This window comes from Schistocerca serialis, chromosome 4, assembly GCF_023864345.2.
Source record: "Schistocerca serialis cubense isolate TAMUIC-IGC-003099 chromosome 4, iqSchSeri2.2, whole genome shotgun sequence".
NCBI classification, from domain to species: Eukaryota; Metazoa; Arthropoda; class Insecta; order Orthoptera; family Acrididae; genus Schistocerca; species Schistocerca serialis.
The window spans coordinates 252285059-252357147 of record NC_064641.1 but is presented as its reverse complement, the minus strand read 5'-3'; positions in this window follow the sequence as shown (position 1 = coordinate 252357147).

Sequence of the window (72089 nt, the reverse complement as noted above, 5' to 3'; positions counted from 1 at the left end):
CTGTCTCGGGCATGGGTGTGTGTGATGTCCTTAGGTTAGTTAGGTTTAAGTAGTTCTACGTTCTAGGGGACTGATGACCTCAGTAGTTAAGTCCCATAGTGCTCAAGAGCCATTTTTTTGAAAAAAAAACCTGTTATTTCAGTATGTTAATAGGTATTGAAGCACAGGCATTCGAAGAAGTGCAAATATTGGTCGCTATCCGTACAATCACTTGTCGGGAACCTTATTTCAATAGCTTAAAGTTTTCGGGAAATAGTTTAGTTTATCTGCTGAAGACTTTCTTGCTAAATAGTGTAAGGGTCAGTGTAATTTGCCAGGTTGTTTTCAGTAGCTTTCAGAGCATACGGACACATGAAAACTTTGAAGTCTCGCGACGACATTTTAATTCCGTCTGAGGCAGAAAAGGATGTTGAAGAGTAGTTGGACGGACTGGACGGTGCCTTGACAAGACGTCATAAGCTGAGCATCTACAGAAGTAAAACAAGAGTAATGGAATGCAGTCGAACTAAATCAGATGATGCTGAGGGAATTGGAGTAAGAAATGAGACACTAAAAGTGTTAGATGAGTTTTGCCATATGGGCAGCGAAATAACTGGTGGTGGCCTAAGTAGAGAGGATATAAAATGCAGACTTGTAACAAGGAAAACATTTCTGATGAAGAGGAATGTATTAACATGCAATGTAAATTTAAGTGTTAGGAAGTCTTTTCCGAAAGTATTTTTCTGGAGTGCAGTTTTGTTCCTAAATAAAGTTAAACTATAAGCAGTTCAGGCAAGAAAAGGAGAGAACCTTTTGAAATGAGGTGTTATAGAAGAATGGAGAAGGTCAGATGGGCACATCACGTGACTATTTGGGATGTAGCGAATTGAATTGGGAAGAAAAGAAACTTAAGACAGAACTAGACTAAAAAAAGGGGGATCGGTGGACACATTCTGATGCATCAAAGAATCATTAGTTTGGTACTGCAGGTAAGTTTGGGGCTGGGGAGGGGGGAATTGGAGGGCGTGGCCAAGAGATGAATGCAGTAAGCAGTTTCAAACCGGTGTAGGTTGCCATAATTATTGCGGGATGAGGCTTGCACAGGATAGACTAGCGTAGAGAGGTGCATCAAATCAGTCATCGTAGTGAAGGCCAATGAACTACAGGCGCAGATGTGGAAACATAGGCTGGTTGTAATTCTTTAACCTACATTGCCTGTCAAGTAGCAGGCTGTCGGCGCGCTATTACAGTTCAGTATCAGAAAAAAATCGTTCCCTCGTACGTGAAGTTGCGAGCAGGCCCGTATGTAGGATCTGTAGCCTGGACGTGTTGGTTGAACCTGTGCTGAGGGCCCTACAATAGGAAACTTTGTCACGCTGCCTCGCAAAACATCGTTTTGAGCAATTTTCGAATTACTTGCCCATAATACAGTACTGAAGTTTACATATTTATTTCTATAGAATGTTAACACAGTTTATAGTCTATTGAATTGATGAAATAAAAAATGAGAAGATTTGAATCATTCAACACGATTTATTAACGTTAAAAAAGAACAAGCAGCTGAGGTTCATGTTGATGCAAAACTCAATATTTCAGTTTTAAAACGACATTTTGTAACTGTAAGTAAACGTTTTTCTTCTTCAGGAAATGCATAACAATGAGGCGAATGTATCAAGGAAGCGAATTTTACTTATATTTAATTCAAATAGAATGCTTTTAGGACTAACAAGCCTTAAAATGAAAGTTTTAAAAAGTCTTATTTGCTAATCGGTTCGCACATGTACTTCTTAGTGACTTTACAACAGTTGTATTGAAATATCGCTTTAATACCGATCAAAGCCAATACGTTTAATTAAACTGTCTCTCAACAAGGGGGCTTTCATCATCTTCAGTTTCGAAAATGGCCATTTTCCACTTCTGCTTATGGTCATGAGTGACTTGTCCGTTCTTAGACAGACCTCGATATTAGGAAAACGTTCTGTGCATTGTAGTTAGGACCTAATGACATATGGAATAAATCGGCTTTCCGCGAAATCGAACTCATTTCAAAATGTCAAAAGTTCGTTAACCTTCCTCTTAAAAGAGTTAGTGGACCAGTAAAGTGAAGTTCCACGCTTCCAATCTAATGCCACTGCGGATTTTAAGCGAGCAGCTGCCATATTTCAACTAAATATTGACTTCATACTCACCTGTTGTGCACTGAAGATGGTCAAATGGCTCTGTGCACTATGGGACTTAATATCTATGCTCATCTGTCCCCTAGAACTTAGAACTACTTAAACCTAACTAACCTAAGAACATCACACAACACCCAGTCAGCAGGAGGCAGAGAAAATCCCTGACCCCGCCGGGAATCGAACCCGGGAACCCGGGCGTGGGAAGCGAGAACGCTACCGCACGACCACGAGCTGCGGACTGCACTGAAGAATTCAGTCAAACAAGTCCATGTAAAATAGCTACGTCTACGTCCTTTAGAAATGCAGGCGGGCCTATACCACTATACTAAAACGAAGACTTCTTTAATTTGAAATTTTTGGTGCGGCCCTTCGGGGCATATACTGTGTTTATCATAAGAATAAACCAGATGTAAACATTGCACCATTTATTTTTCCGCGTTTACTGGAGTCTCATTGGACTCCGTTTCACGTGGTGCGCAAGACAAGCTGTGTCCAGTACAGTGAAGTACAAAATAAAGATACGTTTTCTGCCGTGCAATAGGCTCACATCGACTGAGCGATAATACGGGAAACAACTCGACCGGTGCTTTACCCAACTGAGAAAGTACTGGCCAGCCAGCCTGTGCAACTGGCATACAGTGTTGTGAGCAGTTGCTGTTAAGACGGAAAAAGAAACGAGCAGAGAAACAATGTAGCTTCGAAAGTAATTTAATTTTTAGAGAGGATGAAATAACATTCGGCAAAACTCCTGCAAACCCCACGCTTCTTAGGGGTCCAACGGGAAGTACAAGATCTGTTTAGAAAATTACGTAACATTCTAAGTTTCGCCCCAATGGTATGTTGGAACGATATGCGGTTGGCATCCCTGCACAAGCCTCTGTTTAATGTGTAACTGATGGAAGTTTCATTGCTGTATGTCTGTTAGTTATTGCGCAGAGCTGTATTGAGTAAAACGTTGTGTCACACAGTTTCCGAATTTCGAGATGGCAGCCGCGCGGGATTAGCTGAGCGGTCTCAGGCGCTGTAGTCATGGACTGTGCGGCTGGTCCCGGTGGAGGTTCGAGTCCTCCCTCGGGCATGGGTGTGTGTGTTCGTCCTTAGGATAATTTAGGTTAAGTAGTGTGTAAGCTTAGGGACTGATGACCTTAGCAGTTAAGACCCATAAGATTTCACACACATTTGAACATTTTTTTTTTTTTTTTTCGAGATGACAGAGTAAGAGGAACAACGCATCTGCATTAAATTTTTCGTGAAACTCAGAAAAACCTTTAAAGAGACACACCAAATGATGCAGAAAGCCTATGGCGATGAGTGCTTCAGCCGTACTGGGTGTTACGAATGGTTCACACGGTTTAAAAATGGCCGAACAGAAGTTAAAGATGACCCTAATTCAGGACACCCTCCGACATCTATCGACGACGCTCATGTCATGAATGTCAACGAAATTGTGCGTGCCAATCGAAGACTGACTGTGGCTCTGAGCACTATGGGACTTAACTGCTGAGGTCATCAGTCGAAGACTGACTGTCCGAGAGATTCCGGGGGAATCATGTCCAGTTGAATCATGTCATGAAATCCTGACACAGCATCTTGGAATGTACCGTGTTGCTTCCAAGTTCGCCCCACCACTCGTGAGTCAAGACCAGAAAGACCTTCGCCTCGCAATCTGTGAAGAGCTTTTGGATCGCGTAAACGAGAACGAGATGTTCCTTAAGAGAATTATAACTGGTGATGATGCATGGGTCTACGGTATGATGTTGAGACCACAGTTCAGTCTCCACAATGCGTCGCGAAACGTTCTCCAAGACAGAAAAAAAAGTCAAGTCAAATGTCAGAGCCATACTCATAGTTTTCTTCGACTTTGAAGGATTAATTCATCATGAATTCGTGCTGCAGGGACAAACTTTTAATCGATGGTACTATCTGGACGTGTTGCGACGCCTGCAATGTAGCGATATAATTCGTGGCTCTTGCATCACGATAACACACCCGCACATTCATCCCTGTTGGTGCGCGACTGTTGCACACAAAATGAAATCACTGTGCTCCCTCATCCCCCGTACTCTCCAGACCTGGCCCCCGGGGACTTTTTCTTATTTCCAAAGTTGAGAACACCTTTGAAAGGACGAGGATTTGCAACGATAGACGATAGACGAGATAAAAGAAAATTCGCAGACGGAGCCTCGCGCGATCCAGCAAGAGGCGTACCAAGACTGCTTTCTGAAATGGAAACGGCGTTGGGCGCTATCTATCAATTATGGAGGAAAGTATTTCGAAGGAGACCATGCACAATCAGTAAAAGGTAAGCGTATAAAAATTTTGTGGGCAATTTTTTGAATATTCTTCGTATAACAGGCTCTCGTTCTTAGCTAACGTAGTACTGTAATTAAAAACAAGAGTGATGAAAATTCCTAACTTAAACATAGGATAAGTGTAACTTAAAAAGAGTATTGCAGGTATTTCACGGTAGGTGTTAACTTACAGTCAGTCGTTTGGTAATCTTTGAACTCCTTCCACATCCGAATCCGAAAAATACATTTCATTGCCGGAACTATCATCTGCTACGATGGCAACAAATCAATCAACAACCAGAAGCGACAAAGCCAGCAGTGCGTCACATTTTCTCCCTTTATGACATGCTGTTCGGCATCCCTATAGCGTTCGGCAATGACGTGTGACAAAACTTCGTGCATTAGTTCAAGTACGTCTGGAAGCTTAAATGTCTAGTTATTTCTTGCGACAAAGCTCTTAACACGGCTGTATATCAGTTCTGTTGGGTTCATACTGGAGCGGTACGCTGGCAGTTATAAAATTGCAATATTTGTATGGTAAGCTCGAAGCTGTGAAAATTATTGTTTTCCATGTTTCTACGACGCTTGTCAATCTGGCTGGTGTGCGACCACGTCTGTGGACATAGTCCAAGTAAGGAGTATTTGATTCTGCATTTCTGTCTTAAAAATTTAAAGTGTTATGATTTCTTAATTTAAATAACCTTTATTAAACATCTTTTGCAATGAAAACTGGAATTTTGCGTGCAATAGGTGTGTAATTATAAAAAAGAAGTCGCGCAGTTTTAATAAATTTTAATTAAAAGATGTAGGTGTTTCATATTGGATCATCGATCGGTGTACTATACCATTATCACTGGTTTATAGAGCTACCGATTCAGCTGTGCATCACGTTTTCAAAAACGCTTTGAATGTAATAAATACACGCCTTTCAAAGCCGGTTTTTTTCTGTAAACTATGTGAAAAACATCAAGAACTACCTTTTTCTCGCCACGTTTTGACGACGTTCGACGCGCGCGTTTCACTACCGAGCAGGAAGCAGCGTCAGCCATTTTCACAGTACTCGACAAGCGGAGTACAACAGTACAGAGACTGCAACTGTGCATGATTTTTGCAATAAAAGGTACACAGATAAAGTATGTTTGACTGTTAACTGTGCTGGTGTTTTCAGGTTGAGCTAATTTCTGATGGCGTCTTACATACTCTAAATACAAAGAAATTATTAAAAAATGTATAATCCAACCAATGTTGATTGTAAACCATAATATTATGAGCAAATAGATTATAAACCCAGGTGAGTAAAGATTATTAACAATTTTCTCATTCTAAATGGATAAACAAACTACAAAAAAACGCCCTTTTCACATCTGTTTTCGGTTTTTATTTCTGACTGTGGACAAATACTACAAACTTTCTTTATAAACCATGATATTATGAACAAATATAATACTATAGCAGGTGAGAGAGAGTTTTCGCATACACGATGGGTATGTTGCCCACAAATGAACATGCCTCACTTTTCACACCGATTTTTATTTATTTATTTATTTATTTTTGTCTGCCTTGGACATGCTTGACATCTGTATTTTCTTGGTGGTTCTTAACTGATGTAGCGTTGAAGGGTATGTGTCCCTAATATCTACGTCTACATCTACATCTACATGGATACTCTGCAAATCACATTTAAGTGCCTGGCAGAGGGTTCATCGAACCACCTTCACAATTCTCTATTATTCCAATCCCGAATAGCGCTCGGAAAAAAGGAAAACCTATATCTTTCCGTACGAGCTCTGATTTCCCTTATTTTATCGTTTCTCCCTATGTAGGTCAGCGTGAACAAAATATTTTCGCATTCGGAGGAGAAAGTTGGTGATTGGAATTTCGTGAGAAGAATCCGTCGCAACGAAAAACGCCTTTCTTTTAATGATGTCCAGCCCAAATCCTTTATCATTTCTGTGACACTCTCTCCCATATTTAGCGTTAATACAAAACGTGCTGCCTTTCTTTGAACTTTTTCGATTTACTCCGTCAGTCCTATCTGGTAAGGATCCCACACCGCGCAGCAGTATTCCAGAAGAGGACGGACAAGCGTAGTGTATGCAGGCTCCTTAGTAGATCTGTTACATTTTCTAAGTGTCCTGCCAATAAAACGCAGTCTTTGGTTAGCCTTCCCCACAACATTTTCTATGTGTTCCTTCCAATTTAAGCCGGTCGGAGTGGCCGAGCGGTTAAAGGCGCTACAGTCTGGGACCGCACGACCGCTACGGTCGCAGGTTCGAATCCTGCCTCGGGCATGGATGTGTGTAATGTCCGTAGGTTAGTTAGGTTTAAGTAGTTCTAAGTTCTAGGGGACTTATGACCACAGCAGTTGAGTCCCATAGTGCTCAGAGCCATTTGAATCATTTTTGAACCGGCTTTTAGATTAAACTGATTTATCGTGTAACCGAAGTTTAACGAGTTCCTTTTAGCACGCATGTGGATGACCTCACACTTTTCGTTATTTAGGGTCAATTGCTACTTTTGGCACCATTCAGATATATTTTCTAAATCGTTTTGCAGTTTGTTCTGATCTTCTGATGACTTTATTAGTCGATAAACGACAGCGTCATCTGCAAACAACCGAAGACGGCTGCTCAGATTGTCTCCCAAATCGTTTATATAGATAAGGAACAGCAAAGGGCCTATAACACAACCTTGGGGAATGCCAGAAATCACTTCTGTTTACTCCATGACTTTCCGTCAATTACTACGAACTGTGACCTCTCTGACAGGAAATCACAAATCCAGTCACATAACTGAGACGATATTCCATAAGCACGTAATTTCACTACGAGCCGCCTGTGTGGTACAGTGTCAAACGCCTTCCGGTTGCTTATGGTAGCTTGCAAATGTCGAGGGACGTGCTTCAAATCCCTGCGTTGCATATGTGAACGAATTAGAGATTTCCCAAGTTGCATAAGTGCTTCTCTACAGTTTGTTTCCTCGGAATTTTCAAGAGACGGTCAGACCATTTTCTGTGAGTTTTTCACATAATTCCACAAACAAATCAATTATCAACCACCGATTTGAGCCTTGGGTGGGAGTAATAACTTTCAGTACATGATTGGTGCGAACAGACAGTGCATCATTTCGTTGTTCCTTACATGTGCGTACAAAAGCATTACACAAAAAATGAATACGAGAATCATTATTTTTATGCCATAGTTACCAGGCATGTTAGGCACGTACATTCTAAAACTACATTGAAATGGGACCAAAATTTCGTCAATAGTAACGTTTCCAAATGGCTCTGAGCACTATGGGACTTATAAAGTTTACACCTGCTCCGTAGTAAGACTTGCAGTTAGAAAGAAGCAGACACCATATTTCAGTCGCCGGCCGGTGTGGCCGTGCGGTTAAAGGCGCTTCAGTCTGGAACCGCGTGACTGCTGCGGTCGCAGGTTCGAATTCTACCTCGGGCATGGATGTGTGTGATGTCCTTAGGTTAATTAGGTTTAATTAGTTCTAAGTTCTAGGCGACTGATGACCTTAGAAGTTAAGTCGCATAGTGCTCAGAGCCATTTGAACCAATCCAACCATATTTCAGTCACAGCAGCCAGTTTATCGTAAAATTTTCCTTCTGCTCTGGTGGAGTGATCAAGTCGAAGACAAGATACAATGAACAAAAATTCTGTCACACCCATGGTTACGCGGCACATGTGCCTGCCAGTACCCTCCGATGTAGATAATGCAACAACATCCTCACGTCCTGGTTTCATACATCCTAATGATCATATTTCATACATCCTAATGATCATAATAACCCAACAAAAGCTTTTAGTTCAGCTAAATCCAAGTCTTTTGTGTATGTATGGTGGTCGTAGTTCTTCGAACTTCGCTCTACTTGCTGTCTTTGCCATTTGTATGTAACAAAATAACATTTAGCATGGGCTCAGAAACACATTTCCAGGCTCAATATTCCTTGCAATACCTTTCACTCGTGTTAAGTGGACGATTAAATTTTCAGCACGAGTTCGCGTACGTCGTTTACACGTGTTAGACCATCTCCAATTAGGATTTTTACCACTGTAATAGCTTGTTGCGGTGTGGTTTTCATCTTCGTTGCCTTCAATAAATCCATCTGAGGACGCCTCGTACTCTGAATCATGTTCACTGGGGATAAATTGATTTTCTCCAGCGCCACTTTCACCGTCTGAATCTAAAAAGTATGGGTCATTGCCAACTGCCTATACTTCAGCTTCAGTTAGGGGCCTGATAGTTGGTTTCCGCGAAGTCATTGTGATGAAAAAGTAAACATGACCTTTAGTTAGACTATACAGCGTGATTAATAACGAATCAGGAGTTTTATATAAGCCGATTTGGGAACTAAAGTTAACTTTTCGAAAGATTAACTTACCTAGTAACAGAAAAAAAAATTTTATGCACATATGCCGGTGGTGACGAAACGACTAAAAGTTGCGATATTGAGCATTAACATCGCCCACCGCTTCCTGCAACGGTTAATCAGCAATGTATACCAAGATTACAAAAGGCATTAACGAGATCTGGAACTTAACTCCAGAAATATTAGAAGACAAAAGTGTCGTGGGGTTTTACAGATCTCTCCAGCACATTTAAGGGTTAAGAAAAACGTTGATGGCTGTCAATACATTGAAATATCTTAAAGTTTCGTTTACCGTGATGTAATAGTAAGTTGTCTAATAAAAAAGTAGGGCCTACTTCCAAGAGCGTAACAACACCAGCGTACGTGTGCTACAGCTGCTGACGAATTATCGCGTTTGTGCTTGTTTACATCAGGTTTAAGAAAGTATTGATATGAAGCAGGCAATAGCGGCCGTGACAGCCGGAGAGAACGGGCAGGTAGAGCGGCCCGCGGTGTGGTTGGGTCGTGCGGCAGAAGAGCCAGCCGTCAGCTGGGCGCGCCCCTTCCCCGTCTTCTGCGAATGCCACGCCATGCCTCGGCAGTGACTCACCACTCAGCGCCCGGCCGCCAGCCGGCTGGCCTTTTGGGGCTTCGCTTTTACAATCCTGCCTGCCGTCTGCCAACACACGGCACGCCTCTCGTGCTCGTGCTCTTTCCCCACAAGGCCAGTTGAACCACATGTACACGCTGCTTGCACTCCTCCATCAATCACGACTTCCAGTGTTTGCTGTTGTCACAATAACAACACTTGACTGATTCGTTGGTGTAATCAAGTGTTACACAACTGAAAGTTGTGGCGTTTATTAATGCCATACGGGTTTCACTTTTAACTTTCAGACAAATCATGAGTTACCTGAAACCAGGTACCCCACCCCACCCCCCCCCCCCCCCACACACACACACAAAAAAAGAAATAGCAAATGTGTTCATATTTTTACACATATAAATTTCCAAATTTCTCAGATGTTGTTGTGGTCTTCAGTCCGAAGACTGGTTCGATGCAACTCTCCATGCAACTCTATACCGTAAAAGCCTCTTCATCTCCAAATAACCACTGCAACCTACATGCTTCCCATTCTGTTTAGTGTATTCACCTCTCGGTCTCCCCCTACGATTTCTATACCCCATGCTTCCCTCCAATACTAAATCGGTGTTCTCTTGATGTCTCAGAATGTATCCTATCAATTTATCACTTCGTTTATTCAAGTTGTGCCATAAATTTCTTGTCTCCCCAATTCTGTTCAGTACCACCTCATTAGTTAAGTGATCTCCCCTTTCAATCTTCAGCATTCTTCTACAGTGCCACATTTCAAAAGCATCAGTTCCCTTAAACTGTTTATCGTCCATGTTCACTTCCATATATGGCTGCTCACAGACAAACATTTTCAGAAAATTGGAATAGGGCTAATGGCAAGTTAAGTTTTGGCATTATGGCAGGTGGGATTGTAACTAACTGTGACACACCTCTCAAGCCGGCCGCGGTGGCCGAGTGGTTCTAGGCGTTTCAGTCCGGAGCCGCGCAACTGCTACGGTCGCAGGTTCGAATCCTGCCTCGGGCATGGATGTGTGCAGTGTCCTTAGGTTAGTTAGGTTTAAGTAGTTCTACGTTCTAGGGGACTGATGACCTCAGATGTTAAGTCCCATAGTGCTCAGAGCCGTTTGAACATCTCACACCTCTCATTTCCCTCCCCTCGCCTTCGCACCCGCCCCCCTCGCCGCCAAAGATAAGACCCGAATCATGCATGGATCTGGACCTCCTTGAAACTGAGAAATGGATATATGTATGCATGTACGTTCCACATCTCCTCCCAAACCAATGGACCAATTTCAACCACACTTCGTACACATATCACTCACTGTCTGCAAAGAATCGCTGTGGGTGTAAGAATTACCTACATATCAAAGGGGTGGGGTGGGAGCGGAAAAACTTTGTAGCCCACGACGCGACAATAACCATATTTAAGTCATTCAGTATTTGAGAATGAGAGAATTTAGTGACTAAGAACAGTCTTAAAACATAAGTTCAAACCTTTACGAAACTTTTCCTCCCTCACAACTCCTACAAAATGATGAAAGGAGGAAAGTTTATAGCTTACTACGTTTTCGCTATTCACTCAGTCAAACTGCCGCGTGAAGCATGACATGTTAATTAATTATTTCTACTATTAACTGTATTCCCGACATATTTTGCAGACTGTATTCATGTATACCTCTTAGTGCTCCAGCAAAACTGTATCATTGTACTATACATAGTTCAGGATATGTCGTCATAAACACTGTGTGAAAAACTGTGGCATATTACAAGACGTCTAAATTCATTACCTCGTTGCTACTAACTGTATCCACAACACTTTTCACAGGCAGTATCCACATATGCCACTGAATGTACCTATAAAATATACAGTATCGCTGTATAACACACAGTTCAGGAGCTATGACGTCGAATACTGAAATGCGTGAAAAACTGCACGACGTTTCAATTTATTACTTCTTTACTACTATTTCTATTCACAACACATTTCGCAGACAGTAGGCACATGTACCACTGGATGTACCTGCAAAATTATATCAGTGTACAGCACAAAGCTCAGGAGATATGACGTCATATACATTGAGCTGAGTGAAAGTGAAACTGCAGAGGAAATTCGCTAGAGGCACAGAAGAGATATGTGTACAAATACATATGAAATATGTTAAATATATGTGAAATATATTTGACACAGGCTAAACCGTGGATAGAAAGCTCATCCCAAAACCCCAGGACGATTTGCCGGCCGGAGTGGCCGAGCAGTTCTGGGCGCTACAGTCTGGAACCGCGCGACCGATGCGGTCACAGGTTCGAATCCTGCCTCGGACATGAATGTGTGTGATGTCCTTAGATTAGTTTGAACCACTTGAACCTAGGACGATTTCAGCCAAATTAGGCACACACATTAGTCACTGTATGAAAGAAATACTGTGGGGATAAGAACCACCAGCCTCCTACTGGGGTGGCGAGCGTGATGACATGGAGAGAGGAGGAAGAAGGAGGAGACTGACAGATAGCGATGGGAAGGAGGAAATTGGCACAGATAAGGGGGAAGAGAAGATGAACAGAAGGGGGAAACTGAACAGACAGAGGTAGAGGAGGAGACAGACAGAGAATGGGAAGAGGAGGAGATGGACAGATGAGAGGAAGAAGAGATAGGCAGGGAGAGGAGGGAGGAGGAGATGAACAGAGAGAGGGGGAAGAGGAAAAGGACAAAGAAAGGAAAGAGGAGGAATGGACAGAGAGGGGACAGGACGACAGAGAAAGGAAACAGAAGGAGAGGAACTGGGAGAGTGAGAAGGAGGAGATGGACAGAGAGAGGACGGAGAGGGAATGGAATTAGAGGAAGAGGGGGAAGTGGACAGAGGGAGAGGGGGAAGTGGACAGAGGGAGAAGGAGCAGATGGACAGAGTAGGGAGGTGCAGATGGCTCAAATGGCTCTGAGCACTATGGGACTTAACATCTGAGGTCATCAGTCCCCTAGAACTTTGAACTACTTAAACCTAACTAACCTAAGGACATCACACACATCCAAGCCCGAGGTAGGACTCGAAATTGCGACCGTAGCGGTCGCGCGGTTCCAGACTGTAGCGCCTAGAACCGCTCGGTCACTCTTCCCGGACAGGTGCAGATGCATAGAAAAAGGGGGAGGAGGAGAGAGAAAGAGACAAGCAGGAGGAAATGGACAGAGAGTGGGAGGAAGGTTGGGGCAGGTGGTCAGGGAGAGGACTGGGGGAGATGGGCAGAGTGGGTTTGAAGGAAGAGATAGACAGAAAGAGGTGGAAAGAAGAGATAAACTAATAGAAAATTGAAATAAAAGCATGAGCCAGGTACTCAGCTAGTTGTAAATAATAATACAACTGTAGTGTCACGAAGGAATTAAGATTTGGGACTGGTGATAGGGATTCGAAAAGTAGTTAAAAGGTGTACGTGTAAATAAGCAAGGAATGTTAGTTGCACCTGCTACTATGATATCATGAACCCAACAATTTATTGCAAGTTACACTAATCAAGCTCAAAAATACATCCGCATTAATGGTTCAAAATGGTTCAAATGGCTCTGAGCGCTATGGGACTTAACATCTGAGGTCATCAGTCTCCTAGGCTTGGAACTACTTAAAACTAACTAGCGTAAGGACGTCACACACATTCATGCCCGAGGCAGGATTCGAACCTGCGACCGTAGCAGCAGTGCGGCTCCGGACTGATGCGCCTAGAACCGCTCGACCACAGCGGCCGGTCACATTAATGCTACGCAAACTACTGTACAGTGCATGGCGAGGAGTACTTCGCAGTTCTATTTGTGACTTTGTGTGCTATTCCAGTGTGTACTGAGAAAGGAAAAAAAATGTCGTCATGACTTTGAACGCATCCTAATCTCTTATGTCTTTTTCCCATTGTGCCTTCGCAAGATATCGATTGCGGTAGCAGAAATGTCAAGCAATGTTCATCGAATACCAATTCTCTAAATTTTCGCAATAAGGGCACAAAGACAACGTCCCAAATGGTCGATAGTACTGCAGAATTGGTTACACTAACGTCTTGTATGCCATTTGCTTTACAGATGCACTGTACTTACCTAGAGCCCTCTCAAGGAGTCTAATGGTTTTGTGCATTAGGACCAGTTTATATCGTTTCTTAGCGTCTCCCTATATCTGCAACAACGTCTACATCTACATCATTGCTGTACATTTCACATCCAAGTGCTTGTCATAGGATTCACAGAACCACTTTCACCTATACTCTCGAATAGCGTGGGAAAAATGAACGCCTCAATCTTTCCGTGAGAGCTTTGATCTCTTATTTTATTACGGTGCTCATTGTTCCCTATATAGGTTGGTGTCAACTAAATATTTTCGCATTCGGAGGAAAATGTTCGTGGTCGAAATTTTGTGGAAAAATCTCGCCGCAACGAAAAATGCCTTTGTTTTAATGATTGCCACCCCAGCTCGTGTATAATGTTGGTGACGCACTCCCCTCTATTTAGCGACAAAACGGAAGTGGATGGCCTTCTTTGAAGCTTTTCGACGTCCTCCATCAGTCTCATCTGGTAAGGATTGCAAACCGCGCAGCAGAGGACGGACAAGCGTATTGTAAGCAGTCTCTTTAGTGGATTTGTTACATCTTATAAGTATTCTGCCAATAAAACGCTGGGTTTCCTTGCCCTCAAAATTTTCTATGTGATGATTCCCGTTTAAGTTGTTTAATTGTAATATCTAGATTTTTAGCTGTAACGACAATCTTTAAATCTGTATTAGTTACGGTGTAACCGAAATCTAACGGATTCTTCCTAATATTCATGTCGAAGATCCCACACTTTTATCGTTCCGTCATTGCTATTTTTCGCACCACTCACATTTTTTGTCTAAGTCATTCTGTAATTCATTTTGCTTGTTTTGGAAGGACACTAGACTACTACCGCAGGAGGTAAAAGAAAGCTTGTAACGATCGGAGCAGATGAAATAGGAAAAGTTCTTTGAGGCGTCGCTCGTAATCCACATGTTAGCTTCGGAGAAATGGCTATTGCTCCGGAATAAGTCAGCCCAGCGTTATTCACGTTTTGTGGACAAACAGCTTCCGTCCTCATCATGTATCACTTCAACTGCACATTAACCAGCGGGATTGCAGAAGACGGATAGATATCTTTGAACTTTTTCGACATCCTTCGTCAATCCTATCTGATAAGGGTTCCATATTGCACAGCAATACAATGCAGAGGATGGACAAGCGTAGTGTAGGGAATCTTTTTAGTAGATAGCAGTCTCTTTAGTAGAGTTGTAGCATCTCCTAAGTGTTTTTCTTTTCGTAATTATGATACCTAGGTATTTAGTTGAATCTACAACCTTGGCCAGCTGAGAGAAACAGTGCATGATTGATAAACAATTCAAAAACTTTTAAGAACAGTTCTTGCTGTTCTGTCAATAAAATGCTGGCTCATATGGCTCTGAGCACTATGGGACTCAACTTCTGAGGTCATCAGTCCCCTAGAACTTAGAACTACTTAAATCTAACTAACCTAGGGACATCACACACATCCACGCCCGAGGCAGGATTCGAACCTGCGACCGTAGCGGTCTCGTGGCTCCAGACTGTGGCGCCTAGAACCGCACGGTCACTCCGGCAGGCAATAAAATACTGTCTTCGGTTCGCCTTGCCTGCGATATTCTCTGTGTGATGGTTCCAATTTAGTTGTTCAACTGAAGACAATGACCGGTGCAATATTCTTGCGCTTCCGTTTGTTTTCTGTGTCAACTCCAGCAAGAGGACGAGTTTAGTTAGCCCGGTTGCCAAGGTTGTGTGGTAGTACAGGAGAAAATGTTCAAATGTGTGTGAATTTCTAAGGGACCAAACTGCTTAGGTCATCGGTCCCTAGACTTACTCATTACTGAAACTAACTTATGCTAAGAACAACACGCACACCCATGCCTGAGGGAGGACTCGTACCTCCGGCGGGAGGGGCCGCGAAATCCGTGTCAGGGTGCCTCTAACCGCGCGGCCTCTCCGTGCAGCCGTAGGAGAGTCAAAGTCAGTTTTGTGTTACGTTTGTAATAATATATAATATTTTCGTGAATAAACACTGTCATACATTTTAACAGGTCTTGATGAAAGGAAGTGGATTACCGAATAAAAATTACAGGTTGCTATTTACGAGCAAGAAAGACGTACCGCTGTTCACATCCACGTGACGAACAAAGTTACAAGAAAGGCAATCGTATTAGTTAATGTGTCACTGGTAAATGAACAAAAATTACGCGATATATTGTTCTGGGCAAAAAGATAGTAGGGGTTGTCGAGATAAACCCCTAGTGCACCATTCTTATTTCAAATCTCTTTTCTAAAATAAATATTGCCTTTGAGTCGGATATAAATATTTCTTCATTACTTCAATTTAGTAAGGATTCCACTAACTGTAGCAGTGTTTAAGCAATGAAATGAATACTAAGTCTCTAGTGCACCATTGTTAATTCACATACTTCTTTCTAAAATAGGTATTGCCTTTACGTCGCATATAAATATTTCTTCATTACTTCAATTTAGTAAGGATCCCAGTAACTCAAGTAGTGCTTCAGCAATGAACTGAATACTACTCCTACGTTTTTGCTAGGAAGCTTTCACTTCACGTGGTTTCAAATGGATGCCGTGAATTAAGTAACCTGAAGAACAGAATCACAGTTGCTATGGTGAATTATTGGAGAGGAATTCCACCTTATGAAAGACACTTTTGTAGCTTTGTTTTCACTCAGACATGTTTCAACACTTTTTGTGCTATCTCCAGTGGGTTTATTTGTTTATTTTTATTCTGAAAAATTGTAAAGAACTGTAAAGAAACTTATCTCTTGCGTGTTACATCGACACAAACAAAGTAAAAACACCATAACATCAAAAACTGTAAGTAACACGCTACTTAACACGATACGTAGTGAGTCTCGATCTAAAATGCATAATAAAAGAAAAGTTGTTTGCAGATGACAGACTGTAGATTGCGTAGTAGACCTAGAGCTAAAAGCAGAAACATCCAATAGTTTCGTATGAGGTAAGTAAACAAATGCATGCATCCACTTTATTTCCAAATGTATTACAAAACTATAACCTTTAGACAAATCACAAATAAACAACATACACTACAATGATAACTATACCAACTCTGTACTTTATGCTGACCAGTGTAAAATTCTGACAATAAATGCTCATTTTCCAAATATAAATATTTTTACGAAAAGTTTCTTTAAAGGTAACATATAATAACAATTTTGCAGAAGAAAAATAAACAAATAAACCCACTGAATATAGCACACAAAGTGCTGAAACAAGTCTGGGTGAAAACAAAACCACAAATGGGTCTTGCATAACTCCTCTCCAGTTTTCTTAGCAAGTGCGGAAATAAGAAGAACTGCAGCATTAAAACATGCTTATGGTAAATTAAGCCCGTGTCAAGAAGTCGTTGACTAAAGATGTAGCAAAATCAAAATGTTATCTTGTCATTGACCATACTTCTCTTTTGAAATACGCGTTTCTCTGCCGCAATATCAACACTGTCGTGTTAATATTACCTCCTATTGGAAATGACACGCTGGCAAATTTTCTGTGAGATTCTTTTACTTTTTGTATAAAATAATTTTAAATATGTACATACAGTAAAAAGTTTTTGTTACGTGTACGGTGCATTCCACGTTTAGTGTGAGAAATGGTTATGGTAGTGAATAGCTTAGGGACTATCTCTGTGGAAATATATGATTAGCTCTGTGGAGCAGAAACAGGTTGTACCCTATTAAGAGACAAGCAGCACGTTCTTTTCCCTAGGAGGACAACGAGTTATTTTCTCTGATGACGTAACCCTATTGCATATTCAACGGCCTTTTAACTCAGATAACATGGCTTGAAGCTATACATAGAATACTTATCTCCGATACCGAGACACTGACCTACTAGTCGAAAATAGCACGTTTCTCACTAGCCACTTTTCATGTACACACAGACCTCATACAAAATTCCCAGAGCTGACTTATCGTAGTTTCTTGCAACCAGCCAAGCTTGAGCGACGATGATTCGTGTGTCTTCAACATCGTCACGCTAAATCAATACAGTCTCTAACGCGTCTAACTTTTTTTTTGGGGGGGGGGGGGAAGCCGATGATTTAAAGCTTCTAAATACTTTTAAAAAATCCACGATTCGGCACAGTAGGTGTATGTCACTTCTTTAGTCAAACATTGCAGCTGTCAGTCGTCGGTCAAACAACAGACCAGACAAATCTGACCACGCGCTTCGCCTGTCAATATATTGTCTGAGGTGCAACTACTGTCACTAATTGTGAAACAACTGATGGATAACAATGAATCCAAGTAACTTTAATAAAATAAAACTGTACCGTCCGTCTCCAAAATCGATTTTTGATACTGCTTGCTCTTTTTTTAATTGTCATTAATTTATTGGAACTTACTGAGGTGTTGTTAGTGATCTTTTCCTTTTTGCGAATGAGGCATTTAAGATCGTCCTAATTTATGTCAGTTAATGGAGGACATGTTACAAGGTGAGGGGCTAACTTGAATTGTGTGATCAGCTGCACATTGCTCCTCGGGAATTCAATAACCCAAATGAAGCAGATGGTGATGAGTGGGAAGAGCACAGAAGAGTCATCGAACAGACGCGCAAAACTATAGGCCTACATCTCTGACGTCGATTAGTTGTAGAATTATGGAACATGTTTTATGCTCACGAATTATGACATTTCTGAACCGAAATTCTGTTCTGTTGGAATCAACTTGGGTTCCGAAAACAACGATCACGTGAAACCCAGCTCGTTCTGTTCGTTCGTTCGAGCCAGAAGGCGATAGACACCGACTCCCAGGTAGATGCCCCGCCCATCGGCTTCCGTAAGGCATTCGATACAGTTCCGCACTGCCGCCTATTGAACAAAACACGAGCGTACGAAGTGTCAGTCCAATTATGTGACTGAATTGAAGAGTTTGGCTGTTAGCACTATGGGACTTAACTGCTGTCGTCATCAGTCCCCTAGAAATTAGAACTACTTAAACCTAACTAACCTAAGGACATCACACACATCCATACCCGAGGCAGGATTCGAACCTGCGGCCGTAGCGGTCGCGCGGTTCCAGACTGCAACGCCTAGAACCGCTTGGCCACTCCGACCGGCAATTGAAGAGTTTCTAACAAGCAGAATACAGCATTTCATTCTCATCGGAGTGAAGTCTTCCGACGCAAAAGTGACTTCGGCTTTACCACAAGGGAGTGGTACAAGTCCATTACTTTCACAACATCGGATGTTCCATTTATGCTTTTCGCGAATGATGCTCTTGTACACAGAGAAGACTCAACGTTAAAAAATTGTAGTGAAATGCAGGAATACCTGCAAAGGATCGTCGCTTGATGCAGGGAGCGGCAATCGATTCTCAACGTAAACAAATGCAATGTAATGCGTATGCATAAACAGAGTGACTCATTATTGTATGACTACACGATTGCAGAATAATAATTGGAAGCAGTTACTTCCATAAAATAGGTAGGAGTATCCATGCGGAGCGATTAAAAGTGGAATGACCACATAAAATTAATCGCCGACACCAGACTGAGATTCATTAGAAGAATCCTCTGGAAATGTAGTTCGTTTCCATATAAGTATAAGTTTCTAAGTATATAGCTTTGGCAATTCCGGCCATGACCTTCCTCTTCTGTGCGGATGCACACATATTTACCCAAACTCTTATGGGACTTGGTAAGAATGTCTTCCACGAGTAATGAGTGTGTTGGGTAGGGACACTACGAATGTAGTGTGTGGACATATACCGTAAGGTGAGAATGTGGGTCTCGCGGGAGGCGTGCGCGAGATAGTCCCTGCAGTCGCACTATCCTCTGTGCCCCCGGTGGCTCAGATGGAACGCCGGCACGGTAGCTCAGCGTGTTTGGTCAGACGGTTAGCAGCCCTCTGTAATAAAAAAAACTGAGCTAATCGATCAACAACGAACTTCAACGGAAGTCTTACGACGTCCGCCCCGAGCAGATGCAACGAACAAAAACGAACAAAATGAGATTTCAAGAAAAAAAAAAAAAGATGGATAGAGCGTCTGCCATGTAAGCAGGAGATCCCGGGTTCGAGTCCTTCCACGCCACGAGCCCTATTTGAAAACTGGAATGTCTGTTTGTGTTTTTACTTTGCGTTAAGAACTTATCCTTGTAAACGACGTCGTCATCCACCTTTCAATAATAAGTTGCTGTGGATGTCATTCTCCTCTGGAAACGACCCAGTTCGAACCCTAGGTCGTAATTTTGTGTGTGTGTGTGTTTTTTTTAAATTCATATAAAGAGCTTGTCTTTGAGCTTCACTCTCTTATCATTGTTCAGTTGTGAAAATTGCGCTAATGTTAACTTGGCGCTGGCTGTTTGGTGTTCTTCTTTCAGTGTTTCTCTTTTACGTTAAGAATATATGTTTGCACATCGAACTCTTGTTATTGTTCTACATCGGAAACTGCTGTTAAATTAATTTGACACTTTTTTAACTACTGTTGGCTGTGTGATTTTTGCTGCCCAAAACCAAATATAAATAAATAACAAATAACTGAATGTATAACAAACAAACCATAGCGAGTCTTCGTCGTGCACATAGGAAAGGCAAACTACTGTTTCGGTTCTCTTGTGCAGCATTGGCAGAGGGCGTCCTTGCGAGGATCCCGTCTTTAATGACCTAGATGTGGACGGAACGTTAACCCCTGTTCTTTCTTCTTTGCAAGGGGGGTTTGGGAACGGATGACTAGCACGTAAACTGCTGCCATGTTTATGTTGCGCTGCGAGTACACGCGCCAATGTGTTGGACCGGTCTCTCTCTGCAGTTCGATGAGAGCTGTACAGCGAAAAGATTGGAAACTATTTCGGCACGGTTCTGTTATCCAGCTTGACTATAGAACATGGCTGAATCCGCTGCCGCACCAAGTAATCGACATTATTTTCCGTGAACAAGATACAAAGAAAAGAAAAACTTAAGAAATACAGTTTGTATTTCCAATGGAATATTATTTTCCAACATGTTCGGCAATTTTAGATCTACAGTTTAGTTGTACAGTAGACAACCATTGCTAAAAATTCGTGTGAATAAAAAACTTGTACCCAGAATCCAGTGCCTTCCCTACCCCCCTCTCCTACCCTCCTTTGCGGACTGCGGACAACAATGTTGCTATCTTTCACGTATTATAATTTTTCTTGGTTGTCAATGGGTGTCAAATTAAACTGTGACACATGTGTACGTTCCTGGGAATTTATTTTATCGGCTTGCTGAAGGTGAGTAGGAAGATTTCACTGTATTAACAGAAAATTCTCTACACTATCTTACTTTATTCTTGGTGACATTTTCCTGGTCCCTTTAGATCCCATAAAGCGACAACAAAGAAAATGTCACCGAATCTCTTCCTCTACGCCCCAGACGTAACACCAATGTTGATGGGAAGCGATCCTCGTTTCGGGCCACGTGTTGCTGCGTCATCGGAGGTCGCAGAGTTCGTTGTACCCAGACGTCTGGCGCGCCGGATCAATAAGATGAGCCAGCAGCAGCTAGGCGATAGCCAATGTCTCTACTGCGTCAGTTTCCAAGCTTCACAATCTAAATGGTGAGATTGGCCAAGGGTGACGGCGCGGTGTTGCATACACACGACTCGTATTCGTGGAGACTGAAGGTGTAACCCCCATCGAGCTATCCTGATTTAGGTTTCCGTCAGTTTCGCTACTTTCTACTGGAATGATATGATACCTTCACGAAGTATACACCTGGTTGCTTTCTCCGCCCTTCTCAAATTAAGATGCGTGCTTCGTATACAGATTGAATCACCTAAAACTTGCACTCTATTGATGTGCGGTTTTTACGGAATGGATTGGTAGTCAGAGGCTCTTATTGTTAGCCAATAAACAGGTATTAGTAATACTTAGAAAGTTTATTTTCGTGGAAACATAAACTTTTTTAAATGGAACAATGACTGTCGATAGTAACCAACTAAAATTAGGGTAAGTTAGAAAGTCAGCAGTGTCCGTTGCAGGATTCTAGTGGGAGTAGTTCACGAGATATGGTATTTTGAAAAGTTTCCACTCTGATACATGAACAATAGCTGTGGTAGCACACACTAAAGAACAATAAAATTACATACACTACTTATGTTTATTCTGACCAGTAACGAGACAATTGTCCATCACAGGCTGTGTTCAAAATGGCGACCGGCAGTGGTAATACACACTTCTTGTCTGGTATGGAACGACTGCTGCACACGTGCTAGCATTTCAGCGGAGATGCCCGAGCAGGCTGCAGTAACATTCCGTCGCATATCATTGGATGTAATTGGTTTAACCTTGTAGATCGCATCTTTCAGCTTCTACGGGCGTCAAATCCGGGGAACGAGCCGGCCAAGATACAGGTTCTCTGTATCCAATACAACGATTTGGAAACAATTCATGAAGACATATTGTAGTACTCCGTGCACTATGGGCTGGACAGCCGTCATGTTGGTACCATAGGTTCCTCCTAGTCTGCGGGAGGAACGTCTTCTGGCATTCATGGAAGATGGTCTGTTAGGAGGCTGTGATACTTGTGTGCATCCAGTGGGCGTCTATGAAAAATGGGCCATCAGCTGATTGTCCACTATCCCACACCACACGTTTACACTCCGCTTTACGCTGACGTTCCAACTGCAAAACCAACAGGGATTGTCAAAAGACCAATAGTGCACGTTTCGGCGATTTACCTGGTCATGATTGGTAAATGTGGCTTCATCAATAAACAAGACACATGACACATCTGGAGTTTCTGTCTGTGCAGAAGTTAACACGATTCTCATAATCGTTTCCATGCAACTCTTGCTGGAGAGAGATGTGATAGGGATGGAACGTATGTCTACGGAGAATGCGAAGGACACTTGCCTGACTCATGCCACTTGTCGTGAGATTGCGCGGGAGCTAACGTGAGCTTTAACTGCAACGGCAGCAAGAACATTAATTTCTCCGTCTTCTATCGTCACTTGTTTCCTTCTGTTACGCTATATGAGCGTTACACTACCACTTTCGCGTAACAGGGTGAAGAGGACGAACTGCATTCTTCCTACTCTCTCCATAACCATGAGCAAATCGGCTTTTTCTGCATTGGTAAATCTCATCGCCCACTCTCGACCTACTGCTTGAACTACCACACACTACTTTAGTAGCAAATCTCAGTGCATTCAAGGGACACACAAGCACACTGTTAAGCAAACGTATCAACATCGTATCTAGCAACTACGCAGGTTGACTGGCATAAACAAGTGTCGATGTGGAAACGTTGCACAATACGATATCTCGTAAAAGTCTCGGACTAGAAGCCTGCAACAAATACCACCGACATTCTAATTTACCCTACTTTTAGTTTTTTACTGTCAATAAGAATTGTTCCACTTAAAAAAGCGTATGTTTGCACAAAACATAGACTGTCGAAGTGTTATTACAAATGAATTATTTGTTGACAATAAGAGCCTCTGACTACCAATCAGTTCTGCGAAAACCGTACGGCAGTAGCACTTTCCATTTCCGCAATATTTGCATTGTACATTTTAGGTGATTCACCTGTACGACGAGCAAGTTGTTCTCTTAGTGGCATGACGGTGATCAGCCGGCCCAGCAACGTAAACTCTTTATAATGTGTAAGAGCACACAAACCTAATCTCGCGCGCCTCTCTACTGACGGATCAAGGGAGGCAGCATCAACGGCACGAGCGAGGTGACGCAGTGGTTAGCACACTGGACACGCGTTCGAGAGGACGACGGTTCAAACCCACGTCCGGCCATCCAGATGAATTTTTCTTTTTTCAAAGAAAATTCCGTGCTCGCTGTATCATTCATACAGCCGCGCGGAATTTTCTTTGAAAAAATGTCGAAATTTGGCTGTGGTTTCTCGCCCTACAGAACAACATACTTTCATGACTTCCCCACATTGCTACAGGCAAATGCCGGGATGGTTCCTTTTAAAGGGCGTGGCCTATTTCCTTCCCCATCCTTGACACATTCCGATTTTGTTCTCCGTCTCTAATGACCTCGATGTCGACGGGATGTTAATCCCAATGTTCCCTCCTCCCTCCGCAACAATAGTCGCCGTGCTGAAAGTCCGTGGTGATGCAGACGTCGCCTCTCTGCTAGTATGGGTATTTGTCTTGCTTTAAACAAGCCCATTTGCTGACACGAGGTATGTAACTTGGCTGTAGGATCCAGGAAGGCCGAGCAAACACTCACGTGGGTCCTCCCAAGCTTTCGTCGCATAGGTGCGTTAAGATCCTTCATGGCGATCTGTATGACCCTCCCGAACCCATCTGTTTCATGTTCACACGATTGTGGTGGGATACCGTCCAAATCGAGCACTAATATCGCGGAATGATAAACTGCAGTTTCGGAAGGCCACGATCCTTCCACGGTCGAATTCGACACGTGTTGGTAGATATTTCTCATTCTTGCATGAAGCGTATCACGGTTTTCTCACAAATAACTAGCATTTTTCAGTTTTGGTATTCACCCGCATTTTTATTTGCTTATAATTTATTAAAACTACTATTGCATTACTCCGACCGGAAAGTGTTTTTCTTTCACTGCACGTCACTAACTCCCGCTACATTAGCTTCACCCTATCGAATTTTCTTCTGAGGTTCTACAACTTATCATCATGACTGAAACATTTAACACTCCACGTCTGAAGTTGTGGAATGTCAAAATCTTATTTCTTACTTTTTCTTTTGACGAAATCCTCGTGAGTAGGGGACCCCATAAATCCGAATTGGGGATTATTTTAGCTCTGGAATATTTTAATCAAGAGAAAGGTGTTATCATTCAACCATACAGTAGAAATGCATGTCCTCTGGATTTATAACGGTTGTAGTTTACCTGAATTTTCCGCTGTGCCACATTATCTACATAGGAAGGCCATACTGGATAATAACACAAGCCTAGATCAGTCAACAAACCATACTGTTGCTCCTGTAGCTACTAGACAGGCCGTTAGCCCTCATCAAGAAACATGCCACACTCTGGCAACAATGGTGACACAATTCAAACATGTAAAACTTGAAGAAACTCGACGTGAAGAATTCTTTCTTTCTTATATTGAAACAGTATAGGCTTCCTTTAAATTTCAAGTAGGAATTGCTGTCGGTAAGGTCCATTATACGGTATTTTTCGTGCACGTTGGGGCATTTCACACGTATTTATCCAGTGACGTAAACCGGAGATGGCATTTTCGACTAGTGTCACTTTTCTTGCCGGGATACGATATTTTTGTGTGGGCGCTGCACAGATATTCCTCCGATGACAATGAGCGGACGGTTCTATCTATACTGTTGAGATATGTAAGTACACCTCGGTGGCAAGGTCCATCGTTAGTGGAATGTGAGGCGTACAGAAGGTGACTAGCTCGTAGCCCGTTGAATTGTTACGTTGCTAAATTTGTTTGCCAAATTATTTTTCCTTATGTATAAATGACATTTACTTCTATGTACCGGTATAAGTAGCTTCTATGTTCCAAATTGTGTATTATATTCTAATGGTGTGATCAGCAGTAAAATATCCTGTTTTAACCTTATTAAATCACACAACTGTACACAATTTCTGGGTGACAATCCAAATAAAGCTCGGCATAAAGTTATGCTTTGATTGAAACCAATGTAAAAAAAGGATGAAAATTTTTTAAAAAAGAACAATAATATGGCTGAAGTTTATCTTCTACACTCCTGGAAATGGAAAAAAGAACACATTGACACCGGTGTGTCAGACCCACTATACTTGCTCCGGACACTGCGAGAGGGCTGTACAAGCAATGATCACACGCACGGCACAGCGGACACACCAGGAACCGCGGTGTTGGCCGTCGAATGGCGCTAGATGCGCAGCATTTGTGCACCGCCGCCGTCAGTGTCAGCCAGTTTGCCGTGGCATACGGAGCTCCATCGCAGTCTTTAACACTGGTAGCATGCCGCGACAGCGTGGACGTGAACCGTATGTGCAGTTGACGGACTTTGAGCGAGGGCGTATAGTGGGCATGCGGGAGGCCGGGTGGACGTACCGCCGAATTGCTCAACACGTGGGGCGTGAGGTCTCCACAGTACAGCGATGTTGCCGCCAGTGGTCGGCGGAAGGTGCACGTGCCCGTCGACCTGGGACCGGACCGCAGCGACGCACGGATGCACGCCAAGACCGTAGGATCCTACGCAGTGCCGTAGGGGACCGCACCGCCACTTCCCAGCAAATTAGGGACACTGTTGCTCCTGGGGTATCGGCGAGGACCATTCGCAACCATCTCCATGAAGCTGGGCTACGGTCCCGCGCACCGTTAGGCCGTCTTCCGCTCACGCCCCAACATCGTGCAGCCCGCCTCCAGTGGTGTCGCGACAGGCGTGAATGGAGGGACGAATGGAGACGTGTCGTCTTCAGCGATGAGAGTCGCTTCTGCCTTGGTGCCAATGATGGTCGTATGCGTGTTTGGCGCCGTGCAGGTGAGCGCCACAATCAGGACTGCATACGACCGAGGCACACAGGGCCAACACCCGGCATCATGGTGTGGGGAGCGATCTCCTACACTGGCCGTACACCACTGGTGATCGTCGAGGGGACACTGAATAGTGCATGGTACATCCAAACCGTCATCGAACCCATCGTTCTACCATTCCTAGACCGGTAAGGGAACTTGCTGTTCCAACAGGACAATGCACGTCCGCATGTATCCCGTGCCACCCAACGTGCTCTAGAAGGTGTAAGTCAACTACCCTGGCCAGCAAGATCTCCGGATCTGTCCCCCATTGAGCATGTTTGGGACTGGATGAAGCGTCGTCTCACGCGGTCTGCACGTCCAGCACGAACGCTGGTCCAACTGAGGCGCCAGGTGGAAATGGCATGGCAAGCCGTTCCACAGGATTACATCCAGCATCTCTACGATCGTCTCCATGGGAGAATAGCAGCCTGCATTGCTGCGAAAGGTGGATATACACTGTACTAGTGCCGACATTGTGCATGCTCTGTTGCCTGTGTCTATGTGCCTATGGTTCTGTCAGTGTGATCATGTGATGTATCTGACCCCAGGAATGTGTCAATAAAGTTTCCCCTTCCTAGGACAATGAATTCACGGTGTTCTTATTTCAATTTCCAGGAGTGTATATCACTGAACTACGCAGTCTTCAACATCGCCGTCCCCACGATAAAGTACGTATGCAGACATCATTTTAAGACAGGCTGAAGCGTGAATCATCTTGAAATACCCGGCACGCCAGCAGAAATTTAACTGGTTCATTGCAGTCTGAGGAGTTTGTGGTTTCAAGCGATGGTATGCGTGCCTACAGTCCTGATGGCAGCAGCGGCTATCGACGCAGACAGGTGGACACCCACTGTGTTGTTCCAGTGTTAGCCAACATTCTAGACAAAGCCATAATGCTTCTTTGTGAACAATCTGACAATCTGGTGGGCAATCCGTGCTGTGCGTGATAAAGAATCCGCTGTCGCTGCGCACGACCTTCCACTGCTACGTAATTTCGTCTTACACTGTCGTAGAGGAGAAATGATACTGTTTGACAAACCCTCTAGCTGTACACCGCTCCTTCTGTCATGTCAGATCTCCCTCAGAGATTGATATTGCACTCTGACGTCGGCTAGGCACTCTGGAACCTACTTTCCCCTTTTCGCGTCATTTTACAGATCTTTACTGCTTGCCATTTCTGTCATTTCCAGTCACTCAAGGGGGTATGCTGTTGATGTTCGTATGTACTCTCTCTCTCTGCGATTTTGATCACTTACTGCTGGTAATCTGTTTAAATACACCGTACTCAGGATATGGATGCATTGACTCATAGAACCTGTAATGGGACTTAACATCTGAGGTCATCAGTCCCCTAGAACTTAGAACTACTTAAACCTAACTAACCTAAGGACATCACACACATCCATGCCCTAGGCAGGGTTCGAACCTGCGACCGTAGCAGTCGCGCGGTTCCGGACTGAAGCGCCTAGAACCGCTTGGCCACCGCTGCCGGCCAAGTAACAATTTGTAAAAACGTTTGTGTATTTACTGTACAGCCGAGTGACAATGAATGGTGCAACATTATGGCAATTATCTAAAACTCTCCACATATATATGTGGCGAAACCTTTGTTCCAGATGGAGTTGTCAGTGTTAAATGCTCTCTCTATTGGGTCAATACCGTATCTTAGACTTGTCTGCTTGATGCTACAAAGTATACTACAGAAGTCTGCTAAGATACAGTGTACCAGCTGAAATTCGCAACACGTGGAGCGACGAAGTAGATAGCTGCATTCAGTACACGAACTACTTCTGATGTCAACAAGAAGATTCATTTACTTGATTGCTGCACGAGGAAGAGCGAGGCAGTAGAAATCTGTATGACCTCACTAGTTGTCTCCGTATTCACAGTCGAGACTGAGTAAAAAACAAAGTAAATCACCCCGTTGGGTAACAAACTGTTCTTGCATCAGCATGGAGAATATTTACCTTAGCAGTCCTTGCGCGTTCTGCTATTTGCATTAGCAACTGTACAAACGTAAGGACAAACAATATGAACAACTGAGAAGTCATACTGTGTATTGTAAACCAAAGTGGGGTAGAGTTCAATACAGAATATCTATAGCGTGTTCTTGTTTCACAGCCTGAGTGTATTTACGAAAGTAGTATCTGTATCATTTCAAACTGCTAAAGGTAATAGATGGGTAAGGCGAGGATTTAGATAAAGGCTCTGGCTCTGAGCACTATGCGACTTAACTTCTGAGGTCATCAGTCTTAGATAAAGGAATTAAACAAAAAGTTATCTTCGTAATCTTTTAATCCCCAAATCTTTTAATTGAGTAAAAATTGATTAAAATCGTTGGAAAATAATATACGAACGAAAACATAAACATGTGTCTCTTTGATATTCGGTCATATTACTAAAACTAAATTAAAAATGCCGCCTTATACACAATAATACAAATATCTTGTAATGTTTTCCTTTTCTTATTTAAACGCTCCTGCATGGAACCCATCTTTTTTTTCTGGTGTTTTTAGGGCTGAATATAAAGTTATTCGTTTTAAAACGTTGTCTTTATTTGTCTCTTGACGAAACTAGCATTTGTATTATTCTCCTGTCAAGAATTTCCCAAGAATTCGCAAAAGCAATGAGAACCTGCTTTTGTGGAGGGGTTTCAGTTCATACCTCCTGTCATATGACAGCCCCTAGTCAAGCACTGTAGCTTTCAAGACTGTTTTCGAGATGTTTATATGTGCTTAATTTATTTGTGGAAATAACACAGGACTTTCTAATTTATAATATCTATTTCTTTTTGTATTCAAGCGTCTGGCTAAAACAGTTGTAGATTTCCAGACAATCGAATCCTCCTGCAAATACTTCTAGCGTTAACAATAACAATAGAGCTGTCGTAGTTAGAAACACATATAGCTTGGTTTCTTGTGTGGTAATAGCTGCATCGTTAAAACAACTGAGTAAATGCTATACAAAAGAGCCTATTTTCGTGTAAGATTGCGATGAGTCGCTGTTAAAGTGCATGAGAACTCCTCGAGCTGCAGTGAAAAACGGCGGTCGCGGCTTTTTTTTCGCGCTGTGCTATCATAGATGCCGCCACTCGACTGCTGGTGCTGGAGGAATTGGCCATGGGGCGTGGCTGCTGCACGATCGATGTTGTGGCGTTGCCGTGGCAACCGGCGGCGCCGTCGTTCTAGGCGGCTGCCGACGCGACGAAACTCTTTAAGAAGGGCTGCCCCAGTCGGAAGGGTCAATACGTTGGAGGCTGAATCCACAACCACGGAAGAAAATCTCGGTAACAGCCAAAGACTTCTGGGTGTCACAGACGCATTCACATCTTAATTAATTTAAATGTATTTCGACAAGAACGCTTGGACTGTCAGACAAAAGGGATACGGCAATTCTCTATTTGCCATTGTCAACAGATTTATGCATACCACTGAACTGTAGTCGGCAACTCGAAAAACTACTCCGAGAAACTAGTGTCGCAATGGATTTTATCGGAAATTGTTTGAACAAATGTATGCCATAGACGATGCGCGTATTACACAGGGAACAGAAGAAACTGAAAAGTACGTCACAGAATTGATGCACCGAGCTTTAGGCCCGAAAAATGCGTAATTCTGAAGCTGGCAAAATTTATGCCAGTCCTCTACACTGTGCGATATTAATAGTCACTGCCTTCGTAGACATTTTTCATTCATGGCTAATTAAGTTATTTGACGACTCTGCCAAAAATGAGAACATTCAATTTTCCGTATCTAAGGACGTAGTGTTTAAATGCGAACATTTTAGGTTAGGCTTTATCGTCTCTGTTATTGATATTACACATGTCATGTGTTACGACAGCGAAAGGAACCTGTGACCACTGTATGTACTCTATTTTACTTATTTTATGTTTACCGTTAGATATACGTTTTTGTCAAAAGAAAACCAAAACCATGTTCTGAAATAGTGTTTTGCTTTCTCCGCTAGACAGTGCCACAAAAAATCGTAACACAACACACACAAATGTCATACTAACAAATGTAAATCCGCCTGACAAGGGAGGTTTAAACCTTTGAAATGCATCTTGGAGATAAATAGACAGTGACTGGTAACAGTAAACTTGTTGTTTCATTTAATACAGTGTTTAATCTGCCTCCTGATGTTGTCTACGCGTCACCGTCTAGGTCACTACTCATAACGGAGGAGCTACAGAAGAACTTCCTTTGTCTGGCTCCCTTCATTTCGTCTACCGATACTCTGCCCATCTCCGTCTCAGTTTTGCAAAATAAGTAAATAAATAAATAAAAAATAAAAAAAATACAAAACTCTTGTCTGCTTTCTTCCAAATTTGTTCAGCTTCCTGGCCATTTTTGTTCTTCCTAAAATACGTATTTCCACTTGTGTCTGAAATCAGTGCCTCATTGACTCATATTGAAACTGGCAGTATAGTATTGTATAACCTTTCCACTTCACTCCTTCTGTGAATTTTCTTTTGAATACAACAGTGCAGTTCACAAATGATGTGAAGGCCATATTTATTTGAGAACTCATTAGTCTACAAGCCATTTTAGGGTGTGCAGTGGAGGGTACTTCGTGCACCACCATCATCGTCCTATAAATCTCCGTATGTGATGGTCACTTCACGAAATGCACGTGGGAGGAAGTAATATGTTGCCTGAGTCTACTTGAAACGTACGCTCCTGTAAATTTAACCGTAAAAGTCTCCGTGTTCCAGTATGCCTCTCTTGTAGCGTGTGTCACTAGAATTGGGTGGGCATCTCCACGACGCTGTCGTGCTTGCCAAACGCTGTCGTGCTTCTTTTGATCTTGCCTCTGTCTTCTGTCAATCCCATCTGCTCTGGCTCCCAGACAGGCCTAACTCAATAATCAACTGAAAGAGGATTTTTAGAGATACCTCCTTCGTGAATGTGTTGTATTTCCTTAGGACTCTTCCAAAGAATCTCAATCTGGCATCTGCAGTTCCTAAAACTAGTTTTATATGTCGTCACTATTTGAAATCGCACTCGAAGCAGAGTCTTCTGCCCCGGTACCTGTCTCTCCAACAGTGCATCTAACACAAGATAGTCTGAATGTTTCTTTAGGATTAAAATGTGTGTCAGACCAGGACTCGAACGCAAAGCTGGCAGTATTCTTACTAGCTGAGTTATACAGACTCGACTCACTACCCACCCACTCTGCGTGAAGGGTGACTCGTGCTTCGATGGTTCAGTCGGCAAGAGAATTGTCCGCGAAAGGGAAAGTTCCAAGTTCGAGTCCCAGTCGGGCACACAGTTTTAGTCTCCCAGAAAGTTTCAAAATAGCGCACACTCCGCTGTAAAGCGAAAGAGAGAAATGTGGCAGCAATGTTGCGCTGATGCCCTCGCCAAAGATCAAACACTCCCTGCAATTTTTCATGATCTGAGGGTCATGACTCTGCTGACGGTGTTCCTGCCATAGGCTGGGACTGACATCAGCTCCTGGGTGCTGTTCGAGAGGAGCAGTTTGTGTTTTAGCCTCATTCTTCTAATTCTCATCGTCGTCAATAAAAATACATCAGTACTGCAACCACTCTCGTCAGTTGATGTTGACACACAGGACTCACGGTTCATAGCGGAAATGAGACTAGTGAGACTCAAATAAAGTATAACGTACACAAACTAAGTAATTGCACTTCTCTGCCGACCACATCATACGATATTTATGTATGTTGTGCTGTTTTATTAACACCATTGTCATTCATTTCTGTATTCCTTGGAGCACACAAATCACACGTAACTTTGATCTTTCTGCCCATTTGCGGTCTCTTTATCATGCCTGTTGTACCTTGTTCATACATTTTTTAAAGTTTCTTCTGCATTCGAAACACAACGAAGCAGTTTCATCCACAGGTTTAACGCAGTTCAAAATATCACTCACAAAACTGACGACGAAGGGAATCTGCATACAATCTTTGACAAAATGATCATTAGTCTGCTCAGAGGTTTCGTATAAAGCTACAATGAACAAACGTTTAATGTGCTGCACTTTACAAAACGTGATTTGTTACTTTGCAATATGAACCCACCGTTGATTTAACTGGGACCTCTATATAAAGGCAGCGAAAATTTGCAGGAAATGATTCCACGTGTAAACGGAAAGCACAAGTTTCTCATTTGACATTTCTCGCTAACGGTGGAGCGTGGTATGAAACACGGTCTCCATAAGAAGCCACATTATGTTCATTTTTTCAGGGGTTGTGTCTTGATGACCAGATCAGAAAGTTTGAATTTTTTACTGCGTTTGTAGAGAACATGGAAGAGCAATTTTTAGTAACTGATTTTTGTGGGTTTATTTACGTCGTATAATTCTAGGGAAACTAACGGGTGTTTGGGACGGAAAAATCTCTTGATCGTCACTGAGAGCCATTTCCCATAGGTTGCCTACTGCTGATGTAAGCAAACAAAGCTTATGTGCCTCGTATTTCATCAAGTAGCCCGTGAGAGGAGAGAGGTTCTGAGAAGCACTAAAATTCGACTGTTTCTAAAACTTCAAGATCATTTTAGTGACTTTGGTTCTACACAAAACAATGCCCTGCTTTCATTTCACATTGAGATCCGACGTTGTCTCAACGAAAGCACTTCAGAATGTTGTACTGGATGACAAATCATGTTCACTTCTGGTGGTCTCCTACGTCTTTATGCCATGGTTTTATCTGTATCTTTTAAAAAAAATCACTCCCTGCAGACACCACGCAAATACCGTAGGACAGATGCACATAATTATAGACCTACATCGTCGACATCATTACGGAACATGTTTTACACTCACGAGTTATGGCGTTTTTCGAGAACGAAAATCTTCTCCACAAAAATCAGCATAGATTCCGCAAACATAGCTCTTGCTTAACTAAGCTCATTCTGTTCCTCCATGAGATTCATAGCGCTGAAGACAACGGCGTTCAGGTTGACGTCGTGTTCCTTGCATTCAGCAATGCATTTGACACCGACCCGTATTGCCATCTAGTGAAAAAAAAGTGGACTTACAAAGTATCGAACCAGAATTGTGACTGGATTCAAGACTTCCTTGCCGACGGAACTCAACACGTCGCTCTTAAAAGAACAAAATCGACAGACGTAAAAGTAATTTCCAGTGTACCCCAAGGAACTGTGATATTATCGTTACTGGTTACAACGTATAACCTAGTAGAAAGCGTCGGAAGCTCTTTAAGATTCGCAGATGATGCGGATATCAATAAGAAAGTAGCAACGCGAGAAGACGGTATCGATTTGTAGAATGACAGGATTGATGAATGGAGCAGGCTCTAAAGTTGAGCCTGAAATTTAGCACATGTAACATCATGCGCATACATAGGAAAAGAAATCAACTACTGTACTACTACACACTAATGACAAATTGCTCGTAACAGAATCTAGGAGTCATTATCCATAGCGACCTTAAGTGAAACGACCACGTTAAAGACATACATACATACATAAAAAAAGTTTTGCATCACCCCGGTCCCCAGAACTCCTGAAGATAGGCGTTGACTGTGGATATTGTATCACACTCACAGTCCCTTTGACTGTTCGGAGATGTCACTAAACCCGCCCAAAGATGTATACAAACATGGATGAGCAGCGCCTATTAGACGGAGTGGGTCTGACAGCCATTTAGTTTCAGTCATTCCACCAGGAAGGAGGTACACGGCTCGTGTTATATGTAGTTCAACCATGCCTAGACGGCCAATACCGCGGTTCGATCCTGTCCGCATTGTTACTTTGTGTCAGGAAGGGCTCTCAACAAGGGAAGTGTCCAGGCGTCTCGAAGTGAACCAAAGCGATGTTGTTCCGACATGGAGAAGATACAGAGAGACAGGAACTGTCGATGACATACCTCGCTCAGGCCGCCCAAGGGCTACTATTACAGTGAATGATCGCTACCTACGGATTATGGCTTAGAGGAATCCTCACAGCAACGCCACCATGCTGAATAATGCTTTTCGTGCAGCAGCCACAGAACGTCGTGTCACGACTCAAACCGTGCGCAATAGGCTGCATGATGCGCAGCTTCACTCCCGACGTCCATTGCGAGGTCCATCTTTGCAACCACGACACCATGCAGCGCGGTACAGATGGGCCCAACAACATGCCGATGGACCGCTCAGGATTGGCATCACGTTCTCTTCACCGATGAGTGTCGCGTATGTCTTCAACCAGACAATCGTCTACATCTACATCTACATATATACTACGCTATCCACCAAGCGGTGTGTGGCGGAGGGCACAATTCGCACCAAAGTCATATTTCCTCTTCTGTTCCACTCGCGGATCATATGCGATCTGAAAGTTGATGGTAATAATATATGCTCTACATCATCGGTGAAAATTGGATTTCGGAATTTAGTGAGCAGCCCCTTCTGTTTAGCGCGTCGTCTATCTGCAAGTGTGCCCCACTTCAAACTTTCTATGAGATTTGTAACGCTCTCGCGATGGCTAAATGTACCAGTCACGAATCTTGCCGCTCTTCTTTGGACCTTCTCAATTTCTTGAATCAGACCCAACTGGTAAGGGTCCCATGCAGACGAACAATACTCTAAGACTGGACGAACTAACGTATTGTAAGCTATTTCCCTTGTTGAAGGACTGCATCGCTTCAGGATTCTACCAATAAACCGCAATCTAGAGTTCGCCTTACCCGTTACTTGTGTGATCTTATCATTCCATTTGAGATCATTTCGAATAGTCACACCCAGATACTTGACTGATGTTACCGCTTCCAAAGACTGATCATTTATTTTGTACTCAGACATTAATGGGGATTTTCGCCTTGTTATACGCAGTGGGTCACACTTACTAATATTGAGAGATAACTGCCAGTCATTACACCACGCATTTATTTTCTGCAAATCCTCATTGATTTGTTCACAACTTTCGTGTGATACTACTTTCCTGTAGACTACAGCATCATCGGCAAACAGTCTAAGGCCGCTGTCAGTACCATCAACCAGATCGTTTATGTAAATCGTAAAAAGCAGTGGACCTATTGCGCTGCCCTGGGGCACACCTGAAGTTACTCTTGTTTATCCCGTTCAGGACGACATACTGCTCCCTGTCTGTTAGAAAACTTTCTATCCAACAGCATATGTCAGTGGATAGACCGTAAGCGCGCACTTTTTGTAGTAAGCGACAGTGCAGAAATGAGTTGAACGCATTTCGAAAGTCGAGAAATATGGCATCAACCTGGGAGCCGGTATCTAGAGCCTGTTGTATATCATGCACGAAGAGGGCCAGATGTGTCTCGCATGACCGCTGTTTCCTAAAACCGTGTTGGTTTCTGCAGATGAGCTTCTCAGAGCCTAGAAAAGTTATGTCTGAACACAAAATATGTTCCATGACTCTACAACAAATCGACGTCAGTGAAGTTGGCCGGTGATTATGTGCATCCGATTTTCTACCCTTTTTATAGATTGCTATGTCCTGGGCCTTCTCCCAGTCCCGTGGATCTTTCCGCCGTTCCAATGATCTCTGATAGATGACGGATAAGAATGGTGCTATATTTGTAGCATAGTCAACATAAAATCTTACGGTGATACCGTCTGAGCCAGATGCCTTTCTGGCGTCTAAGGATCTTAACTGTTTTACAATCCCAGATACACTAAACACTATGTCAGCCATCCTTTCGTTTGTTCGATAATTGAAAGGGGGGAATGGTGCTGCAGTCCTCTATCGTAAACGAGGTTTCGAAAGCTAGGTTTAGAATTTTGGCCTTCTGTTTATCATCATCAGTTACATTACCCATACTGTCAGCAAGAGAAGGTATTGAATTATTTGTAGCGTTCATAGATTTTACGTACGACCAAAATTTTTTGGGGTTATTTTTGGAATCTGCAGATAAAATATTGCTTTCAAATTCGTTAAAAGAGTGTCTCATTGTCCTTCTGACAGCTGCTTTCATTTCGCATAATTTCTGTTTATCAGCGGGGCACACAAGGTTAACAGCTACACTCTAGTTGGCAGAAAGGACACTCAATAATGAAAATAAAAATTTATGGTTCAAATGGCTCTGAGCACTATGGGACTTAACATCTATGGTCATCAGTCCCCTAGAACTTAGAACTACTTAAACCTAACTAACCTAAGGACAGCACACAACACCCAGCCATCACGAGGCAGAGAAAATCCCTGACCCCGCCGAGAATCGAACCCGGGAACCCGGGCGTGGGAAGCGAGAACGCTACCGCACGACCACGAGATGCGGGCAAAAATTTATGGTAGAAGCGAGATCTGGTGCTTATTTTCCTGCTAGAGGCTATTTAGTGAATACTAAATAATAAGACAGTGCCCTACAGTAAACTACTAGGGGCTATCTAGTGAATATTATAAACGAATTAAACAGTGACCTACGGTAAGCTGCACCTACTGAATATCCCTCGTAGTTGAAATTCAAACAAGCGTTTACGTACACGCGAAAGTGACCTAATAAAACTATAAAATGTACCGAGTCTAAATGACACTAATAAACGTAAACACTGGGTATTGTACGCTGACAGATGCAGGAACAAAACAAAACCTTTAGCTAACAATAAGAGTTCAGAATGTAAAGCACAAATACAAATTCTACTTTATAGGAACCGATGGGCTTTCAGTACACGATCACTAAAGCCTCCAACAAGCTAAGGAATTTAAGCAGACGGCGAGGTGAGTTTTGGCTTTCTGCTAACTAAACAGTATGTAATAAGGGCTCAGAAGTTGTATTGTAACACTGATTTACTCAGATATTGTAGCGTAATACTAATTTACCACGTATTATACGTTTGTTTAACTGTTAACGGTCGCAGGTTGCGCTAGTCAAACGTATACAAGTGAGGTTAGAAATCACTGCCAGTATCACTATTCCTAATAAATCGTATAAAAACTGCTATCTTCAATGTATCGAGTCTAAATGACTCTAATAAACGTGAATACTGAGTATTGTACGCTATCTTAAACTGATTAACCCTCGTATTGACAATGTAAACAAACGTTTAAGTTCACGCGAAAAATAACCTAATAAAACGTATAAAAACTACCACCTTCAATGTATCGAGCCTAAATGACACTAATAATCGCAAATACTAAGTATTGTGCAATGAATTAATTGACAATCCCGCGTATTTAACGTCAGTTAAGAATGTAAACAAACGTTTGCGTACACTCGGAACTGTCCTAAATAGAAACTTCGCTTATCTTATTCAGATGCAAATAAAAACTGAAACCTTTAATTTATCACGTGTATCTGACACTAATGCACGTAAATACTATCGAATAGGCAGAAAAACGATTAATTACTAGCTCAACTACTTATCTTGTAACACAGCAAGCGAAAAGCGCACGTAGCCGGCGTCAGGGCAGGTTGGAGACGTGTTTGGAGGCAACCCAGTCAGGCTGAACGCCTTAGATACACTGTCCAGCGAGTCCAGCAAGGTGGTCATGGAAGACGCCGTAACGGCTGTACGATACGTGAATGCCACCCTCCGACCGATAGGTCAACCATATCGGCAGCATACTGGCGAGACATTCGTCTTGATGGATGACAATTCGCGCCCCCATCGTGTACATCTTGTGAATGACTTCCTCCAGAGTAACGACATCGCTCGAGTAGAGTGGCCAGCCTGTTCTCCAGACATGAACCCTATCGAACATACCTGGTATAGATTAAAAAGGGCTGTTTATGGACGAGGTGACCCACCAACCACTGTGAGCGATCTACGCCGAATCGCCGTTGAGGAGTGGGACAATCTGATGCCTTGATGAAGTTGATGAACTTGTGGATAGTATGCCAAGACGAATACAGGCATGCATTAATGCAAGAGGACGTGCTACTGGGTATTTGAAGTACCAGTGTGCACAGCAATCTGGATCATGACCTCTGAAGGTCTCACTGTATGGTGGTACAAATGCAATGTGTGGTTTTCATGAGCAATAAAAAGGGCGGAAATGATGTTGATCTCTATCCCAGTTTTCTGTACAGGTACCGGAGCTCTCGGAACCGAGGTTATGTAAAAATTTTTGATGTGTGTAGTGGGAAAAGCAGATGCTAGGCTGAGATTCATAAGATGAATCTTAAGGATATGCAGTTCATTCACGAAGGAAGTGATGTACAAGGCGCTTGTACGACCGATTATTGAGTATTGTTCATCATTCTGGGATTCTTGCCAAATAGCACTGATAGAAGAGAGAGAGAGAGAGAGAGAGAGAGAGAGAGAGAGAGAGAGAAGGTTCAACGAAGAGATGTGTATTTCGTCACGGGTTCGTTTAGTCGGCGCAAGAGCGCTATAGAGGTGCTCAACAAACTCCAGTGGCAGACGTTACAAGAGAAGCGTTGTGCATCACGGAGAGGTTTACTACTGTAATTTCGAGTGAGCATTTTCCTGGAGGAGTCGGACAACATATTACTTTGTCCCACATGCATCTCACGCAATTACCACGAAGAGAAAATTCGATAGATTAGAGGTAACACAGAAGCTTACCGACAGTCATTCTTCGCGCGCGTTACTCGCGAGTGGAAGAAGGATGGAGGACTCAGTTGGTGGTACCAAAAGTGCCCTCAGCCACACACCGTTAGGTGTAGGTAGATGTACCCGTGAAACAGTGTCTCTAATCTTGATAATGGCTTCAGTTCAGACAGGAAGAAACCACAACTTCCTTCAGGTACGCCGTACCCCACTGAGACACTTATTATGATTAGACTAGCTTAGCGGCCGCTACTTCGTTCGCGTATACTGTATGGTCCGTATGGCTTTCTTTTTCTTTTTGTTTAATCGAATTTTTATGTTGTTCACGAACTGCAACATCTTCTAAGCTTTTCACGCTAGTTAAGGCCTTTTTTTCCGAATGTGTTTCTGTCCAAAACCGATTCTGGTAGTTGGTGTCCAAGGTTTTTGTTAATCATGTCTTTTGCGTTCTTGTGGTGATATTTTCATATAAACGTTTACCCCTTACACAAATTTCTTTATCTCTAACCGAGGAGTGAAATACGAGTTTTCAAAGACATTTTTCAATATAACGAATAGTTTCTTAAAATGTTTCATCCTTTATCCAGTCAGGCCTTTCATCCCCTTTTTACTCCTTCAGGAGTAGAATTTTGAAAAATCTCTTCTTAAACGATGACTTGAGTAGATCAACACCCTCTCGAAATTTCAGGTTTCTATCCTTAGCGGTATGGGCTGGGCGATGCAGAGTCAGTCACAGTACATACATACCGTGGGGTTACCAGATTGTACTCGTTGTCCCAAATAATCCCGCACACTTTTTATGGGATTAGATCGGGTGATTTAGTAAGTCAGTGAAGGTGCGATAGAGTCAATGAGTGCTCGTCACACCAGTAACGTATGTGTGCAGTCCAGACTTAGTGGATGTTGTCATGTCAGATGACAGAAGTGTCTACAACACAGTGACGGATACACAAAATCCTCAACGAGGGGGCGCCAAAGATATCTTGAGCTACTTTTACTTCTACCGTGATAAAAAAATAAAGTCACAAGCAAAGTTTAACAAAGTTTAATTTAAACTGATTATACACATACAGGGTGTTACAAAAAGGTACAGCCAAACTTTCAGGAAACATTCCTCACACACAAAGAAAGAAAATATGTTACGTGGACATGTGGCCGGAAACGCTTACTTTCCATGTTAGAGCTCATTTTATTACTTCTCTTCAAATCACATTAATCATGGAATGGAAACACACAGCAGCAGAACGTACCAGCGTGACTTCAAACACTTTGTTACAGGAAATGTTCAAAATGTCCTCCGTTAGCGAGGATACATACATCCACCCTCCGTCGCATGGAATCCCTGATGCGCTGATGCAGCCCTTGAGAATGGCGTATTGTATCACAGCCGTCCACAATACGCGCACGAAGAGTCTCTACATTTGGTACCGGGGATGCGTAGACAAGAGCTTTCAAATGCCCCCATAAATGAAAGTCAAGAGGGTTGAGGTCAGGAGAGCGGGGAGGCCATGGAATTGGTCCGCCTCTACCAATCCATCGGTCACCGAATCTGTTGTTGAGAAGCGTACGAACACTTCGACTGAAATGTGCAGGAGCTCCATCGTGGGTGAACCACATGTTGTGTCGTACTTGTAAAGGCACATGTTCTAGCAGCACAGGTAGAGTATCCCGTATGAAATCGTGATAACGTGCTCCATTGAGCGTAGGTGGACGAAACTAAAATGAGCTCTAACATAGAAATTAAGCGTTTCCGAACACATGTCCACATAACATCTTTTCTTTATTTGTGTGTGAGGAATGTTTCCTGAACGTTTGGCCGTACCTTTTTGTAACACCCTGTATACAAGACAATGCCATCTTATGACACTCGTATAAAAAAGTTACAGTTCTAGTTCTCTTTCTTAAATTATGAATTCTATGCGCCTATTCTTCCTGCCAAATTGGTTAATTACATCGTCATAATAAACATAAAAGAAGGTTGTAAACATGGAAGAAGCCTGGAGATACTGACAGGTTTCAGATAGATTATATAATGGTAAGACAGAGATTTAGGAACCAGTTTTTAAATTGTAAGACATTTCCAGGGGCAGATGTGGACTCTGACCACAATCTATTGGTTATGAACTGCAGATTAAAACTGGAGAAACTGCAAAAAGGTGGGAATCTAAGGAGATGGGACCTGGATAAACTGACTAAACCAGAGGTTGTACAGAGTTTCAGGGAGAGCATAAGGGAACAATTGACAAGAATGGGGGAAAGAAATACAGTAGAAGAAGAATGGGTAGCTTTGAGGGATGAAGTAGTGAAGGCAGCAGAGGATCAAGTAGGTAAAAAGACGAGATCTAGTAGAAATCCTTGGGTGACAGAAGAAATATTGAATTTAATTGACCAAAGAAGAAAATATAAAAATGCAGTAAATGAAGCAGGCAAAAAGGAATACAAACGTCTCAAGAATGAGATCGACAGGAAGTGCAAAATGGCTAAGCAGGCGTGGCTAAAGGACAAATGTAAGGATGTAGAGGCTTATCTCACGAGGGGTAAGATAGATACTGCCTACAGGAAAATTAAAGAGACCTTGGGAGAACAGAGAACCACATGTATGAATATCAAGACCTCAGATGGAAACCCAGTTCTAAGCAAAGAAGCAAAAGCAGAAAGGTGGAAGGAGTATATAGAGGGTCTATACAAGGGCGATGTACTGTACTTGAGGGCAATGTTATAGAAATGGAAGAGGATGTAGATGAAGATGAAATGGGAGATATCATACTGCGTGAAGAGTTTGATAGAGCACTGAACGACCTAAGTCGAAACAAGGCCCCGGGAGTAGACAACATTCCATTAGAACTACTGACAGCCTTAGAAGAGCCAGTCCTGACAAAACTCTACCATCTGGTGAGCAAAATGTATGAGACAGGCGAAATACCCTCAGACTTCAAGAAGAATATAATAATTCAAATCCCAAAGAAAGCAGGCGTTGACAGATGTGAAAATTACTGAACTATCAGTTCAGTAAGTCACGGCTGCAAAATACTAACGCGAATTCTTTACAGACGAATGGAAAAACTGGTCGAAGCCGACCTCGGGGAAGATCAGTTTGGATTCCGTAGAAATATGGGAACACGTGAGGCAATACTGACCCTACGACTTATATTAGAAGCTAGATTAAGAAAAGGCAAACCTACGTTTCTAGCATTTGTAGACTTAGAGAAAGCTTTTGACAATGTTGACCGGAATACTCTCTTTCAAATTCTGAAGGTGGCAGGTGTAAAATACAGGGAGCGAAAGGCTATTTACAATTTGTACAGAAACCTGATGGCAGTTACAAGAGTCGAGGGACATGAAAGGGAAGCAGTGGTTGGGAAGGGAGTGAGACAGGGTTGTAGCCTCTCCCCGATGCTGTTCAATCTGTATATTGAGCAAGCAGTAAAATAAACAAAAGAAAAATTCGGAGTAGGTATTAAAATCCATGGAGAAGAAATAAAGACTTTAAGGTTCGCCGATGACATTGTAATTCCGTCAGAGACAGCAAAGGACTTGGAATAGCAATTGAACGGAATGGAAAGTGTCTTGAAAGGAAGATATAAGATGAACATCAACAAAAGCAAAACGAGGATAATGGAATGTAGTCGAATTAAGTCGGGTGATGCTGAGAGAATTAGATTGGGAAATGAGACACTTAAAGTAGTAAAGGAGTTTTGCTATTTGGGGAGCAAAATAACTGATGATGGTCGAAGTAGAGAGGATATAAAATGTAGACTGGCAATGGCAAGGAAAGCGTTCCTGAAGAAGAAAAATTTGTTAACATCAAATATAGATTTAAGTACCAGGAAGTTGTTTCTTAAAGTATTTGTATGGAGTGTAGCCATGTATGGAAGTGAAACATGGACGATGAATAGTTTGGACAAGAAGAGAATAGAAGCTTTCGAAATGTGGTGCTACAGAAGAATGCTGAAGATTAGATGGATAGATCACATAACTAATGAGGAGATACTGAATAGAATTGGGGAGAAGAGGAGTTCGTGGCACAACTTGACTAGAAGCAGGGATCGGTTGGTAGGACATGTTCTGAGGCATCAAGGGATCACCAATTTAGTATTGGAGGGCAGCGTGGAGGGTAAAAATCGTAGAGGGACACCAAGAGATCGATACACTAAGCAGATTCAGAAGGATGTAGGCTGCAGTACGTACTGGGAGATGAAGAAGCTTGCACAGGATAGAGTAGGATGGAGAGCTGCATCAAACCAGTCTCAGGACTTAAGACCACAACAACAACATCGTCAATAGGACAATCCATGTCAGGGTGAGTGTTCAACACACCTAAGCCATTAAGTCGATTCCCCTTCATTGTCGACCCAGCCATGTCTTTGTAGGCCGCAATGTTGAAAAACTCCTTTCTACTGGCGGGGGCGGGCGATCCCGTAGGAGGGGGGCGCCCCCATTTGTAGCCGCCAATGCTACAGCATGCCCATCATGAACAGGTGGATATAATGAAACACGTGATCACGGAGAGTGCTGAAACAAACATCACAAAACTGCACGTTAAACTTCTTATTCGGCCGCCGATGAAAAACCGAGACTTATCGGATCACAGTCATACATTGTCTAATTTCTATGCTATTTGGCGCGTTGAATACATGCTGCTTTATGTGCTGTTGGAAACAACGGGCCTCTGCGATGCATTTAATGTTCATTGCATACATTTCTCGACAGTGTAAAGATGAGCTTTCGTACCAATTCTTGTCGGGTATGTACATCTACATCTACATGATTACTCTACAATTCACATTTAAGTGCTTGGCACAGGGTTCATCGAACCACAATCATACTATCTCTCTACCATTCCACTCCCGAACAGCGCGCCGGAAAAACGAACGCCTAAACCTTTGTGTTCCAGCTCTGATTTCTCATATTTTATTTTGATGATCATTCCTACCTATGTAGGATGGGCTCAACAAAATATTTTCGCATTCGGAAGAGAAAGTTGGTGACTGAAATTTCGTAAATAGATCTCGCCGCGACGAAAAACGTCTTTGCTTTAATGACTTTCACCCCAACTCGCGTATCATATCTGCCACACTCTCTCCCCTATTACGTGATAATACAAAACGAGCTGCCCTTTTTTTCACCCTTTCGATGTCCTCCGTCAATCCCACTTGGTAAGGATCCCACACCGCGCAGCAATATTCTAACAGAGGACGAACGACTGTAGTGTAAGCTGTCTCTTTAGTGGAGTTTTGCATCTTCTAAGTGTCCTGCCAATGAAACGCAACCTTTGGCTCGCCTTCCCCACAATATTGTCTATGTGGTCTTTCCGACTGAAGTTGTTCGCAATTTTAACACCCAGGTACTTAGTTGAATTGACATCCTTGAGAATTGTACAATTTATCGAGTAATCGAATTCCAACGGATTTCTTTTGGAACTCATGTGGATCACCTCACACTTTTCGTTATTTAGCGTCAACTGCCATACAGCAATCTTTTCTAAATCGCTTTGCAACTGATACTGGTCTTCGGATGACCTTACTAGACGGTAAACGTAAGAGAACTGCTCAGATTGTCACCCAGATCATTTATATAGATCAGGAACAGCAGAGGTCCCAGGACGCTTCCCTGGGGAACATCCGATATCACTTCAGTTTTACTCGATGATTTGCCGTCTATTACTACGAACTGCGACCTTCCTGACAGAAAATCACGAACCCATTCGAACAACTGAGACGATACCCCATAGGCCCGCAGCTTGATTAGAAGTCGCTTGTGAGGAACGGTGTCAAAAGCTTTCCGGAAATCCAGAAACACGGAATCAACCTGAGATCCCCTGTCGATAGCGGCCATTACTTCGTGCGAATAAAGAGCTAGCTGCTTTGCACATGAACGATGTTTTTTGAAACCATGCTGATTACGTATCAGTAGATCGTTCCCATCGAGGTGATTCATAATGTTCGAATACAGTATATGCTCCAAAACCCTACTGCAAACCGACGTCAATGATATAGGTCTGTAGTTCGATGGATTACTCCTACTACCCTTCTTAAACACTGGTGCAACCTGCGCAATTTTCCGATCTGTAGGTACAGATCTATCGGTGAGCGAGCGGTTGTATATGATTGCTAAGTAGGGAGCTATTGTATCAGCGTAATTCGTTCTAAGGAGCAACCCCGAATCGCCGTTGAGGAGTGGGACAATCTGGACCAAAAGTACCTTGAGGAACTTGCGGATGAAGGTATCTACTTCTAAGAAACTCATGCTAGCAGCTGTTCGTGTTTCAAATTCTGGAATATTCCATTCGTCTTCCCTGGTGAAGGAATTCAGGAAAACTGCGTGCACAGTCGTCGGTAACAGTACCATCGCCACCGCGCAGCGAAGGTATTGACTGCGTCTTGCCGCTTGTGTACTTTACATACAACCAGAATTCTTCGGATTTTCTACCAAATTTCGAGACAATGTTTCGTTGTGGAACCTATTAAAGGCATCGCGCATTGAAGTCCGTGCCAAATTTCGCACGTCTGTAAATTTTAGCCAATCTTCGGGATTTCGCGTTCTTCTGAACTTCGCATGTACCAGATTGTCCTTGATAAGGCGTGACACTTGTCTCTGGTCGTGTCCGGTAAACATGTTTGTAGGACCACTATTGTTGCGCCGTGTTTCGTAGCTGCGAGTGATCACCATTGCTTGTACCATTGCTTGTAGGAACGCTGGACATTCTTCGTTGAGACTTCATTCATTGAATGCTCATGGCACATTCAAATGCGGTAACTTCTTCCTGCCCCTCTGTCACACCTCACGTCGATCCAGCTCCCTGTGCTGATTCCATACAAACGACTATTACATACACACCACTTCATCATCATGATTCACGTCAGCGGTGCATGGTTATATGAGAACATGATACCAGTTCTACGGTCCAGAGCCACCGGTGTGCTCCTTTAAGGGGATGGCGAATGCTGTCCGGTGAGTTTATGAAAGACTGTGTCCATGCCTAGCTATCCCCAGTTCTACAACACTGCGTTGATGACGCGGCAATACAGTGCGTGCTGATTCGTGAGTAGCAAGAAATACTTCGGCCTCTTCATTATTCTATCGCAGTCAAAGATCGAGAAATAAAAGAAAAGCGTTAAGGAAAGAAACGGTGTCGGTGTGAGCGAAATGATTTTCTTAAAAGTGAACGTTCGACTAAAGTGAATTCTTCGGTTTGTACATGCCCCTTTGTCGCATTCCTACCGCCTTCTAATTTATGTTAACACAAGGTAGCGAGGCAAACGTGACTTTATCCCAAAGTGTCGCATTTTCTACACCTGAAGCTACGGTACTATGGACGGGTGTGGGGTGGTGGCCGGCGTCATCCTTGCATACCTGATAAGAAGACATTAGACTGATGAGAAGGCGAACGGTGCCGTAGCAGGCTTCCCTCGCGGCCTATAAATAGCTGTGCCCTACTTTGTAGGATCGTTAGGAGGAGGAGAAGGTGCGTTACGGATTAATGTCTCATCGATATCGGTGTCATTTCAGAACAAGCCTTAGGTCAACGTGTCCCTCCCCACAGCCATTCTCGAAGAAACTGTAGGTTTTCGTTTAAAGTAGCAGTCAGACGGTGCTTGTCATCGCAATATGCTACACCTCTTCTTTTATTTCATTCACAGCTGGATTATGGAGTGACGGTTAACTCATACGTCTTTTTACGCAGGCGCTTAGCCCTCCCAAAGAACATTTTACTAAGAACATTAATATTTGGTCATAAAAGAATTTCTCAGCTAACTTTAGGAGAATAAAGTAGCATGAAAATTAAGTGTCTCGAAAATGACGAGAAAAATCTGGGGTAAGATGTGTTTAACACATAGTACTTTTTGTTTGCCTGTCTAAGGGCTGGAACAACTGGATGATGTTGCCGATTGACCGAGGGGCTGCAGAAAACATTCCAGGCAGGAAAGAGCGTCCATTCGCAGTCTGGTCGTACCTGCTGTCAACAAGTCAACAACAAACCCGACGTGGTGCGTTGGTTCTGTAGTAGAACCGACAAACCACAGGAAGCTGAGTAAGGCACGTCAGGAAGAGAACGACGTCCCTTCCCCTCCTCCCCCCTCCCCCACTAAGAAAGAATTAGAGAAAGACTGTCTCCCTTAAAGGAGGAGGAAATAACTGAAAGAAGCAGTTCCCCCGCCACCCTTCCCTCTCCACAGCCATTTACACATTCATATAGCCATAATCTACAGCCCAATGCCCACAATCTTAGTGCTAAGTCATGTGCTGATTGGTAAGTGCACACTTCTGTTTTACTCGAATATTGTGTCAAGTATGACGTTTTCAAGTTGGTCGAGTTTGTTGCTATTATAGCTCTTAAATCAGATCTGTGGTACTTGTACTTCCCAAATTTTCGGAAAAACGCTTTTCAAATTATTAAGCTGAGCTGCAATTTCCTGGAAGTTATGCTAAGGCGCCATTCTGCGAGGCGATACGATATGTAATATGATACGCGATGCTACTCGCTATACGACGCAGAAGCAACCCGCATTGGTGGAGTGCATGGATCAGTAGCCGAAATGACTTAACTGGCTCACATTGGGACGACAGCGACGCTACAACGACTTGTATCTCTATCTTACGGCTGAGCGCAACAGGCAACACTGGTTGCTCGACGCAACTGTAACGTAGGATTCAAATTTTGAGTCATCAGATGTGCCTAAAAAAATGGTTTTACGTGAATGAAGCAAAGCTACATCCGTCTCTCTACTTAGTTGCTCAGGACAGCTTTTACGTTTTGCTCAAAAAATTAGTGACAATGAGTTTTATATTCGTGAGTATTCTCTAATTATTCGGTTCTAAGGAAATTATTCGGAAAAAAACTGATTTTTTTTTCACACCTTATAGTCCCACAGCACAGTTTGATAATGAATTGGTTTTGTTTTCCCCGTTGTCCAGACTTATTATGATGCTTCGCAAATAAGTAAACCACCAGACATAGTTTGAAAAGTTTGCAGTGAAGAATGTAGTCGCTGGTGAGTTTACGTTTGGTGGTTTTATGTCACACATTATTTCATACAACGTATAGCTAACATATCTAAGTTGTTTCAACGGTGGAAGGAGAAACATATCTCTTTCCATTCTCTATAAAATACGTGAGATGTAATGGAAGTTGTCCGCGACAGAGTCGTCAGCTACACGCCACACGCCACACGCGGACTGCGGAGCTGCCTCGTGTTTTTGATTTCCGTATGCTGCCGATACAAGCAGAAGCTGGAAATGAAAGAAACTTACTGAAATAAAACGACTCTGGGACTCGTCAGCTGATGAGACCGTCTGGATGTTTTTTTCAGTTTATGCTCTGTAGCTTCAGGAAACTTTGTGACAGGTGTAAAAGAGATCATGTTGCTTAAGAATGAGCAGCTGGACGAAGCCGAGAAGCACGCGTCGGGATCTTCCATGTCATCATGGGCTTCTTCCGTTTCTACAAACACATTGTTTATTCCTACGCAGAGTTCACCACCCACTGTTAGGCGATCGATGGTGTGTGATATCACTTCAAATCCAGCACTTTTTCTTCTGAATACTTCTCGAGTTCAGTCACATACTACTTTACGAAACTGAGCAATTGTAAAGGTACTATCTTTACTTACCATACTCGATGGTCTTACAAAAACTTCCACCAACTTACTGTAATGAGTAGCTTTTCAGTAAAAGAAATACAATGTCTGAAATTTGTGTCCGGCTTTGTCAGAGTAGCTGATACCAATGGTTGGTCCAAAAATAGAAATTGTCAGGACTCATTCTGTAGAATTCGTGGGATTTTTCGCTCACGAGAAACCACAGCCGAAATATGTTTCACAGACACACCAAAAAAAGTTTTGCATCACTCCGGTTCCCAGAACTCCTGAAATTAGACGTTGACTGTGGATATTTTATCACAAGCGCAGTCCCGTTGACTGTTCAGAGATGTCACTGAACCCGACCAAAGATGTAAACAACCACGCATGGGCAGCGCCTATTAGAGGGAGAGGGTCTGACAGCCATTCAGTTCCAGTCATTCTACCAGGAGGACATACACGGCTCGTGTTGTCTGTAGTTCAACCATACCTACATGGTCAATACCGCGGTTGGATCGCGTCCGCATTGTAACTTTGTGGCAGGAAGGGCTCTCAACAAGGGAAGTGTCCAGACGTCTCGGAGTGAACCAAAGCGATGTTGTTCGGACATGGAGGAGATACAGAGAGACAGGAACTGTCGATGACATGCCTCGCTCAAGCCTCGCAAGGGCTACTGCTGCAGTGGATGACCGCTATCTACGGATTATGGCTCGGAGGAACCCTGACAGCTATGCCACCATGTTGAATAATGCTTTTCGTGCAGCCACAGGACATCGTGTTACGACTCAAACTGTGCGCAGTAGGCGGCATGATGCGCAACTTCATTCCCGACGTCCATGGCGAGGTCCATTTTTGCGACCACGACGCCATGCAGCGCGGTACAGATGGGCCCAACAACATGCCGAATGGCCCGCTCAGGATTGGCATCACGTTCTCCTCACCGATGAGTGTCGCATATGACTTCAACTAGACAATCGTCGGAGACGTGTTTGGAGGCACCATGGTCAGACACACTGTCCAGCGAGTGCAGCAGGGTGGAGGTTCCCTGCCGTTTTGGGGTGTCATTATGTGCGGCCGACGGACGCCGTTGGTGGTCATGCAAGGCGCCGTAGCGGCTGTGCGATACGTGAATGACATCCTCCGACCGATAGTGCATCCATATCGGCAGCGTATTGGCGAGGCATTCGTCTTCATGAACGACAGTTCGCGCCCCCATCGTGTACATCTTGTGAATGCCTTCCTCCAGGATAACGACATCGCTCGACTAGGGTAGCCAGCATGTTCTCCAGACATGAACCGTATCGAACATGCCTGGGTTGGACTGAAAAGGTTTATGGACGATGTGACCGACCAACCACTCTAAGGAGCAACCCCGAATCGCCGTTGAGGAGTGGGACAATCTGGACCAAAAGTACCTTGAGGAACTTGCGGATAGTATGCGACGACGAATACAGGCATATATCAATGCATGAGGACGTGCTATTAGGTATTAGAGGTACCGGTGTACAGCATTCTGGACCACCACCTCTGAAGGTCTCGCTGTATGATGGTACAACATGCAATGTGTGGTTTTCATGAGCAATGAAAAGGGTGGAAGTGATGTTGATCTCTATTCCAATTTTCTGTGCAGGTTCCGGAACTGTCGGAACCGAGGCGATGCAAAACTTTTTTTGATGTGTGTAGTTACAGCACTGTACAGGTGCACCCATTACATCCTTTTCTTTTTCAGTTTTCTGAACTTTAATTAATGGTAAGCTACAATAACATCCTATTCAAGGGAGCTCATGATCGCGATTGAAAGTGAAACAGAAAAATGATTCACACTTTCTTGTTGCTTGTCATATGCCGAGTCACATCGTGTATTGTATCATCCAGCGGGAACACGAGTTTCACAGCGATTCGATTGGTGTGTGTTTGGATCCGATGGGCGCCCAACGGCGAGATCATCAGCGCGTCGAACCGATAAACGTCGCGTAGTGCGTCCTTTTTCACAACGTGTCGTATCGCATATCGTATTGTCTCAGTGTGAACCGCGCCTGAGAAGTGATGGAAACAGGCTGTGATTGCTGTATTAAAATATATTATGTATTTTATTATTATTGTTATTAAAATTCTAAGCGTTTATGTCATCTTAAAAAGGAATGTGGTGGCAATTCACAGTATATTTGGAGGCAGGTGTTGGGGAGACTGTAGTGACCCGTGATCCGCCCCAGAACTGAACCCTGGATCGGCACATATTTGTAAAAAGAGTGGACAAAAATGTGGAAGCACCATAAACACATAGCATAACCGTGCCTGATATGGGGTAAGGGACGGTTGGAATTCAAAATATCTTCCAGTCATCTCGGAATGGATAAAAACAAGTCCTGTATGAAACTTCCTGGCAGATTAAAACTGTGTGCCGGACCGAGACTCGAACTCGGGACCTTTGCCTTTCACGGGCAAGTGCTCTACCTCTTTTTTTTTTTTATTTTTTTTGTTTTTTTTTTATTTTTATTTTTTTTTTATAAGTAGCGGTCTTGCGGTTCCAGACTGCAGCGCCTTTAACCGCACGGCCACTTTTTTTTTTATTTTTTTTTATTTTTTTTTATTTTTTTTGTCACGCTGACCACTTTTTTTCCATCTTTTTTTTTAAATAAAATGGAACTAAAAAAACAAGTGCCACCGCCACTTTTCATCCTATAACAAAATTAAAAAAAAAAAAAAAAAAAAGAAAAAAAAAAGTAATCTGGGCCACTTCAGGCGTTGGCTCCTGACTAAACCTACCCCAGAGAGCTGCCTATATACCAGGGGAAATATGGGAAATCAAGGTTAGGGCTATCCTTAGAAACAAAACAAAATCTTCCTTTTTCTGAATTTTATTTTAATTTTTTTTTGTTTTATATTTATTTATTTATTTTATTTTATTTATTTATTTTTTTTTTTTGTTTTTTTTTTTTGTGTAATTGATCAGAGGCCTTCTGCGCCCCGCTGGTAACATGTTGAGTCACGTCTTCTCGAAATTGATGTGTTCCGTTCAATTGTTCAGAAATGTTCATTGGTTCAAACAGGAAACCTTCTTCTCTCTTGGCTTAACACATTCCAGCTGCGAGGCGGCTCGTGGAAAGCACTCCCAAGGAAGTTCGAGAAAAATTGTCTGTATTTTGGGTGACGGACAACAACATAATGACGGTCATTGAGGTATGTCCAAAAATCGAGTACAGAGTCTACAGTTGGTCCAAATAAGTAGTGAATGGCATGTCCGCGAATCCAATTCACAGCATTGGTCTTTGTCCGAGGAAAATAGTCACGTTCCGGAAATAATAATGAAAGGGGAGTAATCCGATCCGGAATGTCCCGCGTTAGAAAAGCCACAATACGTCGAACCAAGTGCCAAACCTCCGCCGCCGGTCCGCAAACAAACCGATGTTCATCATTGTCTGGCACTCCACACGTGGAGCATAGAGGTGATTGGGCGAGGTGGATACGATGAAGGCGAAATTGGTTGATTTGCTTACCATTGACAGTTATGTACCAGACAGATTGAACATTCGTGTCAAGGTAACAGGCGAACACCGCGCGCCATACATGACGCCAGTCAACCTGGGGGAACTTTAGTTCAATCGGGTTAGGTGGGCGACCTAATTGGAGGACATTGTATACTGCCTTTGTCTTGAGTAAAAGCTGTCTTGGTAAGGTGAGGCGTAGATAACTGAGTTCCAGAAAGAAGTACCGTATATAATGGAACTGGGCCGGAACATCCGAGATCATCACTGGGGCTGACAGTGAGACCGGCGAGTATGCCGACAGGAGGAGACCAGTGAGGCTCGTTGGGCAACGTGTCCATACCGTCATCTGGGAGCTGACAAATAGGGCGCGAGCTCTATCCGGCACGTGAAACAGACCTATCCCACCTCGTTCACGGGGAAGAGTAAGGGTTGCATAGGTAACTTTGAACAACAACCCAGAGCTGACGAAAGATGCCATCGCTGCCAACGTGCGACGTGCCACAGTAAGCGGGAAAGGTAGAACTTGCGCTACGTGGGGAACTCGGGATGCGATATATGTATTGACATATCGAGCTCGTTGGAGAATATCTAGGGACCGAAGGCGATGGTCCATAAGACCTGCTCTGATCATTAAAAGGAGGCGTCGGCAGTTGATGGTGGCTGAACGCCGGAGATCAGATGAAAAATCTATTCCCAAACAACGAATGGTATCAACGGTGGTGAGAGGTGTAACGCACTCCACGGGAAGTCCCGTGCCAATGAACATAACTTGTGACTTAAGTACGTTTAAAGAGCTACCCGACGCCTCACCATAAGTCGCTACCCACGTCAAAACAGCTCGAACTTCTTCGGCATTACGTAAACAGATGACGACATCGTCAGCATAGGCCGTGCAACAGAATCGGTAGCGATCTATGCACAACCCTACCAAACGTTGTCTTAGTCCACATAGCAAGGATTCCAAGGAAAAGGCGTACAAAATTGCTGATAGAGGGCAACCTTGACGTACGGATCGACCTATTATTATCGGTGGAGTGAGTCTGCCATTGTACATAATCCTGGATGAGGCACCCCGCAGAAGGCGCATCACTACCGTGATAACGGCGACCGGGAAACCCATATGGTGGAGAACGGCCGTAAGGAACGAATGGTCAACCCTATCAAAAGCTTGACTAAAGTCCAAAGACGCAAGTGCCCCAGAGAGGCGTTGTGCCTGGGTAACGGCGATCATATCCCTGTAGCGGCATAAAGCCGTGCGAATATTGTTGTCGCCTCCCAAAGATGCTTGGTCTGGCGACACAACATAGCGGGCAACGTTTTTAAGTCGTGCTGCCAAAAGGCGAGTGAAGATTTTCATATCACTGTTAAGGAGGGTGAGGGGCCGATAATCACTGGTATTGTTGCCACCGTGCGGTTTATGTACAGGAATAATAATTCCTTCCATGAAAGCGTCCGGCACAGGTACTTCCGGAGACATCAGTTCCCGACAGATGGAGGTGAAGGTGGACTCTAACAAATCACGGAAGGTGCGATAAAATTCGAGGGGAAGACCGTCGGGGCCCGGGGATCGATTGATGGTTCCTGCCCGGATCGCATCGCGGACTTCCTCATCAGTCACCTCCGACATCAAGTCAATCGCCGCATCTCCTGGGATACCACCGAAGTTGAGCTGTGAGACTTCCTCGATCATCTCTGGGGAATGTGGAACTGCGGCGTAGAGCTGCCGGTAGTGGGCGTGAAGCACATTCCCTATGGCAGATTGGGTTACGTAGCGACGCCCTTCTTGATCCGTTAGGACGTGAATCAATTTTCGGCGTCGATTTTGTCGTTCTTGGATGATATGGTACATCGATGGATGTTCATGAGGCATGCGATCAGCAGTACGAGATCGTACTATCGCCCCTTCCAAATGCCGTCGCATGAGATTGGAGATTTGGGCCTTAGCTTGGTTCATCCTTGTATGGCGCTCAGGGGAGGCTGGCATCGTGGAGCATTCTCGTAGGATCCTGTAGTAAAAGTCCATAGTGCTCTTCCTCCAGGCGACAATATCTTTGCCATACCGGATGAAAGTTTTTCGAAGAGCAGGTTTTGCACATTGGATCCACCAGGATATGGTAGACGGATACGTGGGTCGGCGTCTATTACATGTGATCCAAGTGTCTTCTATTAGAAGTCGACAGTCAGGTGAATTAAGAAGTGCCGTGTTCAGTTTCCATAAACCACGTCCGTGCCATACTGCCTGTCTTGTGAGAACAACATCACAGAAGTAAGCCTCATGGTCTGAGAAAGCGACAGGCCAGATTTCAGCCTGTCGAGTGTGTTGAATTAGGGATCGCGAGATGTAGATGCGATCCAGTCGGCTAGAGGAGTGCGCAGTGTGGTACGTAAAGCCCAAAAGATCACCGTGAACATGTCTCCACGTGTCGACAAATTGTAGCCGCGTGACGACTGTTTCCAGAGCTGCGCATGGTGAGTGACGCGGCAATTGATCCTGAGGTCGCTGGGTGCAGTTGAAGTCTCCACCCATGATCCAGTCATCGTGTGGTCCCATAAAAAGGGGTGTGACTTCATTCGCGAAGAAGGCATTGCGTTCACGACGGTAGCTGGAGCCCGACGGCGCATAAATATTGATGATGCGTACACCAAAGAGAGTAAGGGCCATACCTCTGCCGCTGGGGAGGTATAGGACATCTTCGGCAGGAAGACCTTCGCGTAAGATGATGGCAACACCACTACCGGTGTCCGAAGCGGGAGAAAGATGCACCGTGAAGCCATGTGGTGGTGAAAAATCGGCGACATGCACTTCCTGAAAAAGCGCAATATCTATGTCCGCATCATAAATCATATCGCGGAGCAGCGCTAGTTTGTGGGGCGCACGAATGGTCGCCAGGTTAATCGTTGCGACACGATAATGCTGGTGTTGGAGTCCCACAGGCACAGGCGGGGCTTCTTCTTCAGGAGCGAGAGGTCGTCGATCTTGCCGGTCCGCTGAAGAGGCTGCTATTGTGGAGAGTTTGCGGGCGCGGGCGCAACCGATGGGGGTGTCCCATCATCAGCAGCATCCACCCCAGTCCCTTCGATCTCCACGTCGTGTGCCCAGGAGACTGATGCTGCGGTAGGGCATCGGCTGTGCACGTCATCCACGTGGAGAGGAGACGTAGTTTTCGTCTCATCGGATAGGCTCTCTTCAACGTCGACCTGTGGGGGCGACGGCGCCAGTAAGGAGGGGTGTTCGTTGCCAGTGGTCGCCTGTGGCGGGTCTTTCGCATCAGCCTTTCGGTCATCAAAGAGCGGTTTGTCGTCCATCTTCGGGTCTGCATCCCCGGTATCCATCCGTAGAATGGATTCATCAGGGGGTGTACGGCTACGTTTCTTTCTCTTTCGTGTCGACCCTTGTTTTCGAACAAGTCGTTCAGAGTCCGATTGCGGGTGGCTTTCGTCTGACTCCGGACCAGTCTGAAGGAAAGCAGAAGTAGGTACCACTCCCGGATCAACGTCCATCTCAGTAGCATTTTCAGTCACAGTGCTGCGATGATTCGGCAGGTTAGGATCTGGCGTCTGGGGCACCTCAGAAGGAAACTCAGGAGCGGTTGCATCTACCTGATCAGACGACGTCAACGGAGCAGGAAGACTCTGTGTAGACGTGCTACCTTCCTGGGCAACCTTGGCGTATGTGACAGGGATCTGAGTCATCACCGCTGGGGACGCTTCCTCGCCGACCGGCGTCTGGATCAGGCGGCGTCGCATGCAGGCGGATCTGACGTGGCCTTCTTGTCCACAACCCGCACATGTTCGGGGTTGGCCGTCGTACATGACAATGGCTCGCACCCCGCCAATGGTCAGGTATGATGGAATATGTTTTTTCAGTTCAATTTTGACCTGACGTACACCATTAAGGACATGGTAGGTCGTGAAGGTTTGCCATTTTTCCTCTACGTAACCGATGACGTTACCGTATGGTTGTAACGCAGAGACAACTTCGTCCTTCGGCACTTCAAAAGGTAGTTCAAACACCCTAATCGTGCGTTGACCGTACTCTGCGAGTTCAAGTGTTACAGCTCCGACGTGACCATCAGAGTATTTGAACTTAAGTCCATTGGCATGGCGGCGAATAACATCTTCACACACCTCGGTGTTTGTCATTTTAATATGAACGACACTACTTGTGATCGAAAAATGGATTCCGATAACGTGGTTAGGATCTAAACGAACTTCTTCACGTATGAACGTTTCAACTTCATGTGCACGAGGTCGCGCATGTTCAGCTGGGAAGGAAACTTTAAGGGTCGCACGGCGGTAAGCGCTCGACATGTTGTTCACGGTGGACGGACGCAAGCCTGAAAGCTACGACGCGGAAGTAAACAACGCCTGCAGCGGAGCACCGGCCGGCGCGCGGGGCCGTCCGCACGCTGCCACGGCTGAGAGCCGACATACCTCTGAGCTACCCAAGCACGACTCTCGCCCTGTCCTCACAGCTTTACTTCTGCGAGTACCTCGTCCCCTACGTACCAAACTCTACAGAAGCTCTCATGCGAACCTTGCAGAACTAGCACTTCTGAAAGAATGGATATTGCGGAGACATGACTTAGTCACAGCCTCGGGGATGTTTCAGAATGAGATTTTCACTCTGCGGCGGAGTGTGCGCTGATATGAAAACTTCCTGGTAGATTAAAACTGTGTGCCGTACCGAGACTCGAACTCGGGACCTTTGCCTTTCGCGGGCAAAGGTAGAACACTTGCCCGCCAAAAGTAAAGGTCCCGAGTTCGAGTCTCGGTCCGGCACACAGTTTTAATCTGCCAGGAAGTTTCATATCAGCACACACTCCGCCCCAGAGTGAAAATCTCATTCTAGAAGTCCTATATGGTCTTCAAGGGAATTTAATACCATTCTTCGTGTAAAATAGTGGCTAGTTCAGGTGACGATGATGGCGGTGCAACTTTCGTCCTATTATTTTCCGTCAGAAACCTCTTCAATGATCGTCCATTACGATCACACAACATACACTTCCGTCTGCTTTGTGAGTTAGCGGATATGTTTCTGCTTTCCCCGTATGCAATGTAAGCCTTCGATACGGTGCATCTTGAAACACCAAACATGTCTGTTACCTTGATTACGGAAGCACTCACCACACGAGCGCCAACAATGTTCGAATCTACTTAGATCCGACAAAATTCAGAACACTGTTCAGACTACGATTGACATTTGCGACCATTGAGGACATTGCACAGATGTCGTTCGTGGCCAAATTCAACAGCACAATCTGCAGGCTTGGCTAGCATCTGGATTTACGTTCAAGAGTGCACTTATCGCGATGTTTCCATATTTTTCACCAACCGCTGTAGGGATACGTGTTGCGAGTAACCTAGTATTTCGGGGTGGCCGAGCGGTTCTAGGCCCTGCAGTCTGGAACCGCGCGACCACTACGGTCGCAGGTGTGATGTCCTTAGGTTAGTTAGGTTTAAATAGTTCTAAGTTCTAGGGGACTGATGACCTCAGAAGTTACGTCCCATAGTGCTCAGAGCCATTTGGACCATTTTTTTAACCTAGTATTTTCCTCAAGCTATGGAATGTGCACGAGATTCCTTTTTCGAAGGCGGTTCTTTAAATTTTGTATTCAGATTCTCGACATTATGCCAGGACCATCAGGCAGTTTACGGGCTGTTCAGCAAGTACTATGCCTTCCCTTCAGTTTCGGTGAAGACACTACAGAATTAAGCAAGTAGTTTATGAGCACGAGCGGTCGCCGTACGCTACCTTTCACGACGAGATCGGGGACAACCCATTGGCGTTCATACAACTTTGAAACTCCAACAGTAAGCTTCGTCAGCTTTGGTTTCACCAGTGAGATGAGGCTGACTAACCACAAATCTTACAGCAGTGATATGAGAAGAACCTCAGATCTGACCATTGTATCGAAAGTTATACACAGGTAACAGTCTCAGCTTGACCTTACAACTGGTTTCGTATAAACGACTTGGATGCCAGTAGGATGATGTTCCAAAAATGCAAGAATCAAATATTCACTCGCACTCGTATATTAAACGCAACAGTCTCTGTAGAAGCAACATAATTTGTTCACTTTATCACAAGACAGCCATTCCTACAAGCAAAATAGTTTTCAGGCAACAATGAGCACTACCGTGTGACTTCAGTAGGCTGCCGAAGATATCTCATACGTAGATTTAGCTCAGTCTTCTCTCCAGTACCACATTCCATATTAGCAACGTACCAAAGGAAACGTACCTGTTGTTACAAGCAAGTACATCACACTAAAATATAAAACTACTCTTTCGTGTCTTCCACTTCATATAGAGATCAATGACAGACTCTTCGTTTTCATTGGTTTAGAGCGAGCCACAAAATAATTTAACATAAGGTCTTTTAGCGGAAACGTTCTGTGGTTACCGACTGATTAACTTCTTCATTAGTAACTTGAATTCTACTAGTTAAGCCCGTCTCCTGCCTGGTGTTGTATCAGGCAGGAGCGTTACTGTTACTCTAAGGATGGATAAAATTTGCACTGATGTGGGAAACTATCTGGCGCTTACAGTACAGAAAACCTAGGCCGTGAGCTATGTAGTCTCTAAAAACCTATCTCCATAAACAAATCTAAAAGATTAAACCAATTGTATCCTGACAAATGTGATGTATACCATTAAAGCTGACGCCGAGACGCGTCTCTCGCACGAGGAGGAGGAGGTACGAAATATAACTTTCAACATTTCATTTATGATGAGGCCATTTCAGATGGATGTATAATGGAAACACCTGTCACTCGCATTTACAAGAGAATATCATCCACGATGTAGTGATTTCTTGAACCACACTTATTCGTAATGTATGTAAAACCACTCTCTGAATGAAGAACTAGAAGCGGTAATGTATTGCTATGAAAGCTCGTGCATACAGTTTCTGTTACGATTTCACTGCACTGAGTAAGCTTGCAATCTACCTTACAGTCCCCTGCACACGTCACTTAGACCTTATTGGTTCAACATGATACAGATTCCACACAGTAGCCCAATATTTTACATTATTCTCATTTATTACTGCACATATAAGGGCTTTTATTGTCTTTTTAAAAAAATTTCATGAACTTCAACTTGCCGATAGGTAGAAACTTTTCCGCTTGCTTTTTCATCAACTAACTTAAGTTTAACTGACAACTTGTAACAAGTAGCCCTCTCATAGGCACAGGATTGTAATTCATTTTACCTAGACGTTGTTTATGGAATTTCTAGAAATAATTTCAGTTTATTTTTTGTAACGTATCATTTCATGTTATTGTAATTTTGCTTATCATAAAATACTTTCAAACAATGTGACCAAAACATACTGTCACTTGGACTTCTATTTCTCACATAGATACATACTAAGCGTCTTGCTGTATATTTTATCCGAGATGAAAATGATACTGTTTCGTATGACAAGGTGGGCACCAAGTCTGATGACTAATTCGGCAGCAAAGTGCGAAAATACATCGTGTCCATACCACAAGTGTTACAATACGTTAACTGCTGTTACCTCGATTGTTGTTTGACCACATGAAGCCTTGAACTGCAGAGCACGTGTGGTAGTCAACGATACTTCGGTGTGCAGTCTGTTGGAACAGCAGCGATCGATATTCCGAACAGAAGGACTGGCTCTCATAGCAGAGGTCATGAATTAAGTGTTATGCAATCGAAATGGAAGTAACAAAGTTGAAAATCAAGTAAGGTAATTGTTTTCCTGTACCACGAATCATGCTTTGCAGACGAATACATCAGCTGGTTTCGAAAACGTATGCATTTTCTCAATGAAACTCTGACAACAAGCTGTTTTTTTGCATGAGTGATGGTAAATCATGTTCACTTAAAACTTCATCTTCGTTTAAGTGATTCGCAGAAACGAACACGACTACACGTACATTCAGTTACACTAACGGAAATTAAAAGTGTTGGACCAAAAAGCGTCAGTCAGAGGTTTATCAAACTATGTGGAGATGTTCGTCACATAACGAGTATTAAATTTTCATGATATTCGGAACTGACGTCCATCATCAAGATCAGAGTGAGTTTGACCCTCACGGGCATGAATACAGTTATGTAATCTTTGTGGCATGGAAGCAGACAGCCTTTTAGTGTCATCTTTGAGTAGTTCTTCGCCTTTCCTCTCTCTCTCTCTCTCTCTCCCTCTCTCTCTCTCTCTCTCACACACACACTCACACACACACACACACACACACACACACACACATCCTGAGTCAGATCATGAAGATTGCTAGCTGGAGGGTAGTGTGAAGCATACTTCTCTTCACATCCCAGACATTATCTAATCAAGAGACCAGACACGGCAGTCAAGGATCCGGACATTTTTCAAGGAGTTCATTATATCAACTTCATAGTGACGTGTTGTATTATTTTGTTTCAATACACTATTTGGTACTGTGACATGAAAGCTATGACAACAGGGATTACCATTATTGCCCAGTAATGGCGAACATTTAGTCTCCTTGCAACAACTGCCAAATCAGTCATGTTCTCACATTCAATACTTCCCCACGCCATGAATGCAGGAGTTGGAGAGGTATGGGTTACGAGAATCGCTGCTTCCTATGCCCTTTTACGAAGCCATTTATGCACACGTCAGATATGACTAGAATGGGCAGGAACCATTCTCAATAGTGAACACCATAGAATGGCACTCAATATCCCAGTTGACTTTGGACCTACGCCAAGCAAGACTCTGTAGTCTGTAGTACGGTGCAAGAGGTAAATGACACAGGACAACTTGAAATCTCAAACCAGCTTCCAGTACTCCCCCCCCCCACCCCCACCCCCCCCCCCCACCCCCCATGGAAAACACCGTCCAGCCCATGCAACTGAGGCAACCTATATTCAAGGTCACACAGGGGATCCGCCAACCTACCCACACACCGCTCCTCTCTAGTCTCCGCCTGGACCAACAAAAAAAATGGTTCAAATGGCTCTGAGCACTATGGGACTTAACATCTGAGGTCATCAGTCCCCTAGAACTTAGATCTACTTAAACCTAACTAACCTAAGGACATCACACACATCCATACCCGAGGCAGGATTCGAACCTGCGACCGTAGCAGTCGCGCGGTTCCAGACTGAAGTGCCTAGAACCTCTCGGCCACCGCGGCTGACCCAGGACCAACAGAAAGGATTAAAAAAGTGGGAAACCCATAGACCAAAAGGAATCCAGTTCTCCCGCCACCCCCCTTTTTATGTTATGATTCCAGTTGCCTGAGCCCCTCTCATTTGAGTTCTGTGGGTCATAGTGAAAGAATAACAATGAAACGCCATGAGGGACCAGACAGCGCGACCAGGCAGGATAATAAGAATAAGAATCTTGGTAAGATTCTGTCCATCACTTATTAATAATATCACTTTAATAGCTGTTGAGGCATTTCACGAAATCCACATAATTGTGGTTGTGATTTGGGCGTCGACCAACACAAGGACTTAGTATCTCTGTCAAGTATTTTGCCAGCAAATATGTTGGAGTTCTGTTGTTGCTGACAAGGGGTTATAATGGCACCACACCTTTGTGACCTAGAGGAGACCATAAAGTCTTGGTCATACAGGTCCTTCTCGTGACAATCTGATTATGTGAAATGCTTCAATAACTTCAGGCTGAGGACTCAGATATCATGATGGGCTTCGACGCCATTTCGTCATTCACCAGGGTGAAATCTGACGAGAAGACCACTGACCTTTCAGAATGTGCTAACCTCCACATACGATGGTTGGAACTTTAATAGTGGCAGCTATTTATTGACAGCTCGTACAAAACAGATACGTGTTTCAAAGTTTTACTGGCCTTCGAAGTAGTCACCAGCAATGTGTATAATCCGTTGCCAGCGATGTGGAAGTCGTAGGATACTCTTAGCAGTGCCAGTTGTGTTGACCGTTCGGGCGGCGCGGTCTATTGCCCGACGAATTTGTAGCAGTTCTGAGGCAAATGTCGAGAAGTGTTTCCTTCAGTTTAAAAATCGAGTTGAACTCACGAGGGCATAAGTCAGGGGAGTGCAGTAGGTGGTATAGCACTTAACAGCCCCATCAGTCAAACAAATCGGTAACAGCTTGCACTGTACGTGCTTGGACATTGTCCTGCAAAATGATTGTCAGGTCCTGCAGAAAGTGTCATCACTTCTGTCTCTGAGCTGGTCGTAGGTTGTGTTCCGAAAATGAACAGCATAGAGACAGAAGTGGTGACACTTTCTGCAGGAGATTACACTGCCAAACCAAATTTTAAGTGGGCCCCCATCTTCAATCAAGGACTAGTTGCCAAGGAGGATTTCTGTGTAGCTCACGAAGCCGGTCTCTATTGTATGTGTGATCTGGATCTCTGCAGCCTTCACATGTACCGATTCCACTATGAGTTTGTGAAGCCAAACTTCGCCATTCCCAAATTACTTTCTAAATGGTGGAACCATTTTAAGCACCACAGGTTGTCAGTTTTGTTCCTTTAATGCACCAAGCATGTAAATTATATTACTAGCCACTTTCGGCCTTAGGCCATTATCAAATGTATGAATTGGCAGTGTATGTGTCACATTTAAAAATTTTGTTTCGTGTTGTGTGGGGACAAATACATTTTCAAACAAACACAAGTCGAATCTTCCATGTATGGTCTTGCACATACCAATCAGCTTACTGATCAATAGCATAATTTACATGCATCGGGTCTTAAAGGAATAAAACTGACAGCCTACAGTAATTAAAATGGTTCCGTCTTCTAGGCAATACATTGACGCTGTGGACCCATATATGAAGAAACCAAGTTCCTATGTGTGTGTATAGACATTTTCATCGACTGGGTGAAAGATTGCGAGCCATATGGGGCAATTAGATACAATCCTGAAGCATTTGTCATGTTTGGATATGTGACCAACAATCATTACGGAATAACATCTCAAATGAAGATTGTCAACGTGATGAAAGACGAGGTGAATATTTCACAAATTGTACTGCTTATGGGGCCCAGGTCGAAAATATACACGTGCCACATAAATGCAAATGCCACCCAGAGGCAGACTAAGGATGTGCATTGTGCGACCTCAAAGTCTCTCACGATAAAGATTACAAGCGATATTTATTTGTGGACCCTTTTACAGCTTCACGTATGGTGCGTCATGTAGTCTTTCTATTGCAAAGCTGTAGGGTACGTATTGCACTGCAGCCGAAGGCTGGGCTGTTGCAGTCTGACGACAAGCAGTTCATCTGTGGGGATGTGGCATTGGGACTCTTCTGTACTGGCGCTGTTCATGTGAAAGTGATTGGGTGGATGGTTATTTATTTTTAAATGGTGGACGTAAGTGCGAGTGTGTGCGGAGCAGTTGGATGGACCATTTGTCATAGATGTTCGTGTTTGTGTGTGTGTGTGTGTGTGTGTGTGTGTGTTTGTGTGTGTGTGTGTGTGTGTGTGTGTGTGTGTGTGCGTGTGTGTCTGTCTGTCTGTTTGGTGAATATACATGAATGATTGAACCTTATGTACTGTGTTGAGGCCTTACATCTACTCACCCAGCACCAACAACACAGATGTGTTATGTGGCCACAGCCCCTGCAGCTCTTCAGACGATGCTTCACCCGGGCGCCAGGGGGCAACCCAAGTGCCACCAGAGCTTTTTGACCCCACAGACCTTTTTCCCTCTTAGGCAACATGCCCGAAAGTAGTACCTGCAGTATCTCAGTGCCCAGATAGTATTTAGGTCAGCTCCCAGGCTACTCAGTATCTTGCACCAAGTGACGTTGGTAGACCAGATGCTGACTACAACAGCATTCCCACAATCAGGATCTCCCTGGAGCAGATACTATGGCGATTACACCATCCATGTCGATCTCCACCTCCAGGAGCTGCCAGCTGTAGACATACAACATTTGTGGACTCTAAACCAAAGATACTTTTCCTCCAACGGCATGTCTGAAAGAACAGACACCGCATATATAATTTGGGTGAAGATGACCAGTTGGTCACTTCAGTGCAGATGCACACGACACTGAAACTCTCGCAGGAATCGGCGAAATGGTGCGAGTAATGAGGATAACAGGCAAGAGTCACTACATCAGTGTGGATAAGTTGAGAATTTGGGTCTGACAGGAGGCATGCTAGGATAGTCTGTGCAGTTCCGATGACTGCTTTGTCCATATAGTGCAGTGGTCAGTGTATGCGCCTAGTCAGCAGAAGATCCTGGTAGACAGCAAATGACTTGGAAGAGCAGTTAACGGAATGGACAGTGTCTTGAAAGGAGGATATAAGATGAACATCAACAAAAGCAAAACGAGGATAATAGAATGTAGTCAAATTAAATCGGGTGATGCTGAGGGAATTAGATTAGGAAATGAGACACTTAAAGTAGTAAAGGAGTTTTGCTATTTAGGGAGTAAAATAACTGATGATGGTCGAAGTAGAGAGGATATAAAATGTAGAGTGGCAATGGCAAGGAAATCGTTTCTGAAGAAGAGAAATTTGTTAACATCGAGTATAGATTTAAGTGTCAGTAAGTCGTTTCTGAAAGTATTTGTATGGAGTGTAGCCATGCATGGAAGTGAAACATGGACGATAACCAGTTTGGACAAGAAGAGAATAGAAGCTTTCGAAATGTGGTGCTACAGAAGAATGCTGAAGATAAGGTGGGTAGATCACGTAACTAATGAGGAGGTATTGAATAGGATTGGAAAGAAGAGAAGTTTGTGGCACAACTTGACTAGAAGAAGGGATCGGTTGGTAGGACATGTTTTGAGGCATCAAGGTACAAATTTAGCATTGGAGGGCAGCGTGGAGGGTAAAAATCGTAGAGGGAGACCAAGAGATCAATACACTAAGCAGATTCAGAAGGATGTAGGTTGCAGTAGGTAGTGGGAGATGAAGAAGCTTGCGCAGGATAGAGTAGCATGGAGAGCTGCATCAAACCAGTCTCAGGACTGAAGACCACAACAACAACAAGACATGTTCAGGTCCACCGCCTTCAGATATTATCATTGTTCTTTCAATTTGCAAGAAGCAACTTGTTTGCAAATATTGTGTTCCAAACTAACTCCTGCTGGAGAAGACTGTTGATTGTGGTACAACAAACTTCATGCTCATGTTATACTTGGGTATTTTTCCTGCGCCACCTTTTGTGTACATGCCACTTGACGATAAGATTTCTTTTTCCTAAGTCAACGTCTGACGCTTGGGCTCTCCCAGGCAGACAGTGTTTTGGCATATGTTCTTCCATTTTCAAGTAAATGTGCCGTCGCGTTGCTTGCAGCTTGACAGAAGTGGTAGATGTCTCTGGCCAGGTATTGTTACTACTCCAACAGATGCAGTGCATCCATGAACTCGTGAACGAGCAGCAGGCGACCATCTCCAAGTCGTCTCCAGATCTCTCTACCCACCTCTCCTAGTCAAGTCTATGGTCAAGGGCCTACATACAGCGCCGTCGCCTTGCTGGCAGTTTGACAAGAAGGTCTAGTTTTTGGCAAATTACGTTGCATGCAGTAACAGCACTTTGTAGCCCATAGCATCGGAGGTGAGACGCAGCAGCACGCTTTCTTTCTGGCATACACAGACCCAGACATTTAGCATCTTCTGTAACAATTTAATCTGAAAGTGGAATCTCACTTTCTACCATACGACAGTTTCAAGTCCAGTTTGTTAGAATACTTTCACCCTCAGATATACGTGGCAGCAGTCTGTCACAAGTTTCTCAGCTACCATAAATTTTACTAAATAGGAGTTGCCCACCTCCAAGGTTCATCTTGTGACTGCCATTTTCTGTGTAGTAATCATAAGTGCAAGCAGTCATATGCAGCTTCTTGGTCCAGGCCTTTAGTCCCATGTATGCCCCCTGTGAAGGACTATGCATGGATCTTCTTAAATTGTAGGACCCTATCTTAGAAACTTGTCTTCCCATTTTCAGAGCTTTTGGACTCTCAGATCGTCAGCCACCCTGCAGGATGCATTACACATGTCTGCTGTCCTACCAAAGTGCTGCCCTCAGCCACAGTCACACTTTTGTGCCCAGAGACAAACTTTGGCTGCAGCTGCAGAGTTGCAGAATGAAGATATTCTCACTCCCATTCCTAGCAACCAATGGCCTGGCCCCATAGTCATCACAAAAAAACTGAATGGCACATTGTGCATTTGTGGGGACTTCAAGATAACCATCAATGCCTAATCTGTCATAGGCACTTTCCCTATTTCCAAGGTGGGGCACATAATAATTCTCCTAAGGCGTGGCAAAGTGTTTGCTAAGATTGACCTCCATGATGGGTATCTCCAGCTTCTACTGGGTGAGAATTCCCAGTGCTTCTTACTGATCAATATTCCTTTTGGACTGTTTCAGCATAATAGACTTCCGTATGGCATTGCCAGTGCTGCACCAATTTTTCAGCAATACCTCTAGCACCACATCAGCAGTGTGGCAGGCACAGAAAACTATTTAGAGGACATTCTTGTCGCAGATATGGGCACACAGGACTTGACTAACAACCTGCATGCACTGTTCTCTGTTCTCAAACAGGCCAACTTCAAATGCAGTAAAGACAAGTGCAGCTTTTTTTCCCCAACTGGACTACTTGGGTCGTGTTTTAAGTGCATCAGGCATCTGCCAACCAGAGAGTATGTTGAGGTAGTGTAAAAACTGCCAGACCCCACCAACACCAGCCAGCTGAAATCAGTGTTGGCGCAGCTCAGTTAATACCATAAATTTATTCTGCATACAGAGCCTTTGCAGATCCCTTACACCATCTCTTACGCAAAAACATTCGCCGACAGTGGACCCCAGTATGTGATAAAGCCTTCCGGCAATTGTAACAGGTTCTCCTCTGCTCTGTGTACTCATGGCATAGGGCCCTATCAGTCTAATCATGGCAGCACATGCATTGGCCTATTGGTTGGGCATTGTCCTTTCTCATAGGACTGGCAGTGTGGAGTGAACAACTGCATTTGTGTCTAAGACTCTCTTTGCCGTACAGTGTAACTACAACTAGACAGGAAAAAGAAGCCCTATCAATCATATTTGGCCTACAAAAGTTTCATGACTATATCTACAGCCGCCATTTCAAGCTCTTCACCGACCATCAGCCCCTACTCCCTCTTTTCAAAGTGTCAGGAAATATTCTGACCAAAACCACATGGCACTTCCTATGGTGGGCTCTGCTTCTTTCAAGTTGTAATTATGACATTCAGTATCGTTCAGCGACCCAGCACGTTAATGCTGATCTCCTCTTGCATCTGCCCCTAGGCCAGGATCCTGCTTTTGATACGGATCCCAAAGTCTGCTTCCTCCTGGATGTCGCCACTGAGTTTGCCATGGCCAACTTTTTGTAGGACGCCAAGTTTGTCAGATGCTACACCACTGAGAACCCAGAGCTACAGAAAGTATTCCACCTGGTGCAGCATGGTTGGCCGTCAGACAGCAAGCAGCTGCAACACCAGAGGTCCAGACGTACTGTTCCAGAGGGACAGGCTGCACTGGAGTCGCGATTCTGACAGCCCTCCATCACCGTATCTTGTCTCTCTTGCATGTTGGGCACTGGAGCGTTGTGCTCACCAAATGTCTGGCCTGCCACCATGTCTACTGGTGGAGTATGAATGCGGTAGTCACCCACATGTTTACCTCCTGCTCCACCTGCCAGAGCAAGCAGGCTTATCTTCCACATCATTTTCCTTGGCCAGACGGTTCTCCTCCCCCAGAAGGTGGGGGAGGCATGCTCTGACTAGGTCTTGTGCCTGTTCCTGGATTTCGTGGGTCCCTTCCTGTAGTACTTCTGGTTAGTCACCAGAGATGCTGGCAGTGGCTTCCCCTATGCCTCACACGTGTCTACCATGTCCACAGAGCAGACCATTTAAACATTGTCCTGTTTCTTTCCAACTGAAGGGCTCCCAGTAACTACTGTCACACATAATGGCTACAGTTCACTTCTACAGAATTCTGTGATTTTTGCAAAGCAAATGCCATAGCGCTGATATGCACTGCACCCTTGAACTCTGCTTTTAATTATCTTGCCAAACGTTTCGTATGTACCTGTATATCCTAGCAGTTCAAGCTCCACCACCATTACTCTCTGGATGAAACTCTTATGCTATTTCTGGCTTCACACAGCAGGATGGGGCAACCTCAGCAGAAAAACTCAACAGCCAAGCACATTGGTCCATCCCACCAGCACCCAACCCTACTCTCAGTGGCCCAGCTGCCACCGTTACTCTCTTGAAGATCCTGTGTGGGCATTTGTCTTCACCAAAGACACTCCAGCAGTGGTTTCCTGTGGTCATTTCCAATCTTCTAGGCTGGGTCATGGATGATGTACACTTCAAGATGGCGGAGTGTGCCATAAACAAATAACCTCAGCATGGACCTCTTCCTAGGTGCTGCAATCTACCATCATCTTTTGTTCTTGAGACAGAGTCGTCCACAATGCCCAGTCCATACTTCACCAACCCATCTCAGCTCCAAACTGTGGCCAGTTCCCAGGAGGTCCCTCATCTGCTCCACATACTGCACCTCTGCCAATGCCGATGGAGATGGACTTCAGCCCCCATCTACTCCAGTTGGCAGTGGGGACCCAGCCTATTCCAGGAATGTTGAGATGTGCCACCATCTCTCCTCCCCTTCAGGGCTGTTTCCAGGTCTTATGCTTACTCATCCAGCTGGCAACAACACAGATGGGTTATGCAGGCATGGACCTTGCAGGGGACAGCTCTTCTGACAATAGAGAAGGATGGGAGCTGTGCTCCAGCTGGCCATCAAGTGCCATCCCAAGTCCCACCAGAGGTCACTGGCCCTATGGACCTTTCCTCATCCACAGGTCATGTGACCAAAGGTAGTATCTGTAATAGCCTGGCATCCATCACTTTTGCTCATCCTATTGGGACTTTAACTTTTCATTTCCCTTCTGGACTTTGGTTGTGGCACGCTTAGTGTATGGACTTTGGATATTGGAATTTCCAGTTTACTGTAACATTTTCAGGCCTTCCGCCTTCAGATATTACTGTTGTTCTTTCAGTATTCAAAATGTGACTTGTTTTAAATTATGGTGTTCCGAACTAACTCCTGTCAGAGAAGACTGTTTATGATTGCTACGATAAACTTTGTATTCACTTTATACCTGGGCATTTTCCCTGCACCACCTTTGGCGGACATATCACTATAAGAGCATGCAAATTCTGTGTATTAAGTACTCCACTGCACACTATGTCTGCCCTTATGATTATACACTGCTGGAAATTGAAATAAGAACACCGTGAATTCATTGTCCCAGGAAGGGGAAACTTTATTGACACATTCCTGGGGTCAGATACATCACATGATCACACTGACACAACCACAGGCACATAGACACAGGCAACAGAGCATGCACAATGTCGGCACTAGTACAGTGTATATCCACCTTTCGCAGCAATGCAGGCTGCTATTCTCCCATGGAGACGATCGTAGAGATGCTGGATGTAGTCCTGTGGAACGGCTTGCCATGCCATTTCCACCTGGCGCCTCAGTTGGACCAGCGTTCGTGCTGGACGTGCAGACCGCGTGAGACGACGCTTCATCCAGTCCCAAACATGCTCAATGGGGGACAGATCCGGAGATCTTGCTGGCCAGGGTAGTTGACTTACACCTTCTAGAGCACGTTGGATGGCACGGGATACATGCGGACGTGCATTGTCCTGTTGGAACAGCAAGTTCCCTTGCCGGTCTAGGAATGGTAGAACGATGGGTTCGATGACGGTTTGGATGTACCGTGCACTATTCAGTGTCCCCTCGACGATCACCAGTGGTGTACGTGCACCTTCCGCCGACCACTGGCGACAACATCGATGTACTGTGGAGACCTCACGCCCCACGTGTTGAACAATTCGGCGGTACGTCCACCCGGCCTCCCGCATGCCCACTATACGCCCTCGCTCAAAGTCCGTCAACTGCACATACGGTTCACGTCCACGCTGTCGCGGCATGCTACCAGTGTTAAAGACTGCGATGGAGCTCCGTATGCCACGGCAAACTGGCTGACACTGACGGCGGCGGTGCACAAATGCTGCGCAGCTAGCGCCATTCGACGGCCAACACCGCGGTTCCTGGTGTGTCCGCTGTGCCGTGCGTGTGATTATTGCTTGTACAGCCCTCTCGCAGTGTCCGGAGCAAGTATGGTGGGTCTGACACACCGGTGTCAATGTGTTCTTTTTCCCATTTCCAGGAGTGTATATTGTATATATTTATATGTTTGAAACTTCCTGGCAGATTAAAACTGTGTGCCCGACCGAGACTCGAACTCGGGACCTTTGCCTTTCGCGGGCAAGTGCTCTACCAACTGAGCTACCGAAGGACGACTCACGCCCGGTACTCACAGCTTTACTTCTGCCAGTACCTCGTCTCCTCGTCTCCTACCTTCCAAACTTTACAGAAGCTCTCCTGCGAACCTTGCAGAACTAGCACTCCTGAAAGAAAGGATATTGCGGAGACATGGCTTAGCCACAGCCTGTGGGATGTTTCCAGAATGAGATTTTCACTCTGCAGCGGAGTGTGCGCTGATATGAAACTTCCTGGCAGATTAAAACTGTGTGCCGTACCGAGACTCGAACTCGGGACCTTTGCCTTTCGCGGGCAAGTGCTCTATGTTTGTTTGTATATACATGTTGTTTTCTTCACCTTCTCCTACAAGTCCCTGTTTCCCATAAACCGCATATATTGTACTTAAAGAAATGATCAGAAAGAAATGGTGAGAATGTAAATACTGTTTATAGAGGGATCAAACCAATCAGAAAGAATATTAGTAAAATATAAATATTGTATAAAAGTATAATCGAAATGGGAAACATAGTGTTTAAGTTCCTCATCTCTCCATGCGTTTAAGTGTAAATAAAAATAGCTGATGGTATTAGTTTAAAAAATATGTATGTTTGTTATGTCAGCAGAAAAATATTGTAAAAAACAGATTGCAGTTGTTACAAATAAATCAATCCATATATTTCAAAATGGAAAAGAGCAGCAATCAGTCGTGGTTTCTGTTCCAGCTTTATTATAGTAGATCCAGATTTTAGTTAGTAACTAGCTATTATCAATGCTAAGAATAAGAGAAGTACATAGATGGAGCACAGAATACAAATATTACATACCTCATCATAACGAATGAAATAAAAAAGGAAAAATTGTCAAATAGTCACACCATACATCATGTGCCACCTAGCTGTTTGTAAATGTTATGGATCTGATTTTACGTATGCCCTTAAAGATTAACAAAACAACTGGCTCACAAGCAGTGAACCTGGCATTTTTATATCGCCTAAGGTTAACTGTTAAATGTGACAATAAGTCATGACAGCAATGTCAGTAATCTTAGTTGTATTTTATTTTATTCTATTCTTATACAACTTTTAAGTTTCATTAGAAACTATATTTGCTCTATGATGAGGGTTATGTATTATATAGTTCATATAAAGGCGCCACACAGTCAACCAATCTGTTCTCTGCAAAGCCTACCTTCATTACACAGTAGTCTTTAATGAATTGTGACAAGAGCCTGAACAACAGGTGTGGCTGTACTAGAGCATGTATAGCAACTCTGAAATACTGGTATATAATTTAATATACAAGCGATATTGGATATGTCATGAGTTATAATGTTTCTACACTATAATCTGACTATGTACTTCTCATATTCTTAGCACTGATAAAGGCTAGTTACTAGCTGTAAGAAAGCTAGATTGGAAATGATGACTGATGGCTGCTCTTTACCATCTTGAAACTTATATCACAGTCATGGAGCGCATTCTGCTTTCCTAATTAAAGTTAATTGAGTCAATTGATATACAAGGTGTTACAAAAAGGTACGGCAAAACTTTCAGGAAACATTCCTCAGACACAAATAAAGAAAAGATGGTATGTGGATATGTGTCCGGAAACGCTTAATTTCCACGTTAGAGCTCATTTTAGTTTCGTCCACCTACGCTCAATGGAGCACGTTATCATGATTTCATATGGGATACTCTACCGCCGGCCGATGTGGCCGTGCGGTTAAAGGCGCTTTAGTCTGGAACCGCGTGACCGCTACGGTCGCAGGTTCGAATCCTGCCTCGGGCATGGATGTGTGTGATGTCCTTAGGTTAGTTAGGTTTAATTAGTTCTAAGTTCTAGGCGACTGATGACCTCAGAAGTTAAGTCGCATAGTGCTCAGAGCCATTTGTACCATTTTTGGATACTCTACCTGTGCTGCTAGAACATGTGCTTTTACAAGTACGACACAACATGTGGTTCATGCGCGATGGAGCTCCTGCACATTTCAGTCGAAGTGTCCGTACGCTTCTCAACAAGAGATTCGGTGATCGATGGATTGGTAGAGGTGGACCAATTCCATGGCCTCCCCGCTCTCCTGACCTCAACCCTCTCGACTTTCATTTATGGGGGCATTTGAAAGCTCTTGTCTACGCAACCCCGGTACCAAATGTAGAGACTCTTCGTGCTCGTATTGTGGACGGCTGTGATACAATACGCCATTCTCCAGGGCTGCATCAGCGCATCAGGGATTCCATGCGACGGAGAGTGGATGCATGTATCCTCCCTAACGGTGGACATTTTGAACATTTGCTGTAACAAAGTGTTTGAAGTCACGCTGGTATGTTCTGTTGCTGTGTGTTTCCATTCCCTGATTAATGTGATTTGAAG